At 47.9% G+C, this 69,673-nt stretch overlaps 3 protein-coding genes and 1 non-coding gene across 6 annotated transcripts in view; 2 read left to right on the top strand and 2 right to left on the bottom strand.

Moving 5' to 3' along the window:
• Positions 1-17,534, bottom strand: part of Psmd5 (proteasome 26S subunit, non-ATPase 5) — a 19,013-nt gene extending 1,479 nt beyond the window's left edge. Inside the window, exons 1-9 of the mRNA XM_052724502.1 lie at positions 17,297-17,534; positions 13,927-14,071; positions 12,964-13,077; positions 12,493-12,621; positions 10,176-10,285; positions 9,556-9,698; positions 6,287-6,478; positions 3,491-3,600; positions 1,318-1,458 (exon numbers count right to left, since the gene is read on the bottom strand). Of these exons, the coding sequence (XP_052580462.1) occupies positions 1,318-1,458; positions 3,491-3,600; positions 6,287-6,478; positions 9,556-9,698; positions 10,176-10,285; positions 12,493-12,621; positions 12,964-13,077; positions 13,927-14,071; positions 17,297-17,469 (1,257 nt within the window). The 5' untranslated portion in view covers positions 17,470-17,534. The remainder of the gene's footprint in view (positions 1-1,317; positions 1,459-3,490; positions 3,601-6,286; positions 6,479-9,555; positions 9,699-10,175; positions 10,286-12,492; positions 12,622-12,963; positions 13,078-13,926; positions 14,072-17,296) is intronic.
• Positions 17,535-22,248: 4,714 nt separating this feature from the next.
• LOC128101774 (protein CutA homolog) lies at positions 22,249-36,381 on the top strand. Its single transcript, XM_052725148.1, has 6 exons — positions 22,249-22,317; positions 28,092-28,237; positions 29,098-29,157; positions 30,321-30,366; positions 30,684-30,733; positions 34,742-36,381. The coding sequence occupies exons 1-6, from the start codon at positions 22,249-22,251 to the stop codon at positions 34,842-34,844; spliced, it is 474 nt and encodes a 157-aa protein (XP_052581108.1). The 3' UTR covers positions 34,845-36,381.
• Positions 36,382-38,208: 1,827 nt separating this feature from the next.
• Phf19 (PHD finger protein 19) lies at positions 38,209-59,185 on the bottom strand. 3 transcript variants are annotated; one of them, XM_052725561.1, is made up of 15 exons: positions 59,079-59,185; positions 56,679-56,870; positions 56,185-56,266; positions 50,872-50,967; positions 50,382-50,482; positions 49,742-49,890; positions 47,726-47,821; positions 46,972-47,040; positions 46,728-46,848; positions 45,112-45,179; positions 44,464-44,625; positions 43,838-43,925; positions 43,018-43,103; positions 41,652-41,747; positions 38,209-40,578 (listed from the first exon to the last, which is right to left on the bottom strand). In XM_052725561.1, the coding sequence occupies exons 2-15, from the start codon at positions 56,862-56,864 to the stop codon at positions 40,236-40,238; spliced, it is 1,743 nt and encodes a 580-aa protein (XP_052581521.1). In that variant the 5' UTR covers positions 56,865-56,870; positions 59,079-59,185; the 3' UTR covers positions 38,209-40,235. The 3 variants fall into 3 exon arrangements, with proteins under 3 accessions (XP_052581521.1, XP_052581522.1, XP_052581523.1); XM_052725562.1 differs by lacking the exons at positions 49,742-49,890; positions 50,382-50,482; positions 50,872-50,967; ... (1 more) ...; positions 56,679-56,870; positions 59,079-59,185 and adding an exon at positions 48,597-49,458; XM_052725563.1 differs by lacking the exons at positions 38,209-40,578; positions 41,652-41,747; positions 43,018-43,103; positions 43,838-43,925; positions 46,728-46,848 and having other exon boundaries at positions 44,515-44,625.
• A 2,154-nt stretch (positions 59,186-61,339) lies between these two features.
• Positions 61,340-61,445, top strand: LOC128102822 (U6 spliceosomal RNA). The gene has a single exon (XR_008215567.1). It is a non-coding gene; the product is annotated as a U6 spliceosomal RNA (small nuclear RNA).
• The last annotated feature ends 8,228 nt before the right edge of the window (positions 61,446-69,673 follow it).

The raw sequence follows: 69,673 nt of genomic DNA, 5'->3' as shown, positions 1-69,673 counted from the left end.
CTAAATCTTTACTTGCAGGAGAATGACACATTGTGACTAGCCAATGGAATGCTGACTTTCTAAGGGCCTCTTTTAAACCAGACACACTTTAACACTAAAGTCTAAATAAGGTATGTCTGCACTGCATGTGATAGAACCATCAGCACTGGCCTGTAAACTCTGCATCGATGACAGTTACACTCAGGAAAGAGGACCCTGAATGGATCGGGCAGACATAAACACCAAGCACCCTGGAAACAGTGCGCTCCAATTGAGTCAATGCTAAAACTAAGGCAAAACTTGGTGATTTGAAATTTCCTATTTTTCAGTCTTTCTCAAATTTTGAAATAGTGAGTCAGCAACCTATGTATTTTTTAAAAGCTCATCACTACACTTAGTATGTTTACAGCCTCATTTCTTCCTCAGGCCGGCAGCACCAGCCACCCACCCTGACCAAATCAGGGTCAGAAGAGCAAGAACTAAGGTCATGAGACATCAATGCAGATGGCTGTTTCCAAGGTGAAGCATCCTGAAGTACTTTTAAGTCTTACTGTTTTAGATCTAAACTGGCAGCCTTGTAGAAGACAGGAACACCTATGTTCCTTAAGACATGCCTTAGGAAGTCTTCCCTTCTCAGTCCTCAGCATGGCCTAGTGTGTGTGCTGGATCCTGTGATAAGACCACTGATGTGATGGCACTTAGTCAGGACAACTGGTACACTGCTAAGTGCTAGGGCTAAGAAGGTAAACATTAATAAACATTTCAACATAAAAATAAAGCATGCACAGGTGTGTCCACACCTTAGTTCTAATTTTATAACCAACTTTATCCGTATTTATGGTCTGGCTCCCTCTACAGACTGGAAGTTTCAGAAAAGGCTCAAGATCTAGCAGGGTAAGGGAAACTCAATGTTTGTTGAATGAGTATATCAATATGAGAACCAGTATCATTTAATTCTGCTGTATACTCAGGCAAAGTGTGCCGAAGCTACTTCTTGAATAAATAAGCAAAATTAGAGAGTGTTGAGGTTAGAAAGCACAGCAAAGGTCAGAGGTAAGAAACCGGCCAACTAAGGGCCAGAAAGGACAGTGGGAATTAAGACTCAGGAAAGAGACAAAGGCGAGGAGCTGGAGTTCATCTGTGACCCAGCAGGAGCCTGTTCAAGCTCAAACAGCATCAGATACTTTTTACTGGCCATCTGTAGACATGTGTCTCCCTCACTGGCCCCTGCAGTGTCTGTCAGGGGCAGGAACTGCGGTGCGCACAGCGGCTAGCTCCTTCTGAGTGCTCTGTGCTGCGCTGCAGTCACATAAGGGCCCGTGAGAAGAGAGTACCTACTGTGAACACTTTCAAGGCAGCACAGTGTAGTTCAGGGAAGGGCTGGTTACTGATGCCACGGAAGAGCTCCAGGGAGTCTCGAGATAAGGAGGAAAACCAGGATTCCGCCATCCTTAGGAAGTCATCAGTCTGCTGCTCAGGCTGTGAGACAGAAAGGGAAATGCTCTTGACAAGGTCAGCACACCTGGAGGAAGGCTAGCAGCTACAGCAGAGAGCCTTGTGTAAATGGCACCAGTGAGCTACCCTTGGAGAACTCATCCCCAAATCCAGCCCAGAAAGTTCCCATTTTTGTTGGAGGGGATGAAATAATCTCTAGGCCCTCTTTAGTTCTACTATTCCACTTTACATTTAAAATGCTAGTAATCAGCTGTGGAGACGGCTCAGCAGGTAAAAGGCTGTGTAAGCTTGATGGCCTGAGTTCGGTCCCTGGATTTTATGTAAAAGCAGGAACAAAGAATCGACTTTGCAAGTTGTCCTCTGACCTCTCCTCCACGTGCTCCCTGGGCATGTGTGCCCACACATACACACCTCTCCCCATCCCTTCTTCTCTCATACACAGTAGTAAATAAACTTTAAGAGGTGAGGCAAGAGTTATGGGTAAGCTAACCAAAACTAAAGCAGCAGCTAGCGCTCCGCCCCCAAGGGAATTTGAATGGTGGTATCCTGCCTGAGTAGACAATGCTGTTCCCAGAAGAAATGGGTTTTTAAATGAAATCCTCAGTGACTCTTTACAAGTTAACTGGGAGGTCCCAGAAAGGCTCCCCCCCCCCATTAAAACAGCTATGCCCATTGCTCTTGGTTGCCCACCATAACTAAATGCTAACTCTATTCCTGAAGACACCCAGACTTTGCTTCAAGACAGAGAGAAATCAATGACCAGAAACTTGGTCTCAGCTGGCTAGCTTCCATAGTACCAAAAAGCGCTATGCAGGTTTCCAGGGAGAAGAGACGTCAGTGTTCTCCCCAGTTCTGGCCCTGAATGCTACCATCTGATCTTCGAGGAAAGCTGTGTCCACAGTGCAGAGTGCAATGGCGGTCAGGAGGATAACTACCCCTGCCTGGATTTGAGACTGCTCCACAAGAAAGAATTCCTGCTTACTACTGCAAATCTTGTCAAAAGGCCATAGCCGGGGCTGGAGAGATGACTTAGAGGTTAAGAGAACCAGATGCTCTTTCTGAGGACCCGGTTTGATTCCCAGCACCTACATGCAGGCTCATAATTGCTTGTAACTCCAATTCCAGGGGATCTGATGCCCTCTCCCGGCCTGAGGGCATTGCACACAGGCGGTGCACAGACATACAAGAAAACACTCTTACACATAATATAAAGTAAAGTAATGAAATAAAAAAACTCATGGCTGAGGAAGTCATAGGTCTTAGAGGGGAACCTACTATTGCTATTTTGCTAACTGGTCACGTTTAAACTCAGATCAGTGCTGCCTCCAACCTTGGTCAGAGACAGTTTCTTTTTGCAGTGCGCAGTGGCTACCAGGAAAAAGTGACTTAATAGCTCAGCCTAACGTAAGACGTCTGCGTCAACCCCGACTCCCCGATACCCAGGGAGCACTGTGGAGGAGCGCTGTCAAGTGCTGGCTTCTGGACAGAGCACGGCGGCGGCACCCAAACCCAGGAGCTGCGGTTACCTGCACGAGTTTAAGCCAGCCAAGACTCCAAAAGAGATGAGGAAGAGCTACAGGCAGCTGGCAGCAGCCAGGGGAGGGACAGTTTGCAAGTATGGCTATGAAAGATGACGGACATGAGGTTGGGAGGAGGGTACTGGAGGACACGGAAGGGACGTGTTCAATACAATCACAATATATGATTGAAACTCTCCAACAATAAATTAAAAATATCCCTAAACATTTTCATGTAACCAGTCACAGAGTGAAGGTTTTCATCTTTTGGTTGTTTTTGAGACAGGGTTTCTCTATGTAGCCCTGGCTGTCCTGGAACTCACTATGTAAACCAGGCTATCCCGGAGCTCAAAGATTCTCCTGCCTCTGCCTCCCTCCTGAGTTGCTGGGATTAAAGGTGTGCTCCACCAGGTTACCATCTTAACTAAAGTGATAAGCACGACACCCATGTGAACATTAAACTGACCAGTGTCAAGCTGACTGACTCATCCTCCCCAAACATACCCTGGCGCCCTTCAATAATCTCTCCATCTACTTACTGACAAGTACAGAAGAGAAGAAACTGCATCCAAACATCTAGTTTTTAGCTCTGTGGAAGCATTCTTTGCTTGATATCCTATTCTCACGAGGAGGCGTTCAAAGCGGGTTCCTGTGAAGGATAATGGTGACACAAACATAAAATCTACCATTTCAACCATCTTAGACACAGCTAACGCCACTAATCACACTAAGATGCTGTGCAACTGCTGTGGGATGTCTTTCTGTACGCTGTGAATATGTGTGGCTCCCATTGGATAATAAATAAAACTGCACTGGCCTATGGCAGGGCAGGATAAGGTTAGGTGGTACATTCAAACTGAAGATGAGACAAAGAAGGCTGGAGTTGGGCTGGAGAGATGGCTCAGTGGTTAAGAGCACAGATTGCTCTTCCAGAGGTCCTGAATTCAAATCCCAGCAACCCACATGGTGGCTCACAACCACCCGTAATAAGATCTGGTGCCCTCCTCTGGCCTGCAAGGACACATGCAGACAGAACACTGTATGTGTAAATAAATCTTTTTTTTAAAAAAAAGGAGGCTGGAGTCAGAGGAGACTCAAGCCCACTACTAAAGGAGCAACAAGATGTCAGCAGACCAGTAACATCATGGCCACGTGGCAACACACAGATTAATAGAAATGGGTTGAGTTAAGTTATAAGAGCTAGCTAGAAAGAAGCTTGAGCCATAGGCCATATAGTTTATAATTAATATTATAATCATATTAATTATATAATTATTTTATAAACAGCTGCAGAACCACGGGTGGGAGAGATTCATCTGGACCTCAGAGCAAAGCAGGACCAGAGAAACATCTGCTTACATTTGGTGTCCAACATGGGGTAAGAATTTCCACCTAAAATCTGAGAAAGCTTTAAAAAAAGGGTTCTAAGACAGAGCCAAGAACAGCTTCCTAGTTGTGTCTCTCATGAGGGCTGTGGCACAGAGACTCTGCAGCATTTGAGCTTAAGTAACATGAAAGATTCCCACTGGCATACACAGAGGTGCACACTGCACTGAGTGATGGATTTAACTTTTGCTAAGACAGACCAAAAAAAAAAAAAAAAAAAAGGTTTCTGGGCTACACGCTGCTAGTTGGAAGCATAGACTCATTGGCTTCCCAGAGTTATCGGTGAGCATGGCTTGGCTCCCAGAGCTGGTGGTAAATGTACCTCTGCCATGTTGGGAAGCTGAGGCGGGGTAGAGTTAGCATCCAGGGCTGCAGCTTTCATCCTAGCCACACACCTTAACAATTTAAAATCTCTCCTGGTCAGAGAAGGATTATAGATTCACAATAAGACAGAGTCAGATGGAATAAACCTCTAAACGGTTTACAATGTATATAGAAGATACATAGGTTTAAGAGAGAAAGGAGAAAAAGGATATAGCCATAAAAATAAAATCTTAAAAAATAAAATACATAAAAAATATAATAAACTATATAAAGATGGGAATTACACAGAGAATCTAGATTATGATGTCTTTGGGATTTTTTTTAATGCAGAAAAGACTTTTGACTGTAAAGGCTACTGAGTTAAACCAATATATATATTTTAAAGGTATCTTGACTTAAAATTTGGGTCTAAGGATATACTGCTTTGGAAGTGAAGTGAAAAAGGCAATTCATACTTCCACACACTGTGTTTATCAATCTGAAACACAAAAAGAGGGATGTGTTCAGAGATCATGTGACAGACCCAGAACACACCATACTATCTGCTCGGAAGGGTGAGCATCATGAATAGGGCTGGATCAGAGGCCCCAGCCTGCACAAGCTCAGGAATCTCTTAACTCCTGCATTTGTGCTACTGTATCTGAGAAGGACAGTTCTGTGAGGACTGAGAAGCAGATACCACAGTGGAGGCACTGAAAAACCACATGCAACACTGCAGGGCTGTGGTGCGCGGTGCATCAATTTTCAACATGCACTTCACAAGTGTGTTAAAATAGTGCTATGTTTCCTGTATTAGAATTTGATATACAGGGCTGGAGAGATGGCTCAGAGGTTAAGAGCACTGGCTGCTCTTCCTGAGGACCTGAGTTCAATCCCCAACAACCGCATGGTGGCTCACAAACCATCTATAATGAGATCTGGTGCCCTCTTCTGGCGAGTGTTTAAATAAATAAATAGGCTGGGCGGTGGTGGCGCACGCCTTTAATCCCAGCACTCGGGAGGCAGAGCCAGGCGGATCTCTGTGAGTTCGAGGCCAGCCTGGACTACCAAGTGAGCTCCAGGAAAGGCGCAAAGCTACACAGAGAAACCCTGTCTCGAAAAACCAAAAAAAAAAAAAAAAAAAAATATTAAAAAAAAAAAGAATTTAATATACAAGTAAATATTCAAGGACATACCACACATGTATCTTAGCATAAACTCTTGACACAAAATTATCTTTCCTGTCTTTTTGTGCTTGTGAAATATTTAAAACCCGAAGAAGCTGCTATTGTGCTGTTTTGATAAATGAGGACAGTGAGGCCTAGAGAAGTGACATGAATGAAATTCAGCCTCCATCAGTGATGGAACTGGGACACAACATGAGCTATGCCATAAAAAGCAGTCAAGGAAGACACTAACAGCAAACACTGTTTGGTCCCCATTACATGAAATACAGCAAAGAGTAAAAGCCACAGCTTTCCAGTTGTAATCATTAAACTGAGAGATGAGTCCAGACTAGGGTTAAAGACTGCTACCCATAAAAGTAGTCCCTACAACAGTTATCCCTACAGCAGATGGATCCACACCCTGCATTCTGGCCAAAAATGAAAACACATCTTACAAAAGCCAAGATAAGTCATACCAACCTGTCTTCTGTAAAACCTGCTTCCCTTCAACACTGGATCCCAGGATTCCAACTGTGTCCACAGCTACACCAATCATGGTGGGATCCTGACTGTCTGCCATTTCAAACACTTTCTCCAGAAAGACAGGGTAGCGCTCACAGATCTGTTGAGGACTATCCATGACAGCCAGGTTTCCAAAAAACTTCACAAATCCTAAATATATTTATAAAGAAGTATACTTTAATATGGGACAAGACAGCACAAATTGGGGGCCCATGTTTCCACAGGAATATTAATAAACTGCAGGCCAGAAAGAGGAGACAGACAAGCACTGTGTTGCCTACAGAGCAGAGCCAATAGGAGATTGAAAAGACCCATGAGATGTGTGATTCTGAGAGAAACCCCAAGATGTCAATGGAGCTTGGGAGGCAGAGGTAGAAGAGTATGTGTGAATTTAAGGCCAGCCTGGTCTATACAGTGAGTTATAGTCAGGGAGGGAGAGAGAGAGAAGGAAATGGAAGGAGAGGGAGAGGCACAGAGAAAGGGGGGGGGGAGGGAAGAGGGGAGAGGGAGGGAGAGACAGAGAGACATACAGAGAGAAGGTATGATAGGGGAGGGAGAGGGAGAGAGCATGTGCACACCAATGGATACCAACGACAGGAAGGCAAGTTTGAAGACATTATTGGAAGAAACTGTTAAACAGGTGCATTCCCTAATAAAATACAGCACACCACCTCAAGGGACATAAACCTCCAGCTACTACAGTGCTCAGTAAAGACTGGAATGAAATGGGTGGAGCGAATCCTCTATCATCTCACCTCAGACTGCATGGATCTGATACACACAGTAAATGTCATTATTGGTATTTTGATTTACGCCTCACTGAACTTTTAAAGAAAACCATCTAATGCTCTAGAGAGCACCCATGTTCCCATAACATCAGTCAACAGTGCAATCACCCTTCGGTCAACAGATTCCACTTCATTAAGGGGCTCTGATCAACTTTTTAAACTAACAAAAAACTGTATATCACATCTGGAAATATATGTGCACTGTATAGTAGGCCAATTAACAATATGTATTATCTTAAATTGTTTTGTGTGTGTGGTGAAAACACTTGAAATCTAATTCTAGCAAAATTCAAGGACAGAATGAATACATTTTTAACAGTCTTCACCTTGTACTTGTCTGAAGTTCTGATGCTCTGACTAACAGCTACGCAAACATGCCCTAGTTCCCCCTGTAATCATTAACCGATTTCTGAGTTCAACTTTTCCTAGATTATACATGTTTCATTCCCCACTGTCCTTCAGTCTCAATGAGACAACTGATTTTTGAGGCTCCACAGCATTCCATTGTGTATATTGTCCACATTATCTGCACATCTCTGAGAGGCGTTAAGGGCACCGTTCCCATTGAAAATGCTGCAGTGAGCATGGGAGCACAGACGGCTTCAGGACACTGGTTTCCTTCCTCTGTCTACATACCCAAAAGGAACCCAGAACCAATTCTATCGTAAAGACCTTCCAGTTCCCATGACTGCACTAATTTATATTCCCACCATGTCCAAGCTTCCCTCTGATCCACGTCCTCACCTCCCGCCTTTTGGCTTTTTTGATGCAAGTCATTCTAACAGGCATGAAGTGATTCTCTTCAGTGGTTTAAACTGGCTTGTCCCTGAGAAGCAGCACTGCTGACCATCTTTCCATATACCTATTGGGCAGATCAGACTCTTCTGAGGAATATTGATCCAGGTCCTTCACTGATTTGTGTTTGTTTAGTTTTTGTTTTTTGAGTCAGGGTTTCTCTGTGTAGCTCTGGCTGTCCTGGAACTTGTTCTGTAGACCAGGCTGGCCTCAAGATCCACCTGCCTTTGTCTTCCAAGTGCTGGGATTAAAGGCATGAGCCCCCATCGCCCGGTTCCTTTGCTGATTTTTAACTGGGTTGTTTTCTTGCTACCAACTTGTTTGTGTCCCTCATATTCTGGACACCGACTCTTTCCTAGTTTGCAGATATTCCTCTAATCCCAGAGTGCATGTTCCCTCTAGGGAGTGTCTGTCTGAGCAGATGCCTTTCGGTTTGATAGAGTTACATTTGTTAATTTTTCTTCTATTGCCTGTGCTTTGAGAAGCATATCCCAAACCATCTTGGCCCAGATCAAAGTCCAAGGCTCTCCTCACTACCTTCTTTCTCTTCTGCAGCTGGTTTCACGTATTAGGTTTCAGTCCTTACTTACACTGTGTTGAGTTTTATGGCATGAGATGAGGTCTGACTTCATTCTTCACTTAAATATCCAGTTTTGTCTTTTTTTGTTTGTTTGTTTTTTGAGACAGGGTTTCTCTGTGTAGCTTTGCGCCTTTCCTGGAACTCACTTTGTAGCCCAGGCTGGCCTAGAACTCACAGAGATCCGCCTGGCTCTGCCTCCCGAGTGCTGGGATTAAAGGCGTGCGTCACCACTGCCCGGCTCCAGTTTTGTCTTTTAACATCACTTATTGAAAACGTCCTTTCCACTGTATGTTTTGGGCTTGATTGTAAATATACACATTTATCCCAAGCCCTTTGTTCTGTCCTATGTGTGTCTTTCCAGGAGTAAGATGGTGTTTTAATCACCAAGTATTTTCAGATGCTATCACAATGGGAGCATCTCCATGAGTACTTTTTGGACAGTTCATTGTTAGTGTAGAAGGCTACTAATTTTGTATGCTGTGTTGATCCTACAACTTCACTGAATTCAATTCTTAGGTGTGGCAGTCCCTTGGTGGAATCTATGATGCATTCTGCATGTAAAATCATGTCGCCCCCACACCTATAAACAGGAATAATTTCCTATCTTCCTCTTGGATTTAGATGCCTTTTATTTTTTCCCTTCCCAACATGTCGAGGATTTCCCACACTACCCTGAACAGAAGTTCCCACACTATCGCTGCTGCTGCTGCTCTTAAGGGAAAGGCTTTCAACTTCTCACACTTGAGCACACCACCAGCTACAGATTCATCACTCATGGTCTGAGCTGTGTTAAAACGTATTTCTTCTTTCACAATAACTGAGTTGTCATGCTAAAAGGATGAATTTTTATCAAACTCATTTTTAGTATCTGCTGGTACATTTTTGTCCTTCACTTTAGTAATCTGGTGCATTCTACTGATCAGCCTGGATTCGCTGAATCACTCAATGGTGACCCGTGATCCCTTCACTGTACCCCTGACAGCTGCAGATGTCTTGTGCAGGAAGCAGCACTAAGAAGGGTAATCCCTGCCCTTCAGAAGCCCATATAACTCAGCTGCTCTCACCTGGCAAATAGAAGCCAGAGAAAGGGTCTGAATCGGCCCCAACAATTATGTTAGATATCTGGTCGATGACTCCTTCCTGAGCGAGGTGCTGTCGTCCATGATGGGTGTGCGCTAGTGACGTCACCATTTCTATACAGGTGGCTCTAAAACCAGAAGGACACAATGAAGAGCATTTTAAAACTGCTTTCACACTGGTTAAGTTGTATTGAATTTTCCTCATCACATCTGAAAGGCCCATGTCCTGGCTTCCTTTTCAGAAGAGGACACAAGAACTATTTTCCTAACTTTGCACCACCTGTTACTGTGGCGTTCAGAACTGAGGTCTGACCTCCTGACTGGAGACCCACTACTTTCTGTGACGGTGCTGTAACATAAGCAAGGAGCACGCTTGCCCAGGGACAGAGGGTACGGGCATATGAAAACGGCTACAACATCTTGCAGGGCTTTGTCACACTTAATATATTATCATGACATAACGAGCGGCTTCCTAAAGATAAACACAGTGTTGAGGCTGCAAACTGTGTACAGTCTCCAACAGCACAGACCACACTAAGTCCCACAGCTGCTTCCTGGCCCTCCAAAAAAGGGCATTTCTTTCTAAGAACTCTGAGTCTACACACCTGACCAGCACGTCCTCACCCGTCAGCTCTCTCAGGAGCTGGGTCACCAATCCACTTGTGGCACAGTAGTTTAAACATTCTGATGACACAGAAGAAATTTCTACAATTAGCTGAAAGAACAGAGAGAAAAAAGGTCAAAACAGTCCCAAATCTGTTAGATCTCATTTTAAGTTAAATGCAGAATTATGTACTATAGATGTAATTGAGTTCTTTTTTTTTTTAATAAATTTCTTTCTTTTTTTTTTTTTTAAGATTTATTTATTTATTATGTATACAGTGTTCTGCCTGCATGTGTCCCTGCAGGTCGGAAGAGGGCACCAGATCTCATTACAAGTGGTTGTGAGCCACCATGTGGTTGCTGGGAATTGAACTCAGGACCTCTGGAAGAGCAGTCGGTGCTCTTAACCACTGAGCTATCTCTCCAGCCCGTAATTGAGTTCTTAACAATTCACGCTGTTTCTAGGAAAACTTCATTGAACATAAAACAAATTACTCTGGTAGAGGATAGTCCACTGCATCTAGGTATATGTGTAATTCCACCAAGAAACCATTAATCAGGGCATAAAAGCTTGCACCATCAACAAAAATAAAAATGAGTCTTTCAAAACAGCATGTGTGCGCGCGTGCATGTGCACACACACACAAACTCACTCATACAATACACACACTCACTCATACACACACACACACACACACACACACTCAGTAGGACAGCACTTGCCTAATGTGTACAAGGCCTGTATCTAAGCACCACAGAACAAAACAAACACAAATGTATCCACAGATCTGTCTTGTCACATCTTCACTTGACCAGCACGTTCTGAAAGCTTAATGAAGGCAGAGGACACTGAGAGGGTTTAAACAGGGAACTGGTAGAACCAGGAATTAGTTTTATTTTGTGGAGGGGACTATGTGCATGAGGGAGGTGGGGACCAGAAGACAACTTGTGAGAGCTGGTCCGTCCTTCTGCCAGGAGGGTTCTGAGGACCAAATTCAGGTCATCAGGCTTGGCAGCAAGTACATTACTCATCAGGCCATTTCACTGGCCCAAAGATCATTCTTACATATGCTACAAATATCATGCTGTACACCACAAATACACACAATTTATCAATTAAAATACAAATTTGGGGAAAACAATACTGACTGCACTTAAGAGAAACTAGGGATGAGGAAAATGAAGGGAAGTCATTTGGCTGCGAATACAGTCATACAGAAATGACACTGGTAGGTTGGTCTAGGATGGTGGCAGCTATCCTAGCAAGGAGGAAAACACAGCTTCAGTGAAACTGATGTGATGGGACTTGTGACATGGAGGACTACCTCTGTGAAGGGTGAGCTCAAGGTCCAGGACCCAACAAAGAACAGATGGACGGACAGACAGACGGATAGCACAGACCAGGAATTCAGGCAGGCGAGAATGTGAGGGGTCAACAGTGAACAAGCAGCTGCATGAAGGTTGCAGTCTTAACTCAGAAGAGAGGTGTGGGTTACAAGTTCATGTACCAAGTCTTATCACACAGGTGGAGACTGAAATCACGAGAATAATCTGCCTGAGAACAGCGTGAACGTGAAGCGGGGGTGGAACTTTGCAGTCCTCAACAATGAAAAGTTCAGTAAGGAGTAAGGAGCCGGAAGCAGAAGAAACAGACAAGGGAAAACTAAAGCTCACAGCCAGTGTCTTCAGGAAGGAAATAAACTCTATGTGGAGAGGGAATTAGATTATACATGGCTTCATTTTAGATAGGCTGCTTACTTATGTGTGCAGACTCAGGTCAACTGCTTCCTCAATATTAACAACATACAACATTTACTATATTAACCAATGACACAGGGCCAAGACAGTTTGCTCACTAAAGTACTAGGTACAGCATGAGGACCCACGTTAAAAACACATGCAGTGGCATGCAATTGTAATTCCAATGCTGGGCAGGGAAAGAAGTCCCTGGAGCTCACCAGCTAGGTAGCTTAGCCTAATCAGTGGACTCCAGGCCCATGAGACCCCATCTCAAAGAACAAGGTAGACCTGAGGAGTGATGCAGAGTGACCTCTGGCCTCCACATAGATGTGTTCATCTATGTACCAGTGTAAACACACAAAAGGAACTAATGACAGTGTGTGTGAGGTCTTCAGCAGGGTTCAACAGAAACGTGGTGGAAAGAGACCCATCTCCTCCCACTACCAGTACTGCACTTTTTCTTGTTTGACTGTCTCACAGATCAGGCTGCCACCTCAGTGACAAGTGAGCCATCTTGCCCTCCTTTGTTGATTTACTACATTGTTTTGAAAGCATTATACAGTGTGCCTTTAGTCTTACCTCATACACCCTGTATCGAACGACATCATTTGTTTTCATTACATTTTTCAAATCATCCAGCAAATTACTTTCAAATAAAGCTTCCAGTCCAGCCTGGGTTAGTGATATTCTTGACAGGGATTTGATAGCCTTATATGCAAAGAAAATATCTCTTGTCAGAAAAGTACAGAATATTTATACCTACTTCCTAAACCTGATATGAAAATTAGTACATAAAATATCCTACTCCCACAGGCATTCACATTTTACCTACTGTAATTTATAACTGGAAACCACCGAGCAGCCAACATAAGTCTGACAGACTCTGCAGACGTGTCTTAGGGGCTCACTGCTAAGTATCAGACACCATTTACCTAAGGCTGCAGATTCAATTCTACCTTCATCCTACAGATCACCACTAACCCTCCTCTACTGACTCGAGGACCACAACGTCTCTGACAGCTGGCTGAGAGAGAGGTCTAGTGAACTCACCGCTTTGGCAACAGATAAATTCTCTCCACCAATGCAATAAACAATCTGTTTTAACAGTTCAGCGTTATTCAGAATCTCAGAAACAGCTTCAGAATTTTCAACAATTCTTCCAATCTGAAAGAAAAACAACAACAACAACAAAACAAAAAAGCAGAGACACTCTTCCCAAGGAGAACGTGAACGCGTGATATTCAAATTTTTCTAGTGTATAATTATTTTACAAGTTGTTATTACAGCTATTATACAAATCACTACAAATTCACAATGACCCAAATTCAGAAAAGCCAAATGCACACATATAGTCACACTTTCCAATGGAAAGGAACAATGAACAGTGGGTGTAGAGAGGAGACAGGAAGAGTCGAAACATTATGACTCCTATTAAGTTAAATTTTAGTTGTACAAGCCTTGGATAAATTACTTTCTTTGAGCTTAATTTTTAAATGAAGTAATATAAACTGGAAGTACAGTTTTTAATTCTAGGGCAGTAAGACGACTAACTGAAGAGGAGACAGGCATCTGCTACAGTCTCTGGCACACACATGGGCAATGAATAAATACACCCCCACGGAGTACACACTGTAGAGAAGAAAAGGGAAGGCTGTGGACTGTCCACTGGGAACCAGCTGTGCTGCCCAACATTCCGGCATGGCCCCTGCAGCACTTCACACAAATGCTATGATGGTTTGCCTACCAGGATCAGAGTTACTATCTCAATGTGTTGGCTTAATGAACTTTACACTGAGTTCATGCTTCTTCAAAACAATATAATGTAGCAAAGCAACCTTTAAACACCTAAAAATCATTTTCTTTAGACTAGGTACTCCTTAAAGAAAAAACAGCGGGTTTGTCGTGTGAACTCAGACAGCAATGGCATGACACTCAGCAGGTCGGAAGACTTCAATGAACAGTTGACAGCCAACGACTCGGCTGCTTCTTCCATTCACTGCTAAAATTCCATACCTGGGACAGAGTCAGGGTTTTGACAGAATCATCCGGGTGAGTCAGTCCCCTCTGTAGGTCAACCCTGAGGTTCCTGGCCAACTGAACTGGTTCCACAGCTTGGAGCAACCTCTCCAGAATGGACACACACAAAGCAGTCTGTTCCCTAAAGGAGACACCACAGAGCTTATTCACATCATGTCAGACTGCAAACAGCCACCGAACACCTAAAACTTGGCTCCACGACAATTTCTTCCTGAAGAGTTTCTTCAAAACAGCAGTTTCTAATTATGCATTAGACATTCAGTATGGATCTATTATCTGCAATGCCTGTGTTGGGGCTACAGAGACAGACAGGATCTATTGTCTAGTCTTGGAAAGCTCATTCTAATAGAAGATACACATACACACAAAGATAGACAAATTACAGATAAATGCTATAAGCTAGGGATAGAAGCTGTGGGAGACTGAAAATAAGGTTGCAAAGTATGGATAAGGCTTCCAGGGAAGTAATGCTGAATTAAGTTTTATGAAAAAAATGGGAATGAATGATTTAGCCAGGGGTTTCAAGCACAGGAAGTAGCTTTTTCTGAGAAGCAATGCCAAGTGATCGAGTGGCTTTATGCGGAGAATTAGCACAATGACATTGAGCTTACAGAAGTCTCCTGGGGAATGGGGATGTAACCCTGTGGTAGAACACATGCTCAGCATGTATAAACCTAGGTCCAACCCTGAACGCCAAGGAGGCAGAAAGAACAAATACATGAAGGAGGAGGAAGAAAGAGAGCCACTCTGTAGCAGGTTAGAGATTGTGGGAGGTGAAGGCATGAACCTGCTGGCAGGAGCCAAGACGGAGAAAAGGTAAAGCTACTAGGAAGGTAGACCCATCTGAACTTGTTGACTAGCCACTGTAGGTTCAGATCTTGTTCCAAGAACAGTTCACTTGTCTTTTAATAGGCAACATGAATGAGCTAACATACGTCTGATGCCAGTATAGACTTCAACTGACCTAACTTTTCTAGCTACCACAAGAATACAAATCAAAAGCCTTAAAAACACACTTGGGCTGGGGAGTGACTCTGGGTCACTTGCCATGTGAGAATGAGGACCTGAGCTGGGAGTCCCAGAACCCACATAACCTGGATGGCTCAGTGAAAAGACTTGCTATGTAAAGCCTGATGACTTTGCAGAATCCACAGAAAAAACTGGATATAGTAAGTACTATGCACCTGACAGAGAAATCAGCAAGATGCTCATGGACCAGCGAGCCTGGAGCAGAGGTTCTCAACCTGTGGGTTGTGACCCCTTGGCAAGACATACCACTGGAAAACAGAGGTATTTACATTACGATTCACAACAGCAGCAAAATTACAGTTATGAAGTAGCAACAAAAATAACTTTATGGTTGGGGCTCACCACAACATGAGGAACTGTATTAAAGGATTGCAGCATTAGGAAGGTTGAGAACCACTGGTTTGGAGTAGGATGGGCAGTGGCAGAAATAAACAAGGGAGGTCCTGCCTCAACAGTTGGAAGGTGAGAATGGACTCCCTGGAGGTGTGCACGCACGCACGCACGCACGCATGCAATCTTTCTCTCATGAAAAGAATTTTAAAAAGCAGTGATGGGTTAAGCTGTATTGTGTATAAACTGCAGGTCCTATGTGACCCTCAGCTGCCAAACAAGATAAAGGTGGTATGAGGATCATTCTTGTTTGACTTCTATGGTACGTATTAGTAATCTTAGGTGTTATTTCTCTCACAAAAAGGGTCAAGATCATAGATTTCCATCAACAAAATCCGAATCTGAATCAACATAGTCTTTGACGTGATCTAGCCAAGATAAGAGTAGTGTAATTTGTCGGAAATTACTCAGAGAAGAACCACTCCCACAAATGGCAACTGAGAAGAGAGTACATATCCAGCTCTAAACTTCCATGAAAACTGCTTCCCAGACTACCATCACAGCATGTAGCAAACTGTCTTTTCCACTTACTTTACTCTCAAACTCCCCAATTTCAGTGTCTGTTGCCAACCCGCAGGACGTCTTTTCAAAGGCTTTTCACTTTCAACGTGAATACCCACTAAGATGTCTGAGGAAGTCACTTGCAGCTAGAGGGATGGCATTTCAGCTGGGCCTTCACAGGACATGGACAAGAAGAGGGCGTTCAGTTGGAAGTATAGGCATGAATAACGTTAAGAAGGTGCAAGGCATGCTGGAGGAACGTTAGTAGTGTTACATGGTATGTGGAACAGACTAGTCCAGCAGAGTAAATGATAAAGACTGGACTGGAAAACCTGACTGGAAATATACCAGGAAGAGCCCAAATGCCAAACCATATAGTCATGATTTCACGCTGTAGGCAAGGGTGACCATGGCCAAGCCAAGCCAACTGACCTGAGACATTAACTCTGGGTGCAGGGTATGACTGGTCAGAAAAGGAAAATAACCATTAGAAAAAAGATTGTTAAAATCAACTCAACAGGCCTAGCAAGAGGAGGAGCATGAGAGCTTATACTGAAGAGAGAGAGGATAAGAGAGGTAAGAAAGCCCTCTGAAAGTATTCAGCGTTGATCAAAGAGCTCACTATCTTTTCAAATTAAAGAGTCACTTAAATTCTGGCTAACATAAAAAAAAATCCATTAGATGACTACCAAATACAAGATGGTTTTAATTTAATACTATAGATGTATTTTAAATCAAAAGTTGCTACCCTAACATTTTAACTGCAGTTTCCATATTAATAGTTTTGACAGGTAATCCTGTGTTATGCAGTTTATTCTTGCCTAGAGGGGTATATAATGAATTAAATTACACATATCGGGGTCATAAGCTTTGCAATTTCATTTTTTATTTAACATTTTCATATTCACATACACAATTTTTTTTGTTTTGTTTTTTTTTTTTCGAGACACGGTTTCTCTGTGTAGTTTTGGTGCCTGTCCTGGATCTCGCTCTGTAGACCAAGCTGACCTCGAACTCACAGAGCTCTGCCTCCCGAGTGCTAGGATCAAAGGCATGCGCCACCACCGCCCGGCTTACAATTCAAATTTTTAAATAGCTGCGTAACCCCAGCTATAATTTACACGCTTAATTTGGCTGTTTCTAGTTTTTTGCTGTCTCACCACTGCTATGACTACCCCTCTGTACACAGCACACTGTAATACAAGCATACGAGCCTTCATACATCGGATGCTGAAATAAAGGCATGCGATAGATCCCGCCACACTTCCAGCACCAGATCCCTTTTAAAGAGGTGAGCCGTCAAGACCTGGTCAACGCAGAGTTGTGGAGTTTTTGCAATTGGACAACCTCCACTTTTCTCCGAAAAACCACTGCAGCCATGCCTACCCTACCCAGCCCTGTCTCCCCAGCCCCGGGGTTCTCTCACCGATTGTTCCCGTTAAGCAAGGAGAAGAGCGGGCCGAGGCGTAACTCCGCCGCCTGCTCGCGAAGCTCGTGGAGCGGCACAGCATGCACCACGGACTGCAGCGCACGCAGCTCCTCCAGCGGCGCCTCCAGCCGGGCCACCTCCCTCAGGAGCGCCACAGCCTGCAACGCCATCTTGCCGGCTCCGGTCTGCCCGCCCACCTATCAGGATCCCGGAGCCCTTCTCCGAGTCTCGCGAGATCTGAGGGGGCGTGGCCTCCCACGAATCCGTCAAGTGTCGCGAAGCGAGGTCCTGGGGGATTTGCTCAGAGCGGTACACGCCCCTTTGCAGCTGGGGCTGCGGAGCTGGGACCGCGGGGCGACACTGGCTGCGTCCCGACGGCTGCGTCCCGACGGCTGCGTCCCGACGGCTGCGTCCCGACGGCTGCGTCCCGACGGCTGCGAGGACGCGCGGGGAATCAAGAGCGACGTGCATGGTCTCCTCAAAAGCCTCGGTTCCTGAGAACTGGACGTGATGCGGCACCGTTTTGACTTCTGTCAGCCAGCGGGAAGCTTGATTAAGAGACGTTTGGGGCTAGTGCACAGAAGGTTTCCGGCATCTTCAAGATTCAGTGCGTGATGGAATCATCCAAAGGATGGACACTGCATTAGTGTTTGGAGTGGAGGAGCAGGCAATAGAGGGGCAGGCCTCAGGCCCTGAAGGCCGTTCGTTCGCATCCAAGCCAAATGCGCATATAGGTAGCTGGTGGAAACCAGTGGACAAGGGCAATCCATGTAAATTTCATGAAAGCAAGAGAAAATGTTCCAAAATCGCTGCTGTCCGTGAAATACGACATTGATGGAGGAGGAAGGACCATTAAAAGCTAGTCGACAGCTGTGCGGGCTCATCTTATGTCAACTTGACACACAACATAGAGTTCTCTGAAAGGAGGGAACCTCAACTGAGAAAGTGGCTCCCTAAGATCCGGACATTTTCTTAGTTAGTGATTGATGAGGGAGGACCCAGCCCATTGTGGTCCTGGGTTCTATAAGAAAGCAGAATGAGCAAGCCATGGGGAGCAAGCCAGTAAGCGGCCCTGCTCCATGGCTTCTGCATCAGCTCCTGGCTCCAGGTTCCTGCCTGGTTTGAGTTCTTGTCCTGACTTCCTTCAATAATAAACAGCAATATGAAAGTATAAACCAGATAAACCCTTTTCTCCCCAACTTGCCCTTTGGTCATGGCATTTTGTTGAAGCAATAGAAACCCTCACTGAGGTAACAGCCAACTATTTCAAGCAATGGGAAAGTCTGGTCAGAGTTGTGGACTTCGTTGGGTCCTCAACACCAAGGAGATGAGTCTGCTTTGGAAAGTACAGCTTCCTGTACTTTTAAGGAAAGAGACAAAAAATCTAGCAAGCTTAGGAAAGGTTAAGGATGGGATATCCCTCTGTGTGTGTGCATGCCAGGGACTCGGGTAACAAAAATAAAATCCCATGGCTTTACAAAGACCCTAATCCTACTTATCCTTTGGAGAAAGAGAAACCACCATTTTCCTGTTTTATGCCATGCTCACCTGGAAGTATCAATAACCCTTGCCTTCTTTTTGGATTACTTCGTGATTATTGTAGTCTTGAAGCCTAGAAGCTAATTGGCTGAGAAAAACCTTGAATTAAAGGTGCTGGTAATTGTGGACAGAAGTCCCAGTCATTCAAACCCTGTTCTTTGCTTACTCAATGTTGATATTATGGCTCTTCTCCCCACTTCCTCCCAGAGGCTTGTTTTCTGCAGCCCTTGAATCAATATTTTTGAAGCACCCAGGAATTATTATACCAAGAAGACATTAGACCACTTTGCTCACTGCATTGACAGAAAAAAACAAAAAAACCCACCACCACCTCACTTAAGGCACACAGCGGCTGCTGGATAGTGGTGGTGGTGCACACCTTTAATCCAGCACTCAAGAGGCAGAGACAGGTGGATCCCTGTGAGTTCAAGGCCAGCCTGGTCTACAGAGCGAGTTCCAGGACAGCCAGGATTACAAAGAGAAACCCTATCTTGAAAACCAAAAAAAAAAAAAAAAAAAAAAAAAGCAACAACAAAAAAAACCAAACCAAACAAATAAACACAACAACAAAAAAACAAACACTGACCTTACATTACTTTTAGTGGTTGTAAAAGAAGTAAAAAAATGACAGACAGACAGCCATTCTTAAAGCTTGGTAGAAACTTTATGGTGAAACCAATGTTTTCACATTTCACTGGAGCTGATGAGCTTAAAAAAAATCTGTAAAGTTGATGGGTTAAAACTAATATTAAGAAAAATGAAAATATAGAATCAAGAGCCTTTGTCTGTAGACAAGAAGACCAGTCCCTACAAGCAGAGATTAAAGATAACACTAAGGAAATTGAATGCAGTGTATGCCAGGCCTCAATCCTCACTGGCTGCAATTGACATGGATCCCGTGCCTATAAGATGGCTCAGCGGTAAAGGCACTTGCTGTCAAACTGATCTGTGTTGTAGATTTTGTTTTAAGAGGTGTTACAATTGTTTATGCTGTGGAACATTAGTTTAATGATGCAAAGATGTGTTGCATTCTTTTATGTTGCATTTGTTTAACTCTGTGAAGCTGTGTTACTTTGCCTGCCTGAAACGTCTGATTGGTCTAATAAAGAGCTGAATGGCCAATAGCAAAGCAGGAGAAAGGACAGGCGGGGCTGGCAGGCAGAGAGGATAAATAGACGGAGAAAAAGGAGAAAGAAGATCAAGGAGGAGTATAAGGAGGAGGACTGCAGGGGTCAGCCGCCCAGGCACACAGCTAGTCACAGACGAAGAGTGAAGAAAGTAAGATTACAGATGTCAGAAAAGGAAAAAGTCCAGAGGCAAAAGATAAATGGAATAATTTAAGTTAAGAAAAGCTGGCTAGCAACAAGCCAAGCTAAGGCCAGGCATTTATAAGAAAGAGTAAGTCTCCGTGTATATTTAATTGGGAGCTGGTGGGCCCCCCAAAAGAGCAAAAAAATAAAGAATAAAAAAAAAACCAACTAACTACAGATCTGAGTTCCATTCCTCATGATGGAAGGAGAGTGCTGACTCCCACAGGTTGTCATATGGATGCCACACCAGGTTGTGGAAGACACACCCTACATACACCAAAAATAAATAAATAAATAAATAAAATAAAAAGATTGCAGTGGTTTTCCAAATAACCTATAAAGAGGTAGAAGAGAACTTACAAAACAAAGAGACTGGAAACAAATGAAGTAGGTAATGGAGAGGGATGCAGGATTCGAGTCTGAGGGGAAGTCTGACCCTGGCCCAGAGTGGAGACTGTCAGAATTTCATAAAGAGGAAAAGGTGGGAGAGCTGATGGGAATAAAAGACTTCTGGAAGCGGTGCTTGTAATCCCAGGCGGTGGCATGCAGACTGAGAATTTCTGTCTCAAGATACTGCCAGAGCTGTACATGTACAATTGGACTTTGGGGATCTCACCTGAGAACTGACTATGAAGAGAGCAGAGGCACCCAGAGGTTGCTGTTTCCAAATGGTGGTTTCTCTGCTGCCATCCAGATGTCTTCCGGCATCACCAGCACCCCTGCCATCCTTCTCAGAGTTCCCAGCCACACACCCATAACATCTAGTCATCGAACAGGTGCTGAGCAATAACGTCTCAGGGAAATGAACTGAGGTAAATGGTCATTACCGATGCCCGTTTTCATTAATGTGATAGGTATGAAGGACTATAGCATAGCTCTGATTTATTTTAGTACGCTTATAAAGGTTTTTTTTAGGGACCTTCAGACTTATTTTTTTCTAACTATATATTTTGTACAGATAACTAAGTTTTTCAGCTACAAGGAGAAACAGGTAGTTGAAAAGAATAACTGCTTTTGCAATTGTAGCATGGTTACTTGTTTTGTAAATTATTCAATATTAATCGTTTGGTCTTCATATCTATGAAGGAGTATGAGCCTTTCCTTACCCCCCCCCCCCATCTCAGGGTAAGTAATTTGGTGAATGCGCAGCTAACAATTGAACTCATTTTAGTTATTTCTTTTGCCAGGAAACCAGGGCTTTAACAGTAGATAAACAGGTCGTACAACCACTGGAGGCTGTGAACTGGTCTCATGGACCAGGTTTGGTTAATGTTGTGTTTCTCTGCTCAGTTTGAAACAATTTCTGGTTTGTTTTCCGTATTCCCGCATTTTTGTTTGAGAGTTTGTTACACTGTATGAAATACAATAAAATTTACCAGTGTATTTTTTAAATTATTATTTGACTATTGTGTGTGACTGTGGGTGTGAGTGTGTCACACGAATGTGTGGAGAGCAGAGGGCAACTTACTCTCTTTCCATCACGTGGGTTCTGGGATTGAACTCAGTTCACCAGGTTTGGTGGCAAGCACCGTTACCTAATGAACCATCTCTCTGGCTCAGAACTCACCAGTTCACTGGAGAGAGAAGAGGGAGCAGAAGTACAGGTGAGGAGGGAGGGAGGAGGAGAGGGAGGGACACGTGACAGAGAAGCTGTTAGTCCCATGTGTGCTTCTTTTGTTTGTTTTTGTGGGTGGCTTTGGCCTGTTGACAGAGGGTTTTATCTATCTGTTGCAGCTTTTGTGTGCTGTGGTTTCTGAAGTTTTGTTTCTTAAGGAAAGTTTGTCTTTTTATCTGTATATCTATGATTTTATTGTTTACTTGAAGAGAAAAAAGAGTAGCATTTTTGCCAGAGTAGTAGTAGCTCTGGAAAGCAAGCTCAAAGAAGAGGTGAGACCAGTGGGCAAAAAACCAAACGCTTTCCTTCCTTCCCGGGCTGCCTCCTGGCCAGCCTAGCTGGGAGGGGCGGAGCTGGACGGTGTCCTGGAAAAGGTGTGTGGGGGTGGAGGAGGCTGCAGTTAAGGCCCTCTGGTCCACCTATCAGCCAACACTACCTAGGGCTGTAGTGCAGTTCCTGCCTGGTGCAAAATCCCCAGCAACACCATGGACAGGCCGGAACCACGGTGCCCTCCACCAGGCTCCCTCAGGCTATTTGTCCTTACATGCCTCCTGGTGAGTGTCCCAGTTTTTAACACTGTCCTCCTGCCTGAAGCCTCTACCTGGGGCTGAGGGAGAAGAAATGAAGGAAGGTGTTTCTCGTAGCTGCTCTTGAGGTTTTGAGCTGTGGGCAGGCTTGTAGGAGAAGAGTTGAGATCCTTTGAAGTCCTTAACGTCCTGGAAGCTGTCCAGCATTTCAGGGTTACCAGCACCCTTTCATGTCTGCCTTGTGGGGGTAAGTGGGGTTGTGTTACTGTGAGGGAAGGAGTGTTTTCTGGCACATTCTCTCCTAAGCCCTTTGATAGGGTCTTTGGTTATTGCCCTTACTGTCATGCTTTCCTGCTGTTTTCTCGGTTCCGAAACGCCTTAGAAAGTTAATGCAAGATGTGACAGCAGAGTAGTTGCCAAGGTAGGGCAGCAGGGCTGTAGGAGAGTCCCGAGTCCCGGGTTCCACACCACCCTGTGTACTCATTTGGACTGATTACTCCCCTTCTCTGGACATCATTTCCTCATTTTCGAAAACTGCTGTAAATCTCTTTGAGGGTTTTTGTTTTAAGTTCCAGATTTGTAGCCAGGAAAACAAAAAGCTGAATGTTGTTTTGATGTCAAGGTATTTACAGATTCCTTAGAAGTTTAATCCACTGGGTTAGGTGAGGCTTCCTCTGCCTCATCACAGGCTTGTGAAGCCCACTAACCTCTTCAAGGCCACATAGGTACTCCAGGACACCAAGAAAGAAGACTGACATGGTGGTGCACTTCTGTAATCCTAACACTCAGGAGGCTGAGGCAGGGGGATCCCTGCAAGTTTGAGGCTTACCTGGACTACATAATGAGTTTAGGCCATCCAAGGATACATAGCAAGACTCTGTCTCAAAAAAAGAAAAAAAAGAAAAAGAAAAGGAAAAAAAGAAAAGGAAAGAAAAGAATAAAAAGGGAGAATGGCTGGATCAAATAAGAAATAACTGAATGAATACATAAAATATTTCATATAAGTGTAAAATTAGAAAAGATGTAAAGATACAAAAGATATAAAGTATTAAAACTTTATAATGTGAAGATATTTCTTTAAAACTTAAGTTTGGGGAGATGCCTTAGTCAGTAAGGAGCTTGCTGTGAAGCTCATTCCGATCTCCAGCAGCTATGTAAAGAAGAACCAGGCACAGCAGCACACATCTGTGCCTCAGCACTAGGGGTGGTGGGGACAGGTAGACCCTGGAGCTCATTGACTAGCCAGCCTGGCTGAATCAATGAGCTCTAGGTTCAGTGAGAGACCCTGTCTCAAAAACAAAATGGATCCCAGACAAAGAACTGCAGGCAGCGAAGGAATTCTGAGAGCAGGAGAAGCCGTCTTCCCCAGAGAAGAGCCCCGATTATCCATTACCAAGTGGTCAGCCCTGAAATTATCTATCTATCTATCTATCTATCTATCTATCTATCTATCTATCTATCTATCATCTATCCATCCATCCATCCATCTATATGTAACACTAGATAGATTGAACAGATTGTGTGTGTGTATATATATATATGTGTGTGTGTGTGTGTGTGTGTGTGTGTGTGTGTGTGTTCATATATGTGTGCAATAATAACAAAGAAAAGGAGGAGAAATGGGAGGGATTGGAGGGAGGAAAGGGAAAAGGGAATGACATAATTGTATTTTAATTTCAAAAGAATAATTTTTTAAAAGGTGGAAAGAACTGAGGGAGACACCCTCTGGCCTTCACAAGCACAGTGTTCTGCACATGTATGCACATGTACACACACAGCATACACTAGTCAGAGTTTTCCCATGAAAGTGAGTGAGTGGTATGGCATTGACAGTGGTGACTGCAGATGCCTTCAATATAGTGAATGTTTCTGTCAGGGGATATGAGTCTTTCCATCCATCAATTTTACGTTCATATAAGTCATTTTCTAACCTGCCATCCATTATTGGGTCCACACTGATCTTTTTGTGCTTATGATACTTAATGTCCACAAATAATTTTCACTGCCTAGTGTGCTAAGGTGCTAAAAACAGAGAAATAAATAGGAATGAAGAGTTCCTGTCCAATGGCCGAGGCAACAGCAGCTACAGTGTATTTCAGTGTGAGGCAGTTCCGATCCCCCCGTTAGATGGCAATGGCATCCCCTTCCCTGTCGTGAGTCAAAGCTGTCCCCAGACATTGCTAAGTCCCCTGGAGGACAGAAACCACCCCGGCTTGAGTTTGTACCCTCTGCCTCTGGTTACTTTGAGCTGGGGGCTGCCTTAGGTAACACTGCGTGGTCTCTTGCCTCTTAGTATTTTGACTGTGAGCTCATCTCATGCTTCCAGGGCATTCAGTGTGAGTTTGTATTTCAGCCTGGTGTCCTCACCACACCTGCTGGCTGAAATATCCCAGAGCTTCCTTAGCTGTTCCAGCATGCGCCTCCTTCCTTTTCGGTACCGTCAGCCGTCAGCGTCTTGATTCCTTTCCTGTGGGTCCACCTCCCCTGATAAGTGTTCCTTTTGTTTACAGTTGTGCTCAAGTCGCAGGGCAGGGAACTCGGGAGTCACAACCTGTGCCCCAGCTGCCATTGACATGTCAATTCAAACAGTCAAATAGTGAAAAGCAGAAAAAATATATTGATCCACATTGGGAAGAGGGTGAAGAGACCCAGTGATCCTACCACGTCCATCCTCATTGTGAAGTGAGATTTAAAGAGCTAGGGATCTCACCACCCATCATCATCTGGGTGATGGTCTCCAACAGGTGGTCCAGCAGACTGTCAGCAGTATGTGAAATCTACTTCTGGGAGGCAAATTCCCTCTCTGGTTGGTGTCAAGTACAGCCTTTTTCTTCTCCTAGCATGAGCATCCTGAGGAGAGGAGAATTCTAGTTTCTTGGGTCCGTTGTTTCAACAGTCAGATGGAGGAGGACAGAGGTTCGCTAGAAGAAAGCATGAGTCTGGGCTGGGAGACGGGATGGGCAGCCATTGCTCACACTGGCTGGCTCACAGCCTGACTCCTAGGCTGCCACTGTCCTTTTAATGATTCTATACTGACGCTGGAACGGAAGGTCCTTTCTTCTCAAATGTCTTGTCATTAAGATAATAAGAAAACAGTAACTCCGATGTTTTCTCCCATGGTTGCTGACACATGCCTCTGGAACTGGTTTGTGGGAGGAATCTGAAATGATTTGGAGTTGTGGGTTAGAGACCCCCCCAGACTGATGTATATAGAGCCCGTGGATCACTGTGGTGGCAGCTTAGGGGGCCAGAGTGACCCTGCTTCTGAGTTCCCAGAGTGGAACAAGGACTCTCCTGGGATAACCAAAGAAGCTCATTGAACCTGAAGCTCGGGGTCAGCCGGCATGGAGAAAGCAGTTGCACTTGTTAAACAGATGGGCCCTTAGCAGAAACCAGGACTTAACTGCTGGGGCATTAGGAAAGGTGTCTTAAGGGCAAAACCCTGTGGGTGGAAAGCTCCATTTCAAATTCATTTGAAAAGAGAGTGCTTGAACAGAGAGTGCCTGGCTGGAACAGGCTGTTCAGGGTAGTGGTTTTCCAGGCTTAACCTCAAAGGCACACAGAGAACACTGCATCTGTGGTCTAAGTGGGACAGGCTACATCTGAGCTGGCAGCGGAACCTGACTTTACTCACAGGCACGTAAAGTGCAAGAGTTACAGGGCCATAGAGGCATGCATTGAGGCTGCACAAAGCTGTGAAACCAGCAAACACATTGTCAGGGGCAGAGTCCATTGATAGGGCTCTTGAGCGGGCCTGTGGGAAGGTGAAGCCTCCGCTGCAGTGGTGACCACAGGCTATTGGGGATGGCAGAAATATGGGACATTTACTGAGGAAAGTTGTAGACACTAGTGGAGCTGATCAGACCACACACACCACTTGCGACAGAGCTGGAGGGGCGGGGCTAACCAGGCCCACTGCAGTACCGAACTCTTCCCTGCAGGATCTGTGTCTGCCCTGCTGGGTTTTGGTCATGCTTTGGCTCAGTTTTCCATGCTGAGCCCCTATTCTTCCCTCTGGGAAGAGAATGTTCACACTAGGGTACTGTATGCATTTTTTAAATTATAGGGGCTCACAGACAGGAGACAGCCTTGAGTCTGTCTCCCAACTTTGAACTTCTGCGGAACTGTAAGACTATGAGGACTTTTCAAGATAGATTGAATATATTTGTATTGGTTTAAATATTAAGGCCACTCCACGTAGTTAAAAGGGAGGTTTATTTTGTGGGGTAACTTACAAGTGAAGGGATAGGTAACAGGGTCTGGGAAAGGTGTAGTGCAGTCCAGCGGTGTTCTCTGGAGAACTCTGCTCAATCTACCTCCAGCGTCCAGGATCCAGGAACCAAGAGAGCCGGCCCATCTGGATCTCGGGTCTTCAGGGGTCCTCTCTTGGCTCCACCTTGTAGGCGTGACAGTTACCGAAGCCTCAATGGGGGTGGCACTTCCAGGTCAAAGCTGGGCCAGCTACCCACTACACACTTGCATTGTGAGATGGCCATGAACCTGGGGGGCAGATATAGACTATGCTGGGTTGGATAGGAAATGTCCTCGGTAGGCTCATGTGTTTGAACACATTTCCAAGCTGATGGTGTGGCTTTGGAGACTGTGAAACTTTCAGGTAAAGGCTGTTAACTAGAGGAAGTTGGCTGCTGGGAATGGGCCTTGTGGTTTAGTGCCTGGCCAGCCTCTGCCTGGTCTCTGCCTCTTGGCAAGATAACTACCCCAGGCCACAGCACTGCCTCTTGCCCTGCTTCCCCAGTCACACACACCACGTGGAAGCCAAGTAACCAATACAGAGAGCATCTTCTCAGCAAAGCCTGCTTGTGCTCTGCCCCAAGGAGAATCCCAGTGTGTTGCATAATTTTAAAACTGGTGTGTTTACATTAAGCTATGCACAACACCTGGTACAGATAAATGAATGCAAGTGAAATTATTCACTGAAACATTAGGGGAGGTAAATGCTTACCATCCAAAATAATCTTCACAGGATGTTAGCTCTTTGGGAGGGACAGCTACAATTACCTGCAGTAACAGTTTCGTGTAATAAAAATGGATTTGAAATCATCCAGACTTGAGTCCAAATTCTGGCTTCAACATTTAAAGCTATGGTTTTGAGAAAGTTCTTTGCCCTATTGATTTGTGATCCTCCATTTTTTCCCCTTAGCTACAAAATGCAGAGGAAAACATCTAGGCATGAGCACTTTATGTATGTGTGGGTAAACGTGTGTGTATGGGTGCCAGAGGTCAACCTTGGCATATCGTTCTCTGGGATCCAGTCATCTTGTTATTTATTTAATGTGCATGTGTGTTTTGCTCGCACCACGTATGTGCAAGAAGCCAGAAGAGGAAGTCAGATCCCCTGGAACTTGGGTTGTGAGCCACCGTGTGGGTGTTGGGAATTGAACCCAAGTCCTCTGAAAGAGCATTCAGTGCTCTCAACCTTGTTTTTTTTTGGGGGGGAGGAGGGGGTGCGATAGGGTCTGCCACTGGCCTAGAACTTGCTGAGTTTGCAGGCTGTCCTGTGAGCTCCAGGGATCTGCCAGTCTCTGCATCTTCAGTTCTCAGATTCTGGACCACCAAATGCAGGTTTGTTCTGTGGCTTGTGGGAATCTGACTTAGGTCCTCCAGCCCACTTGGCAAGCAGTTTACCGACTGAGCTAGCTTCCCAGACCCTGGGCATGAACAATCTAAGCAGTAAAGCAAAATACAGAGCTCAGGAATTGCTTTGTGGGTGGGGATGACAAAATGATTCCAGTCTGGTGGAGCCAGGAGTCATTGACCTGCTTTTCTTTTCTACTGTATAGATCCTGACAGCTGTTCTGACGTATCCTGTGCTCAGGACCGTTAGCCTCTGGTTCCACTCCTCCCTCACTAGGAGCTATGTCTCTGGCACTTACTCCATCGTTTTTGTCAACTATCCCAATGAGCAAATTGCCAGAGATGTTGCCAGGTACGTGCAGGGGCTAAGTGATGCCCGAAATGCGTGGGAAGCTGGCAGGTACTCCCTAAGGGCCACGCTGTAGCCATTCTCTTGCTTTTGGCAACCCTTTCTGTCCACTGATTAACTCCATACTTTCTGCTTGGGGTGGGATGAGGAACCCATTGGATGATCCTGCTCAGAGTGATCCAGGACTGATCTTTCTCGGAATGATCCCAGGGCTGGTCTTTCACTATGCTAGAGAAGTTAAGTAATTGATGGGGCAGAAAAGGAACATGAGACCCACAGAGATCGGTGGCTTTTTTGAGGCTTTAAAAGAACTGTGAAAGTCTACACGGGGACAATTTAAACCCTCCACGGCCCTGCTGGGTTCAATTTAAGCACGCTGTGCTGCCAGTGCTACGGTTTTGGGTCTTGGTAACAGTGAATAGTCCCTGTGCCTAAGTGAGGACTGTGCCAGCTCCAATTCCCACATTTTTACTTCATTAATTACTTGCCAAGATCCTCACCTACAACTTCATTAACATAAAACTTTCAGGGTTAGGTTTCCAACATAAGAATTCTCAGCTGGGCAGCGGTGGCCCATGCCTTTAATCCCAGCACCCGGGAGGCAGAGGCAGGCGGATCTCTGTGAGTTCGAGGCCAGCCTGGTCTACAGAGTGAGTTCCAGGACAGGCACCAAAACTACACAGAGAAACCCTGTCTCGAAAAACCAAAAAAAAAAAAAAAAAAAAGAATTCTCAGGCATACATAAAGCAGAACAGGGGAAGGACATCCTAAATGATTGGTTACTTAGATATTCTCAGAAATTCCCATCCCTTCTCTTAAAACCTTGGATATGCTCCAGTGGTCACCCACTCTCTTTGCTCTAGGGCCATACTGGATAAGAAGTTGGCAGCTTCTGTGAACATCTTGCCTAAGACATCTTCACTGTGAGTTTTGCCAAGGCTAGTGGAAGGGAGTTGGGAGTGTTAAGGTTAGGTCCTGGATGAGAGAGAGAACATGCAACAAATGGTGAGCTGTCAGACAATGTTTCAATGGCATTTAATCAACACTTCACAGGTAACTTGCATTCAGAGATTATGTTTATTATCAATTTATGTCACCTAAGGAAAGCAAAAAAAAAAATTGTAGTATATAGAGAAAGGAGGGAAAAGTCATGCTGTTTGCTCAACTGCTCACATCGTCTTGAGCATGGCTCCCTAACTTGGCTTTACTTTTGATCTCTGAGCATGTTGAATTAGTCTCTCTGAGGCTGAGGCCTAAGTTTCTGAATCTTTAGAATGTTCTCCAGAGGCTTATGAATGTAGCTCAGTGATAGAGTGCTTGCCTAACATGCATAAGGCCTTGGGTTTGCTCTCCAGCATAACAAAAAGGGAAGAGACGAGAAGGGATGGCGGGAGGGCTAGTGGAGGGAAGAAGAAAGGGAAGGAAAAAGGAAGGAAGGAAGGAAGCAAGGAGACCTCGTGTGAAATCTTAAGTCAGGAAGCCATCTTCAAGCACTAACCTTCAGGAATGCACTGGTAGGTGCTAAATGTATTTGTTAGAGTGGCTGGACAAATTGACCTGTGGGGCCTTGACCACTCTAGACTTCTTTTATGGGTGTCTTAGTTAGGGTTTCTATTGCTTCAGTGAAACACCATGTCCAAAAAGCAAATTGGGAAGAAAAGGTTTATCTGTCTTACAAAGGAAGTCAGGACAGGAACTCAAACAGGGCAGGAACCTGGAGGCAGGAGCTGATGCAGAGGCCATGGAGGGGGCTGCTTATTGGCTTGCTTCCCATGGCTTGCTCAGCCTGCTTTCTTATAGAACCCAGGGCCACCAGCCCAGGGATGGCCCCACCCACAATGGACGGGCCCTCCCACAACAGTCACTAATTAAGAAAATGCCCTAGGGCTTGCCTTCAGCCCAGTCTTACGAGGCATTTTCTCTGGTGAGGCTCCCTCCTCTCTGATGACTCTAGCTTGTGCCAGCACAATGGGTTTGGGGAAGATTGTAAAGCCTCCTCTTCAGTAATTTACCTCCTTGGGCAGGTTTGACAATTTGCCAGACTCCTCCTGTGGCTGTGACAACTTGATTTTGTTCTCTTCTCTAGGTACTTTTGGAAGGGAGAAATAGAAGAATCCACTGAGATCTTGTTGGTAAGTGAGGATAGGGGCAGAGGAAGTTTTAATAGGACAATAGTGACATCAGGGCCATTTTCCAGATTCTAATTAGAAATTAGCAATGAGGCTGGGGTATAGCTCAGTCATGACTTCTTAAGTTCAATCCCCACAGAGGAAAAAATTAGCACCGATCAACTGATTGAGGCCCTTGCCCCACCTAAGATGTCTGAGGTTCCTTAGCAAGCGAGTGACCTGGTCTGGTGGCCTGGGAGGAAATGCTAAATTCCAAATGAATGGAGGGTTGAGCTGGGGTTCGGGTCCCAAATTGCTGATTAATTTTACTCCTGTCACAGCTAATAAAGACAAAGACTTCCAAGGTCTCCAGGCTGTCCACCTACATGAGGTAAGGCTTCTCACTCATTCCTCAGGACCAGACCAGGATGTTCTGGGCACTGAGAGAATGAACCTGGGAAGTGGGAGAACTGGGGGTTAGCCACTGCCTCCCATGAGACTCCTTGTTCTTCTTTCTCTCACGTTCTCCACCTGGACGACAGAGAGTAGAGTGAGATGGTTTACACTGGTGGATTCAAACATCAGTCTCAGGGTCTTTCCATAATTTAAAAATATTATTCAGACTCACAAAAGCATCATGGGTTAATTTCTAGCTTGTTCCCAGTAATGCAGTCCCAAAGCTCACACTTGAGTCTCAGCGGTTCACAAAGAGAGGTCTCTTTTACCTCTGAGGTCTCTAAGACTTTGATGAAGTCCATGAAAGTTAACCGTTTCAGTCATAATTGCTAAGGATTTTGAAAACCGTTTTTAGCTTACTTAACAATAAAGCTATTATATATTAATAACACAAATACCATATTTTTACAAAAAGTAGTCATATTTTTCCAAAACCAAGAAGTTAAGGAGAAAATGGCATTATTCGCATTTTGCAAATTGTGACTTCATAAGATAACTGCTAGGGAAGGTTTTGAGTCTACACTGATAAGTTCAAGGATTCAAAATTTAGAATTTTTGCTTGCAAATAATCCTCTCAGTGTAATAAGGGAGTTGCCCCTTCTACCTCCAGTATTGGAGATGGGATCTTATGTCATTTCAGACCTACTGAATGGAACTGCATTCCAATAATCATACCTAGTGATTCTTGTCTACATTACCACTTGAAACTGGTCTAACCAGTGGCCTCAGTGCTGGCCATGTGTTAGAACACTTGGAGATATTTTTCAAATGTCCAATATAAGTACTACCTCATGGATTCCAACTTGGTTTGACTGTGTGGGGATCAAATGCATCATCATCATTATTATTTTATTCTTCTGTCATACTTTACATCCCAACCACATTTCCTCTCCTTCCACTTCTCCCAGTCCGCAACCCCCCCCCCCCCCAACTTGCCCTCTCCCTCAGATCCACTTCTCCTCCATTTCCCTTCAAAAAAAGAGCAGGCCTCCCAGGGATATCAACCAAACATGGCATAACAAAGTTACAAGAAGACTAGACACAAACCCTCATATCAAGGCTGGATGAGGCAATCCAGCAGGAGGAAAAAGGGTCCCAAGTGCAGGCAAGAGTCAGAGACACCTACTCTCCCAATGTTAGGAGTCCCACAAGAATACCAAGCTATACAACCATAATGTATATGCAGAGGACCTATCTCAGACCCATACAGGGTCCTAGTTTGCTGCTTCCATCTCTGTGAGCCCCTGTGAGCCCTGCTTAGTTGATTCTGTGGGTTTTCTTGTGGTGTCCTCGACCCCTCTGGCTCCTACAATCCTTCCTCCCCCTCTTTTGTGGGGTTCCCAGAACTCCACCTAATGTTTGGTTGTGGGTCTCTGCATCTGCTCCCATCAGCTGCTGCAGGAAGCCTCTCTGATGATGACTGGGCTAGGCACCCATCTATGACTATAGCAGAATATCATTAGAAATCATTTCATTGACTTTTTTTTGCCAGTCTTGTTTAGTTCTATCCTGGGTCTCTGGGCCGTCCTGCCTCTGGGTCCTGGTGTGGACTCGCTCTCGTGGCATGGGCCTCAAGTTGGACCAGTCATGAGTTGGCCACTACCACAAGTTCTGCACCACCATTACTGCAGCACATCTTGCAGGCAGGGCAGATTGTAGGTGAAGTATGTTGTTCTTAAGTAGCATCCCAGGCTGACTGTAATGTGCAGCCTGGGCTACAAGCCCTTGCTCTGCATGATAAAAGTCATTTCCTTCACATCTCAAGGAAACTAGGATTTTGTGGCCATATAGCTGTAGCTGAGTCTCAATTCTAACTACAGAGATGGCCCCTTTGTTACCACATCAGCAGAGGTGAGGGAATGAGGCACCTTAGTTGAACCAAAACTGTAACCTGTGAGGGACAGCTTCTGGGTTAGGAGAGAACTCCAGAGTGCTGCTTCTTCTTATGTTGAAATGTTGTAGAATATTAGTTTAAGCTGTGTTACTTTTGTTTATGTTGCATTTGTTTAACTGTGTGAAGCTGTGTTACTGTGCCTGTCTAAAACAACTGACCGTCTAATGAAGAGCTGAACGGCCAATAGTGAGGCAGGAGAGAGAAATAGGTGGGGCTGACAGGCAGAGGGGATAAATAGGAAAAATCTGGGAGAAAAGAAGTGGCCAGAGAAGGAGGAGAACTCCAGGGGTCAGCCACCCAGCTACACAGCAAGCCACAGAGTAAGAGTAAGATTTACAGAAGTAAGAGAACGGAAAAAGCCCAGAGGCAAAAGGTAAACGGAATAAGTTAAGGAAAGCTGGCAAGAAACAAGATAAGCTAAGGCCAAGCATTCATAAGTAAGAATAAGCCTCCGTGTGTGATTTATTTGGGAATTGGGTGGCAGGCTCCCCCCAAAAGAGTAAAGAACAAACAAACAAACAACAATGTTGAAGTCTGGCTTCCTCTTGATAGTTGTACCATAGTGCTTGTATTAGCATATTTTTGCCTCATCTATCTATAAAATGGGTATCAAACTACCAGGTTGTTATACATATTAGAATATATGAAGTATACCTATGAAGCGTTTCAATGTTCATCTTACTGCTAAAATGCCAGATTCTTTGAATTCTATGTCTGTTTATAAAAAGAAGATTCTGGTCTCAGTGTCCATGAGATAAGATTATTATTATTATTATTATTATTATTATTACTTTTTAATGGTGGCACTCACACCTTTTTTTTTTTTTAGATTTATTTATTTATTATGTACACAGTGTTCTGTCTGCGTGTATGCCTGCAGGCCAGAAGAGGGTGCCAGATCTCATTACAGATGGTTACGAGCTATCATGTGGTTGCTGGGAATTGAACTCAGGACCTCTGGAAGAACAGTCAGTGCTCTTAACCTCTAAGCTATCTCTCCAGCCCCGAGATAAGATTATTATCAAACCGATAGTCTTCAGGTTCTGAATAAACCAGTCCTACTTGCTGTAAATGCTACAGTACTTATATAATACTATGGTTAGTTAAGCATGTTATCTCATGAGAACTTCCCAGTGGCTCTCCATTGACCAGAAAGTAAGCAAAGAATCATCATGTTCATCTGACACATGAGAGACTGACGAGGAGAGAACCGGCATTGTGCACTGAGTGTCAGGTGAATTAAGCAGAGGAAGGTGACTGAGCCAGGCTTGCCCTCAGGGCCCCGTGGGGGAAGGTCAGGGATTGTTTGGCCATAAGGCTCAAGAAAAGGGATTTTGGTTGTTCAGCAGGAGCAGTGAGGACTTTGTAGGTAGGAAGGAATTTATAGGCTCTGGAGAAGGGGCAGGAAGACACAGCGATGTGTATGGATTGGAGGTGAGAAGTGAACATGAGTGTGTACACTGCTGGTCACTAGCTAAGTGCTTTGGACACCCTGTCCCAGCTAGTCCTCAGCAATCCAGCCAAAAAGGTGTTCATATTCCCCTTCAGAGAAATTAAATGACTTATCTACAGTCACAGAACTAATAAGGGCAGACATAGAATTTGAACCCATATGTCTAAGATTCTAAAGCAGCAGTTCTCAACCTGTGGCTTGAGATTCATAACAGGAGCAAAAATAGAGTTATGAAGTAGCAACAAAATAACGTTATGGTTGGGGTCACCACACCATGAGCACTGGGAAGGCTGAGGACCACTGTATTAAATCGCTGCAGCACTGGGAAGGCTGAGAACCACTGTATTAAACCGCTGCAGCACTGGGAAGGTGGAGAACCACTGTATTAAACCGCTGCAGCATTGGGAAGGCTGAGGACCACTGACCTAAGGGCACTGAGCCAACCCAGCACCCGTTGAATGGGAAACAGGCTCAGGCAGGCTGGACCACGGCATTAAGCAGTGAGCTGGAGCAGCTTGTAGGGGCCTCCAGAGAGCCCGTGGGTTGGGTTTTATCATGTCATAGTCACTCATTAGAGCTCTGCTTTCTTTCCAAAGGTTGGCTCATCCTTTTGAAATCCCAGAGGTCTTCAGTATTCCCATGGACCAAGGAGATGCTCGCTATTTAAAGTGGCTTGAGGAGGGCATGAAGGAGAACTAAGCAGAGAGACCGCACAGGCTGCTGGCTGGCTGGCAGGCCTTTCTTGACTGTGCTCTGGGGAAGGCAGGCCTTCTTCCACCTCCCTAGGGGGTTCCTGACGGCGCAGAGGTGACCTGTGCATGCTGACTGAAGGACTGAGAATTTCAAGACTGGGGGTGAAGGCCAGCCAGGCCTGTGAGAACCAAGTGGAGCCTGTGTCCGCCAGAGGGTGTGACGGTGATAATGCAGGGACCGAGGGGAGGTGACCGTGAGGGCACTGGGCCTACCATAAGTGCCCCGGGTGTAATTGATCCTCTGCTTCTCGTAGGGACAGAGGGCCTTCCTCACCTAGGTGTGTGTGGGATAAATGTCTTCTAAAAACACTGACATGTGCTCTGTTCAAAATGATGAATCATAGTGGTAGAGTTTCAGGGGTCAACAGAATTTTCTTGTTAGAGAGGCTTTTGTTGCTCCTGAACTTGCAGAGGTGAGGCTGGGAAGGGGCTTCTTGAGCCTATACAGGCTAGGGGAATATTAGAGTTTCAACACAGCCTTGTGGGCTGAGAATGTCTTGACTTAATATAATAGACATGCAAAGAAAGACCCTGGAGACCTAGGTTCTCAGCCCTTGGCACCTGCTAGGCCAGGGTTTTTCAGATCTGCTGTACAGAGCTTCTAGGGCTGGCAGAGAAACCCCTGAACTTCTGGAGGAATGTAGCCCCCATCCACATCCCAAGTGGAGGTGGCAGAAGTGTGTCAATTCCCCCATTGATATACAGTATCAAGAAAAACTTCACTTCATGGAATTCCGTACAGGGAGGCATGCTGAACTACAGTCTAGCCTCGGTTTCTCATCCCATGCTGAGGGCTCTCTACACCTGTCCCAAGGATCTCTGGTGAAGGGAACAATGGACATGGGGATGCTGAGCCCAAGGCCATGAAAAGGGAGAGTTGAACCAGGCCCTCTCCATGAATCTCACAAGGTAACTCCATGATGGGGGCACCCATAGGGAGCTGGAGTCAGGATCCAGACAGCTATGGTGTCCTGGTTTCTTCTGTGGGGCGGGGTGTTGTTAAATACACCAGGTAGAACCAGGTCCTAGTTCTGATAGCTGCTGTGTGTCTCCCACCTTGTGCCCCAAATAGCAGATGTTGAAGGGTCTCCAAGGGCCATCAGTGAGAACCTGATCAGGACTGAGGCCCTTCCAAAGGGCCAGAGAATTCCACTGGTAGTTTTAAGGGCTGAGGAACGGAGATGTCCTTGGTCTTAAAGCCCAGTTCTGAGGTATCTACAAGTCTTGAAAACCCTACTTAAGATGTACTCAGGACCCTGATGTACCATCAGGGTTGCTTCCCTAGAAGCAAAGCCCAGTTTCTAGATCTTCCTTCCTTCCTGTTCCGATCACGTCTCAGTGCACCTCACTGTGCACTGTCCCTGTGTTCATATGTCCTTTCCACCTGGTGTCACTCCTCTGAAAAGCCTCACTTCAGGCTGGATCATGAGGTGCTGGAGGTCAGAAGCATGTCTGAATCTTGTTGTTTCTTGCACAAGGTTTGGGAATTATTTCCTAAGTTGACATTTCAGTTTCAAGGGTTTAAATAAACAAAGCTTTCTCTATAACATGGAATTTACTTTTAAGTTTTGAAATAGGCAAAATATCTATTTTTCTCTTGAATTTTCTTAAACTTTAAGAGATTTTTACACCTGTGGCCTTCATTAGTTCACTTTCAGGGCTCTGTATGCCATCACAGAAACTTTCCTGGTGACCTATCTGCTGCTGAGTACAGGAAATGGGAGAGAGGGGTACTTACTGAACTGTTTAGGAAGCTTCCCATCTTGCCTTGTAAGTTAGGCTTATTTGTTATCATTTTGCTGATGAAATCTGAGGTCAGAGGGCATAAGCCACTGAAGAGGAAAGTGAGGATGTAGACTGGAGTCTGATTCTAAACCTAACACTCCTAATGCTTTTTGTTCAGAGGTGAGTCAGTCTCCCAAAAGGCCACAGATTCAGAAAATCTACTGTAGCCATCTGCGAAGAAGTTACTGGTCTTTAAGGCTTCTGTCTGTCAGCCTGACAGTTGTCCACCCATTGCGCTGTTTCTTCCTTGCCATAGATCTGGAGGGTGTGACTCACACCATGGGTAAACACAGAGCAATTTAATGACCCACCACCATCCTACACTGTCATCCCCAAATGAGGCTGTTGAAGGCAGGCTGGCCCTAGACTAGTGTCTCCATGTGGGAAGTCCCTTCCAGCAGCTCTCAGGATTCCCAGAGTCTCTAAAAATGCAACTGTGGAAATGAGGAAAAACATATCTACCTTCTAACAGCTAAATCTTATGAGGACACAGACACCTCTGTCAAAAGAATCCCTTCATCTGGATGTGATGGCAGAGCCAATAATCCCAGCCCTTGGGAGGTTGAGGCAGAACAACCCTGAGTTCAAGGCCAGCTACTAGGGAGACCCTTTCTCAAAAACAAAACAAACAAACAAAAACAAAACAGAAAACGAAACCAAACCACTTTCATCAAGTAGAGAACAAAAGCAGGTAACATCCAAGTGCTGAGCGGAAGCGGGAGCCTAACCAGGACGGTAAGGAGAGGCCACCGACATCCAAGCTACGGGCCTTGTTTGGGGTCGTTGCCATGGCAGCCAGTCTGCTGCTATCGGTGGGTTTTCTTTACAAATAATTTTATATACACAGTGTGTGCTTTATACAAACTCTGAGAATATTGTTCCAAGAAATAAACTTTGGAAGCAAAAGGACCACTGAGGGTGGAATTCAGACACACGGTTATCTTCTGTGCTGTTCAGTTCATACACCCAAATGCTGTGACATTAGAATGCTATCCAAATGATGTGCCCTGGTACCCTCCAGGCAACAGTTCTTTATTAGGAGTACTAACAAAAAGGCTTAATATGCCTCATTACTCAACAATTTTCAGGTAAATATAATGAGGAAAGGAATATGAAGGACAAAATATTTTAAGACCAACATGATTTGGGGAATTTCTGAGAATTCTAATTTATTCCTAAATCCTTTCTTTCTTTTTTCTTTTCTCTGTCTGTCTCTCTTTTGGTTTTTCAAGACAGGGTATTTCAGTGTAACAGCCCTGGCTGTCCTGGAACTCGTTTTGTAGACCTTGTCTCTGCCTCCCAAGCGCGTGCACCACTGTGCCTGGTTTATTCCTAAATCCTAAGGATAAATGTTTGCTGTTACTTCAATTCCTATTCTTGCAGGCAATAAGGGTGGGAACCCTGCTGGGAGTGTGTGTACAGAGAATGCAGGGGTGGCTGGGTGGCCAGAGGGCTGGCCTCACCATCCCCAGTCTGGCCTCCAGGAAGCCAAGAACAGAACATGCAGGCTTTTCCAAGGACATGTCTACACTATAAACCAGACACAATTATAACTTTAATATAACAAATATTATTAAAAGCAGCAATTCAAAACCAAAATCTTTTCAAAGGTGCACAGGGTTATACTGTCAGTTGGCAGTAATGCAGCCATTATCTTGTGGGAGGGAAATGCTGGTGTGAGGAGTCGGGTGACCTGGTCGGCCTTGTGCTCGCTTTCCCAATGGGACAAGCACCCCACTCCCCCTGCGTGCTCCTCAGGCCCAGCAGGGAAGGGCAGATATACAATGGCCAATCTTGCTCTCTGGCTTTCCCAGCAGCCTAGAAAGCAGATGTTGGAGGTTGGCATGCTCACTGAAGCCAACCGGAAGCCACAAGTCTGAGCCCAGTTCCCACACTCCTGCTGGCTTGGGAGTTGGCTTCACAACTCTTCTACCTGGCCCCACTTGGGGACCTCAGTGACAGCAGCTGTGAGACTGAGAACTGGGACCAGTGCCCATCTGCTCATCCTTGCCTCAGACAAGACAGGGAAGCAGAGGGAAATGGGTGGCTGTGTCCACAGTGAGAGGCGATGTCCCTTTGCAAGGCACTACACTTGCGGACTTAAGGCAAGGGCCATCTAACCTTACTTCTGGGACGCCCTGAATGCTCACAGGCAGGTGTGGCGGGGTCAGGCCTAGTCGTGGAAATATCAGCCCCTCTGATAGAGGTCTGATGTCCCCATACTGTTCATCTTCACCTTCCAGCTGGCAGTCTGCAGAACCCTGCCCAGCTGGAAGCCACAGCAGCAGTTAGTGAGGCTGGTCCCAATCTGGTGCCCCCCGCCTCCCAGCCCAAAGGCACTTCTTTCCACTTTCCAACCAAGTGAGTCAGTTTCTAATATTTCTGCAGGCAAAATAAGGGCTCCTTGCCCACCTCCTAATTTTGGTTTCCCTCCAGATGGGGATGTTTGTCCCTTCTAAGAATTCTGCTTATACCATCAATGACAAAGGCTTCCTTTCTGAAGGGAACGAATGATTCAGGCCCTTGAAAAAACCCAGCCTGTCCCCAAAGTGATTGTCAGTTCCAGGGCGAGGCAGGTGCTATGTAGGAGAGGGGAATCTTTTGTGCTTCTTTGTGGGGTCAAGGCTGGTTTACAGGTCAGAGGGGGCAGGAGTTTGGTTTTCACATTTAATTGCAGCATGTATCCCTAGAAGAGGCCAAGGACAGGAGCCAGAGTGTCTGGAGGTAATGGGGATGTGTGACTGTGTGTGTCTATGCGCACAGTGGTGTGGTGTTGGACTGTGTGATGAGTCTGGGATTTAATCCAACCTGGCTTGGCTCCCATCATTTCCTCTGAGATCTAAGAACACCTCTATGCAGCAAGGCCAGGCTCCACTCCATAACAGTGAAGGAGTATTACTGGGACCCTAAGAGCTGACTCCTATAGTCTCCCCTCTGAGCCTCAATAAAGGACCCTGCTGCTGGTCCCTTCAGCAGAGACCCAGCTCATCACTCCCCAGGCTCTGGGTCCCAGGCACTCTAAACGCTCTCAGATACCCTCCCAACCTTCCTGGCGTTAGGGGTACTGGTGAGAAAGTGGAAGACCTCAGGACTTCCCTTCTCTCAGTGTGGTCCCAGTGACAACCCAGTGAAGGCTATCCAGTGAGGGGCAGATGCACACGTGCACATGGAAGATGTCTGACCACACCAAACACCCAAAAGGGGTGAGGTAAAGGGTGGCGAGTTGGGGATCGTGAAAAACAGGTCAGGCCTCAGGACCATGAAGGGTCACAGCCAGGGTTCCTTGGAACCAGAGGAACCAATAAACAGTTTGAGGGGTATGGAGTGTACAGACAATGAGAAGAGTCAGCGGGCTCTTAGAGACACAGGCAACCGGGACAGCAGCACCCAGGCCTTGGCCTGGCGGGCAGCATGCGGGGGCTACAGCTAGGCCCTTATGGCTCTGTTTCTGTCCTGCTGCCCTCCACCACCCAGCCTGGAGAAAACAGGGAGCTGGTGGCTTCTTCTGTCCCTCCTTTGGTTTCTAGGGATCTAGGCAGCCCCTGAGGGGTAATCAGTAAGGGGTAGTCCCTTCCCATTCCAACAGGTACTGAACCTTGCCCTCTGGTGTGACCCTCCGAGCCAGCACTTGATACTTCTCCCCACAGGCCAGCCTCCCAGCTGCGCCGAAGTAGTTGGTGATAGATGACTTGAGGTGGGACAAGGAGGAGTCGTCTTCACTGATGCTTTCCAACGTGTGGCTGTCAATGCCTTTGTCTGGCTGCTCTGGGCCCAGAGCTCCCTCCGCACTACTGTCTGAGGGGCAGCGTCCATCCAGGTCAGCTGCCTGACGCTTTGCCCTCAGGGGCATGTACGTCTTGACTGCCAACTTCCTCTTGCGGCTGCCTACTGTCCATCTGTATCAGGAGGGGAAGAGGGATGGGTTGAAACCATCATTGGGTTCCTCAACCTGAGAGTCTACTCTTAGGCACAGTGCCGGACCCTGGGCGGGGATTGTCTTGCTGGAACTTTACAGTAGTCCTGTAATAGGGAAACTGAGGCTCCAGAGAAGAAATCAGCTGGGGGAGGACCAAGGCCAGGATTCAAACCTGGTTATGTTCAACTTTGAAACATGTTCTTTGTATCTGGAAGGGTGGGTCACTCTTGTATGTTTTGAAGTCCCACAGTCCCTTGTTTAGGCTGTCTGGGACAGGAACTGAAGGACCTTGTACCACATAGGAAGGGTGTTAGGAAAACAGGCATGAGACAAGCTGCACATGAATGGATGGGGAGATGTATCTGCCATGTGAAGAACTAGTGTCTGCACTAATGAGAAACCAAAGAAACAGGAAGACTCGGGGTGTATAGCTCAGTGACAGAGTGCTTCTCCAGTGTGCATGAAGCTCAGGTTTAACCCTTAGAACCCAAACTAAAGCTACAGAGGCATCAGCAGAGAAAGACACACAGCCAGAGACATGTGAAAGCAGGGAAGGGTTTCCACAAAGTCCCACACACCCTGCAAGATGGAGGAGCCCGAGTGCAGAGGGGGCCATGCCCAGCAGTAAAGCAGGCTATACCCTTGGCCAGACCCCCAGGGTCTTTTGCTTCCCCTTATAGTCTGCCCCTCTACTATGCTTAAAATAAATTTTCCTCTTAGAGACCCTGAAATACAAATCAGACATCCAGGAGCTGAGAACAGGAGCCCCGTGGTCTGAGACCCAGACACAGTTATAGCGCACAGAGGCCAAGATGCCCAGAATGAAAAGGACTCTGTTCAAACAGCCCCAGAATTGGATTGCAGGCAAAGAATGTCCCAAGCTACCTTCCACCCTGGTGACTTGGAAAAGAGGGTCCAGAGCAGATTCAATCACAGAAGACCAGCACCCCTCCCCGACTTCTCAGAATAAGTCTTCATCCAGCAGTGGGAAGTAGATGGACTGGGGACTGCTGTCCCTGGCAAAGCTCCACAGTAGGCCTTCAGGAAGCTCACCTGGAGTCATAGGAGAGGCTGGTGGAGGCCGAGCCGGAGGTGCTGGCAGCGTCGGTGGAGTCCACATCTGAGAAGAGGATCTGGCCTGAGCCGGCACTGAGAGGGAGAGAAGACAAGCCTGCTGCTGGCCCGGCTCAGCAACACCTACCTCCCTGGCCCCCAGGGTCCCTTGGAGCCCCTCCCCTCCTGTGTCTGACAGGAATCCTCTGTCCAGCAGGGGCCACCTTCTTCCTGCTGCCAGGCTCCTGACCCAGACCTTCCTGGCTTATTCCCACCCATTCAGTCTTCAAAGGTGGGAGTCAAAAAAACTTTCCCTGACCAACTGCCGCTAGTGATGGACACACTGGTGACATGGTCTATCACCCTCCCCTGGGGATGGACACACTGGTGACATGGTCTATCACCCTCCCCTGGGGATGGACACACTGGTGACATGGTCTATCACCCTCCCCTGGGGATGGACACACACACTGGTGACACGGTCTATCACCCTCCCCTGGGGATGGACACACTGGTGACATGGTCCATCACCCTCTCCTGGTGATGGACACACACACTGGTGACATGGTCCATCACCCTCCCCTGGGGATGGACACACTGGTGACATGGTCCATCACCCTCCCCTGGGGATGGACACACACACTGGTGACACGGTCCATCACCCTCCCCTGGGGATGGACACACACACTGGTGACATGGTACATGAGCCATCTGGCACTTGTGCAAAGTTTCACAGATCCAAAGTACTTGAGGAAAATGAGGTTGGGGTTAAGGAATTTGGCTAACACTGCATAGTCAGAACTGGTAAACATGGACCAGAGTGCTTATCTGTCCCTCAATCCCCTCTTCCTGCTCCACGACCAAAGAACAGTGCAACATGGTCTTCAGTGATTTTGGAAGTTAAGTGGTAAAAGATGAAATTCTTGCCCTTAAATTATCCAAATATGGGTGCTATGAGCTCTAAGCAGGCTTCCGACACAGCCTGGGAGGGCCAGTGAGGGCTTCCTGGAGGAAGCAACATCCTGAGTTTTTGGATGGGCGGGGCACAGTATTTGCAGGTAGAGGCCTCAGTATAATCACAGGTGAAGCAGTAAGAGGGCAGCCAGCGCATCTCCAGTCTAAGCTGGGAGGCAGGAAAGGGGTAGAGAGGAAGGATAGCAGGCAAGGCCTGGACCACTGCTTTGGAAGGCAGAGGGCACTGTGCTGAAAGTTGTGTACAACAGATTCCTGGGCAGCCCTGTGCATACTGGACCTTTGAACTGGAGTTTCAGAAGGCCCGTGAAGAGTGTCTACACCCTCAGGAAGTGTGCCTCTTTCATGCTGAGGAGTACAGCCTTGCCCTCGTTGGCTCTAGAGTAGCAGGTACCTCTTTAAACTCTGCATTTCATCCAGGGTGAGGTCAAATATACTGGCCAGGTGGTGGTTGGTGCTCCAGGCTGAGGTGAAGTCACTCTGTAGACATAAAGGAGACAGGATCAGTCATGGGACGACAGACCCAGTGCTCCCTAAGCAGCCTTTTCCCCAGCTGAGGGTTATATGGGGTGCCTGCTATTCAGCTAGGGCTGCTCACCCTTTGGGTAAAACCTGCCACTTCCTCTTGACTATAATCTGTGACCAGAGAGCCAAGTCACCCTGGTTTCTAGTCCTGACTGCTTCTCCGACCACCTGGATGACTTCCATCCGCCTCTCTGGGTTACCTCCACTGCAAACTTCAGAGCCCGCCTTCCCCAGAAGTCCCGGGAAGCATGGTTAGGACTCAGTGCTGTTGGGAAAGTGTACTGCAAACTGTAAAGTGCTGGAGTGCTGAGGCAGTTAACACTGTCACCCACAAGGAGAGTTTCAGTGAGGCTAATCAAAGCAAGGCAATGTGCTGAGATGGTTCCAGGCCCGGCTCAGCACTGCCTTGAAGTGCGTCATCTACAAAGCTGCTGCCTCCACACAACCTGTTGTCCCAGACTGGGACCAGGATGTTATCTACCCCTGCCCCACCCCTGTGGTCTCAGGAGAACCTGGGGCAGAGAACAGTGGTCTTAGGGTGCGCAGCCCTTCCTTGTTTCTGTTAATTGAAAGTACTATACTGGGGCATCCCTCGGGTCTGGGGACAGGACATTATCTTCTGTACAGGACCCCCTAATGTATGCTGTCCCTGCACGTGGAACTGGAGAAGAAGAAAACCGGAGACTAACACTGGGAATAGCATCTTCCAGCAAAAACTTTGCTCTCTTTCTTCTATAAACTCGCCTTTTCTGCTGCTGGGATTCATGGGGCGACAAGCTGTGGAGACAGAAGAGGGAGAGGACGGCCTAGTCAGAGTTGGGGGGCCAGGGAGAGGCCCCGAGGGAGAGGCCCCGAGTGCGAGGCCTCAGGAGTGCGGGGGCAGTGGCCAGTGTGGGGTCAGAAGGGTTCCGGCAGGGCAGAGGGAGCCTGGGAGGAGGGCATCCTCCGGGGCAGTGAATCTGTGGAGCGGCTTTAGAAAGCGGCAAAAGGAAAGCTTCCTCCTGCCCCAGTCCCCAGAGAGGAGGCTGTGCCCAGTCAGGAGAACCAGGGCATACCACACTCTTCTGAGTCCCTTCTCTGCCGTCCTAATGCAGCAGGGCTGGGTCCCAGGAAGAGGCTTCCCTGGAGCTAGGAAGTGAGGGGCCTACGAGATTCTCACTAGCTCTCCCAGGGCACCTATAGCTGGGCCCTGCTGAGTCTAGGGACCCCAGGCTTATAGTGGTGCCGCCACACTGCCTGGGCCCATTGCACAGCCTTCTCCCACCTGCAGGAGAACCCCAGCTGGCTGTAGCCACAGTCCTCCACCAGCACTGACCCGGGCTTGCTCTTTCCTCTCTTACGAAGCAGCTCAGAGGACCCTCTCTCACTTGGCATCAGCCCCCTATCGGGGAGCAGCTTTCCTGGAGGGGTGGGTGGGACGCGGACGCGCAGCCGGAAGATGCACTTCTTCTTCTTAATCTCCTTGCCACACAGGAACCTGGGGTGGGCAGGAAAGAGCCCCGGGCTATCAGCTGACCCTCCAGAGATAGGAGCTGGTAACCACCAAGGCCATTTAGCCTCTCAACCCCCAGAATGCATCCAGTCCCCAGCTGGGAATGTGGCCAGTGCCTCCTCCTCCTGCATGTATTCCCGCTGATGAAAAAAATGAATGAAGTTGGGAAACAAGAGGCAGAGAGAAGGACAGGAACCAAGAGCTGGGTACACCGGATGTGGTGGTGCGGGCTTGTAAATTCAGCACTTAGGGGGCTGAGGCAGGGAGATCAAGAGTTTGAGCCTGGGCCAGAGTGGGACCCTGTCACAAAAACCAACAAACCAACCAACCAGTGGGTAGGAGGGAGAGTGGGAAGAGGAAGAGGAGCGAGGAAGGGAGCACAGCTGGAGCAGAGGATACACGGTGGGAGGAGCCTTTAGACTGAGACCCCACCTGTCAGGATCGCAGCTCTCCCTCCCTCCCTGCACTCACCGGCTTTTGTAACTGTTGAGAGCATTGAGGAGAAGCGGTCCTCGATCTGTCACAGGGGTGCTGCTGAGCTGAGGGAAGCAGACCAGCAGGACAGTCAGCTCTCCGCATGGGGCATCTGAGGAGGTACTAGCCTGGCCCCGCCCCCAACCCCGCCCACCGCTGTCATCTGAGGCTCCAGCGTCCTCCAGGTGAGAACCTCTGACTTACAATCTTTACCTCTCTGAGCTCATTTTTCCCAGCTGTAATATAGAGGAAAACTCTGGCCCCCATGCTTCAGGAGCTTTACAGGGCTGTGGCCCAGTGGAGACTGTTTGCCTATCATGCACAAGGCCCTGGGTTCATCCCCAGCGCTGCTTTAAAAACCATCAGGAATGTCACCCTATGGGATCTATGATACAGACAGAATATGGGACACGAAGGAAATTTCACACACAAAAAACATGCCCAACCAGGGAGGCCATCAGTGCAGCCATTTAAAAGGTTATGAAAACACCAATAATCTGGAACAGCATAACACTATCTGAAAAGAGATGATCTAAAATAGCATATACTGTTTCATGTAAACCATAAAAAAGTGGGAGGGCAGGACATATCCACACTTTATTTCTAGTTATTTCTGAGTAGTGAAAATATGGATCTTCTAAAAGTATACTTCTGTTTTGATGATTTAAACTTTTCTTTCTATTAGAAACATGTATTATTTTTTTAAAAACCTATTTATTTTTATTTTATGAGTGTTTACTTGCATGTGTGTATGTGCACTGTGTGTGTAGTGGCCATGGAGGTCAGAAGAGGGTGCTGGACCCCTGGACCTGGAGTTACAGACAGTTGTGAGCTGCCATGCACGGGTGGGAATGGAACCTGGGTCCTTGCAAAGGCAGTGCACATGCTCTTAACCGCTGACTCATCTCTCTAGTCCCATGCATGACTTTTTATAAGCCAGAAAAGTTATTAAAAGAATACTCTAGGGGCTAGAGAGGTGGTTAGGAGCAACTGTTTTTGCAGAGGACCTGGGGTTGGATTTCCACCACTATCATAGGGGAAACTCCAGTTGCAGTGGACCCAACACCATCTTATGGCATCTGCAGTCACCAGGCACACATGTGGTGCATGGACATGCACATGAGCAAACACTCATTCACATTAAATAAATCTAAAAAATACCGACTTTATCTTTCTGCAGTAGTAAAGAGGACTCTGAGGGTGTCGATAGGGCATGTCTACATAGCCCCACGGAAATGGTTAGTTTGCTCTCCAGCTCTGACAGTGTCAAAGTCTCTTAGTTATGGGCACCAAGGCCCTTGGAAACGCAGTGCACAACAAGATCAGCAGAAGACAAAATACTGCCATTTTCCAGCCTCACCAGGAAACCTGGTGCAGGCCAAATACCTTAGCAGAGAGTCCCACTCCGGCCACACTTGGCACAATGCCTCGGCTCCCTGAAGCTGAGTTAGTGAGGCCTCAACAGACCACTGCCCAAACTGGAGGCCAAAGCCCCTTCCCCAGCACGCACAGGCTCAGACTGATGAAGTGCAGCTCAAGGATGAGAGCTCAGACATCGATATGCTAGCTCTGCACTCAGGGGTCCTGTACAGGGACCTCTGGGCCTTACACACCTTGCCAAGCTGCAGGAGCTCCCAGTGCTGATTGACAAAGGACAGAATCTCCTCAAAGTCAAAGTACTTCTTCTTGCTCTGTACTCCCAGGTTATAGAGGGCCAGGTGAACTATGTCCACCCTGGGTGAGAAGGCAAGGGCCAGGTGAGGGGCAGGGTAGAGGGCAGGGGGCAGGGGGTAGGGGGCAGGGAGCAGGGGGCAGGGGGCAAGGGAGGAGTGGTAGGCACAGGTCCCACCCTCTCACCAGCGCAGGGGCAGCCTCTCGATATACTCTGGGCCTTGGTTACACACGGAGCAGAAGAACAGGTAGAACCTGTGGGTAAGCCAGAAGGGGCTGTGACGGGAGGGCACCTAACCCTCAGTCTAGGCCATCCCTCTCACTCCCACCTGATTTCCCATGGTCAACATCCGCTCCTGGGCTATCAGCCTCTGAGCAGTGGAGGGGATAGGGACCAAGGAATATGTCTTTGTCCCTGACCCCTCTCCAAATATCACTGCCCTCGTGGAGAGATTGGGCTGGAGTGGTCACCACTGTCTCTTCTCTCTCTCTCTCTCTCTCTCTCTCTCTCTCTCTCTCTCTCTCTCACTTACTTGTTAGCCTCCAGCCAAGATTTTAAAAAGCATAATATCTGACCTGATTTGGCATATAGAATGCCTTCTATCAGCTTAGCCCTACTAATAGAAGCCATCTCTCTCCCTCAGGGCTGCTATGGTAACTTCTGGCAAGGCTAAGGTAGAGACTATCATCTCTCCTTCCTGAGACATCTGTACAGACCAGAGCTTAGTGAAGGCAGGGATTTGCTTAAGGTCCCCCACAAATCAGTGGCAGCTAGGCATGTAGCATGTTCCTCTATCATCTCCTGGCCTGGCATAGCCTTTTATCTTGAGCTGTCTTGGACAAGCATAGACTATGACAGACTTCCTTTGCATGGAATCTGGCAGCTAATTGGAGAAGGCTGCTGTTGTCACCCCTTGCCCCCAACACCCCCGACACCTACCGGTCTCCAAACACCATAGGCTCACTGAGGCACTGTGTGCAAGCCTCATGGAACCACTGCCTACACCGGTAACACTGCAGCATCCGCAGGTACCACCTGGAGACACAGAAGGGCCAGGTCAGCCACATCACAGTCACGCTCAGCCACTTCCCCAACACAGACTCACCTGCCACTACAAGGAGGGGGAGAGGACTGCGGCCACAGTTACCAAGCACCTGGAAGCCAGCGCTATGCTGCCTCATTGGCCCTTGCATCTAAGTAGAAGGAAAAGGCACCCCTGGTCCCAGCCTCAACAAACAGGGTTGATGAGGATTCCTTGGTCAGCTTCAGATCTGAGTTTTTCAAAGGAGCCTTTTGGGAGTGCATTTATTTTTTAAAACAACTGCCCCACTAAACATTGAGAAGCACAGATTACTAGTGCCACCTAGGGTTCTGTGTACTGTTTTCCTGCTGTCATTCATTAGGCCTCCCAGCACACTGGGAAGCTCACGGGTGATTAAGGTAACGAAGCCCATTTGAGAGATGAAGCTGTTCAAATGCAGGAGTCAGAGCCCAGCTAGGCTTTAAGGTAACCTCCAGACAATCAGAACTGGCTCTCAGACTCAGGGCAGGAAGAAGACAGCGTGCTTCTACAGAGGGTAGAGACCCTGCCTCTATTGTAGACGGCCCAAAGGAGCAGGTTCAATTGTCCATGGAGGCTCAGGGGGGCAAGCAAGACCAGACTCTGGCCCCATAGAAGGCAAGATTGTCCTCCATGACTCTAGCACAGACCCCTGCCCTGTGGGAGGTCTCCAGGAAGTCAGGGTACACTACCACTACCACCAGCAGCAGATTAGCAATCCCCAGCTCGTGTGAGCCTTGATGTAGTTACCTGTGCTCACAATCACACAAGGAAACACCAGCAAATTGAGAATCGAGGAAGGCACAGCTGGCATGGTGCTGTGACAGGTTATGTGTGGGAGCCCGTTTTCAGGTTCCTTATGGCTTTACCCAGCAGGTCCGCATAGAGGATGATTAGGACCACGGGCCTGAGTGCAGGTGTCTGAGATGGTCTGCACTTGGCTGTGCTGGGGGAGAAGGTCTTTTGCTCCACCCCTTGGTGTCTCTATAAATACCCTGGGGCAGAGACAGTCAGGGCCCATTGGAATAGGTTCCAGGTCCTCTGGAGGCTATCCTTTATTTTCTATCTGTTCATCTCCACAATCTAAATCCTTCTAATATTTCCTGCTGCTCGCACTCAAGAAAACTGCGGAACTGTGGGGTTGGTGGGTAAACACCCCGCAGTTATGGACATCTCTGTCAGGCCTAGACTCTTAGCTACTTTTTTTTTAAGCCATTTTTCCCCCCTTTAAGGTCCTTGTTCCTTTCTCAGGTGGCTCCAAGAAAAGCACTTTGCCTTCTACTCTCCACTACCGTCTGGACAGGTTCTCACTCAGGTTACTTCCAGGGCCCACCCCTTAAGGCCCCTAGGTGACTCTCTTGGCTCCCCTTGGTCCGGACTTGGCTTATCGCTGCCATCCGACCCGCTGGACCGCCCCTCGAAGCCTGTTCCCTACCGACCACTCTCTCCCGAAGCCCCATCCCTACAGAGTGACACAGCCAACATTAGAATCTGCTCTCCCTAAAATGACATCGTGGATCCGTCCCTCCAGATCCCGCCTCCACGGCCTGACACCTAGGCCCCGCCCCCGCGACTGTCACTCCAGGCCCGTCTCCCTAAGACCTGGCCACTGAGCTGACTCTCTGGGTCCGCCCCTTCAAGATCCACCTCCGCGGCCGGACACTCAGGCCCCGCCCCCTAGCTGTCACGTCACTGTAGGTCTCGTCTCCACAGCCTGACACCAAGGCCCCGCCCCGAGGCTGTCACCCCAGCTCCGCCCCTCCAGACACTCAGGCCCCGCCCCTCGGGCTGTCACTCAGGCCCCGCCCCGAGGTCGGGCAGTCACTCGGGCGGCGCGCGGGTCCCCCGACCCTGCAGCCCGGGACTCCCGCACGTGCCCCGCCCTGCGGCCTTACTCTCCGGGTCCGCCGCAGTAGCAGTAGCATTGCTGCTGGTTGGTGCGATGGGGCGAGTCCCACTCGAGCTCCTCGGGCTGGTAGGACAGCACCATCTTCACTGCCTGCAGCGTCCTGGCGATGGCGCCTTTCTTCAGCGCGCCGCCTTTCTAGGGGGAAATAGGGCCCAGGTCACCAACCACACCTGTTAGCACACAGCTACCACGAGAAATGCTGCCAAGGTAGGGGAGACCCAGGCATTTTATGAGCGTCAGAAAAGCAAGGCGTTTTTCTCACCAATCCTAAACCCATCCTCTGTCTCCCTCAAAGATATTATTAGCATCAGTCGTAGTAAGTACAACACAGACAATAATTAACCGCGTGGAAAGGACATGTACATGAAGTTGTCTTTTAATAGCAAATCACCCTTTATTGGGTGCCCATTTTATGGTTGGGGAAACGGGTTTAGAGAGGCTCTGAAATCTGGTCTAGGACAGAGAGCTAGTAGGTGGCAGAGCATCCTGTGTCTCCAAAGCCCACGTGGAGTCCTTCTGCCTTGAGTACAGGATCAGTGATGGGGCTCGGGCCTGAGTCTAGGGAGGTTCTTGTCTGCCCAGTTGGGAGACAGGAAGGCAGGGACTGGGGAAAGGGGCGCACTCACCCTCACAGCCAGTGCGAAGATGCAGCGTCGGCAGAACCAAGGAGTGAGGAGGGGCCGGGTGGCACTGCCGGCAATGGGGATGTGGCATTGTTGGTGGTAACCTAGAGCAGAGGAGGGGATGGTGAGTTGCTCACAAGGGGGCAGTGGCCAAGGCTAGCTGGCCAAGGGCATCCAGGCTAGCAGAGCTATGGCAAGCTCTAGGGAGCACTGCCGGCAGCTTCCGGGATACTGGCTGGTGCTACCCAGCGAGAGACTAAAAGACAGTATTGGCCACTTCAAGAGGAACCAAGGACAGGCTTCAGCGCCTGCCTCTCTTCTCCACTCGTTTCTTCTGCCTAGGAGGGCCCCAGCTGGATATCCCATTGTTCTTTGTCAACTTTCCCCAAGGCAGGAGGCACTCTCAGTGACAGAAGGAGAAACTGGAAGCCAGGTGGGACCTCAGCAAGAGAGTGGGGAAGGGACCCACAGCCTTCCCTGTTCACCCACTCACCCAGGCCACACTTCCCACAGATGAGGATCTCATTCATGGGCCCCGACGTCTTCCCCAGGCAGATGTCACACTTGGGCTCCTCTCCTGGAACACCAGCTGAAAAAGAAGTTCTCTCAACTCGGGTCCAGCTCACATGATCAAGAAGAAGTCACAATCACAGACTAGGAGGGGATCTGTACGCAGAACTGGCAGGGAGCTCATAGGCCCCCCTACTTGGAAACTTAATTCTGTTGTTTAGCCAAATTGACACAGCATTGAACTGCCTTCTAAATATCCATTATACTCATTGACAACTACTACTCAGCCTTAACCAGAGAGGTGTCTGCTTCCTGTGAACGGCAGAGAAACAGCTGTACAAAATGCTGAGAATAAGTGACCATTGAGGACTCAGCTCTAAGGGAGACATCTATACCATACCCTCCACAGCTCATGGAACATTTTGGAAGAGGGGCCAGAAAAAAACGTAAGAGCTGGAAGGCAGAAATAAGGGCTGTGAACTGCTATTAAAGCATGGCATGGCCACTGCAATTGTGAACTCTTCTCTTTTTCTTTTTTCTTTTTTCCTGAGACCAGGTTTCTTTGTGTAGCCCTAGCTGTCCTGGAACTCACTATATAGACCAGGTTGGCCTCAACCTCACAGAGATCTGCTTGCCTCCCAAGTGCTGAGATCAAAGGTGTGCACCACCACCATCTGGTGCAATCATGATCCTAATATCTGCAGATGATTACATTGGGTCTGCCCATGAATGGGCCCATCAACACCAGATACTGATGGAGGGGGGCACAGGAGCCCTATCCCTCAATCTGAACCATTTCCTATTGATACATTTTGGGGGGACAGGGAGTTATTGCCTTCAGTTATTGTACCCACTGAGGACCCCCTGGGTTCCAGTGGGTAGTCCCAATACAGTAGTCACAGAGATGACCCTGATAAAAGCAAATGGGTCGCACAACCAATCTGCATCTGGGAAAGGGGCAGGTAGAGAGGAGGGAAGAGGCGATGGGGTAGGAGGGAGAGCAGGGAGGGTTGAGGAGAGCTACAGGAGTGCATACTGCACATGTGCAAAACTGACTAGGCCTTTGCTTAGTTATTAGAGCAGTAATAATAAAAGCCACAGAGCAGGAACCGAGCTTCGGCTGTGCACTGGGCTCCCCAACAGGCCCCCAAAGTTGCCTCTCTGAACCTTCACAGCCTTTCAGAGGTGTCTGCTGACACATGTTCCAAAGATGAGGAAACTGAGGCTCAAGCAGTTATGGTCCTTGCTTAGATATCAAGCAGGAGAGTGGGGTTCAAACCCACAGCAGTCTCACAGCTATCCTTTTCTCTTTGATCACATCTGGCTCCCTCTCCTACCTACTCTAACTTGTTAAACATCTTTTATGTCAAATGACATTTAAAACACTTATTATGGGATAATAATGTAATGCTCCCATCAATTGTGAACTCACAGAAAATCCTGTTTAAACTATATTCTCACCCACATCTCCACCTGTTATTTCAAATCAAGACCCAGACACCCATCTGTTTTTCTGTAACTATTTCAGATCAGAGCTCTCTCTCTCTCTCTCTCTCTCTCTCTCTCTCTCTCTCTCTCTCTCTCTCTCTCTCTCTCTCTCTCTCTCTCTCTCGCTCTCTCTGGTTTTTTGAGACAGGGTTTCTCTGTGTAGCTTTGCGCCTTTCCTGGATCTTGCTCTGTAGACCAGGCTGGCCTCGAACTCACAAAGATCCACCTGCCTCTGCCTCCCGAGTGCTGGGACTAAAGGCGTGCGCCACCACCGCCTGGCCAGAGCTCTCTTTATACCTACTGCATAGCCTTTATTTTACCTAAAGTTACTTTTATTTCCAAATGTCTAACAAATTAAAAGGTCATTACAATTTTGTGTTTTGAATCAAGACCCAAAGTCCGGACATAGTGAGCAAGTTAGTTTGTTTACTCTTAGTTTATTTTGGAGCTGGGGTTCTGGCCCAGGGACTGTGTGTGCTGGGCACACTCTACCACTTAAGTAAATCCCAACCCCTAATAGTTATAGAACGGATTTCCATTGCTGGGTCCTCCTCAGTCTTTTTTGTCATGTTTGTCTTCTCTTGTTAAAGAATAAATATATTTTTATATCTGAAGTATTTGCGTGGTTCTGTTAAATGTATTTTTTTTTTTCCTTTTGAGGGGTCCAATGGTGCTAGGTAGAAAACTAAGACTTTGCACATTCTAGGCAAAACCAGAGCTACTTCCATCCCCTGCCCACAAATACAACTTTTCAGTATATATACAAGTGTGCAGGTTCATGTGGGCAGATGCACAGTGCTCAGGGCCACCATCTTGTCTTTTTTAAGACACGGTTTCTCTGTGTAGCCCTGGATGTCCTGAACTAGCTTTGTAGACAAGGCTGGCCTCGAACTCACAGAGATCTGCCTCCCTCTGCCTCCCGAGTGCCGGGATTAAAGGCGTGCACTACCACCACTGCTGTCTCTTTTTGTCTTTTTGAGATGAGGTGTCTCACTGAGATCTAGGGTTTGCTGACTAGGCTGACTGACCAGTGAGCTCCAGGATCTGCCTGTCTTCACCCCCAGCGTTGGGATTACATGTGTGAACCACTGTGCCAGCATTCTTTGAAAGATAAGATTGGTTTTGATGAGTATGGGTTTTGTCTGCATGGATGCACTCGTGGGCCTGGTGCCTGTGAAGGTCAGAAGAGGCTGGTGGATCACACAGAACTGCACTTACAGATGTCTGGGAGCCGCCCATGTGGGTCCTCTGGAAGAACAGCCAGGGCTCTTAACCTCTGAGCTTTCACTCCAGCCCCCATGCCCACTTTCTTACGTGGGTTCTGGAGATCAAATCTGGGTGCTTGTGCTAGCAAGCTAAGTACTTCCCTGACTGACCACCTTCCCACACTCTCCTTAAATACATTTGAACATGATTTATTTTATTTTATTTATTTATTTTTTTTGGTTTTTCGAGACAGGGTTTCTCTGTGTAGCTTTGCGCCTTTCCTGGAACTCACTTGGTAGTCCAGGGTGGCCTCGAACTCACAGAGATCCGCCTGGCTCTGCCTCCCGAGTGCTGGGATTAAAGGCGTGCGCCACCACCGCCCGGCTATTTTATTTTTTTTTAGTGCAAGAGGTTTATTGGTGGAGGAGGGGAGGGAGTGAAAGAGTGAAAGACTGCACTGGAGTGGGGACATGAGAGAGGCAGGTGGACAGACGGACAGACAGAACAGAGGCAAGGAACAAGAAAGACAAGAGAAGCAAGAGAGGAAAGAGGAGGCCAGAGAGGAGCAAGAGGCAAGAAGTGAAATGATTTTTAAATTTCTAGTTATGGGTACATGTGTGTCTGTGGGTCTGCACAGGCGGTCAGAGGACATCAGATTCCCTGAGATGGACTTACAGATGGTTGTGAGCCACCAGATGTGGGTGCTGGGAACCAAACTCAAGTCCACTGCAAGAGCCGTACATACTCTTAACCGCTAAGCCATCTCTCCAGACCCTTCAATACATTTTGATGTGTTGCTGTTTTGTTACTCCAGAAGGCTGCAAGGAATTTTTCTTGTTTTGTTTTTAATGGTTGAGACGAAGTCTTGCTATGTGGCTTAGGCTGGCCTTGAACTGGTTGATTCTCCTCAGGATGAAGTTTTGTAAAGGTAGAAATGGTATTATTATTCCTCTGTGCTCTCAGGCCCCTATATGATATATGGCAGGTTATGTTCAAGATGTATTTGTTGACTAAATGGCCAGGCAAGGACCTTGCTTTGTTCTACATCCAAGGATGGTAGTACCCACATTGAGTCTCAGCCTCGCGTTGCCTAATAAAGTGATACATCATAACTGTATCATGCCCAGCCTTGAGCACTCATCTTAGGGAATGCCAAGAGGTCATTGGCCTGTTGGCTGGATATGGGACAAACTGTTCCTGACTACACACCTGTCGTGCCCTGTTCCTATGCCTGGTACACAGTGGGATGCTTCCCGAGCCCAGTGAGGTTGACATAGCTTTCTCTCTCTCTCTTTCTTTCTTTTTAAAAATAATTTATTTAACTTTATTTTATGTGCATTGGTGTGAGGTGTCAGATCTCCTGGAACTGGAGTTGCAGACAGTTGTGAGCTGACATGTTGGTGCTGGAAATTGAACCCGGGTCCTCTGGAAGAGCAGCCAGTGCTCTTAGCCTCTGAGCCATTTCTCCAGCCAAAAATATCTTTCTTCTGGATTTTTATGCTTTTCCTAAAGTATAACCATAGAAAGCAGATTTAGGGTGCAAGGGACTAGAGGAAAGAACCAGTCTCCCCTGGCCACAGATTTTTGGAGAAAAAAATTTTTTTTAAAGACCTACAAACTGGCTTAGTCCTGTGGCCCATTTGACCACCTTCTTGGAATCACCCTTCACAGTAGCAGATTCTTAGAAACTGTCTCCCTACAATGCAGTAGCACTGGGCTGAGCATCCTCATGTACCATCTCATCTAATCTTCCAACTGTCCTGTGAAGCCTGGACTTCACTGTCTCTTCCTTTCAGTTGAAGAAATGGGGCCTCAGGAAAGTGACATCACTGCCCAAGGCTGTGTAGCCTGTAATAGATAAATCTGGAACATGGTCCAGAGGCTGTCTGACCCTAGAATCTGCCACATCTGTTCTGCTAAGGATAAATGACATTTAATAGGTTTCTTCTCTCATGCCAGTTGTCAGAGTTGGTGTTTGGAGTTCCATGATAAAAATACATGGCATTGTGACTAGTGATTACACCAATCTGTCCTGTGTAGCCTGAATGATCCTGACTAGCTGTATCTGTAACAGTGTCAGCTGTCTGAAGGCAGGGGTGGTGCCCAGCCCCGCTCCCTTCCATCCAGAGAGCTGACCCAGCTCCATCTAGGCATGACCATTTCATGCTCTCCTGGATGTGCCTCACCCTCACCTCCTTGCCTCAGGGGTAGAGATTCTGCAACAATTTCTTCACATGCAGATAAGGAACAGAGTTCATGTCAACAGCTGACCCCTTCCCCTCTGGCCTCTTCCTCCTCCTTAGGAGACTGAGAGCAGCAGACAACTTTCAGGAAGGACACAAAGCGCGGGCCTGAGACCCAGTCCTAGCCCTCTTAGTTCTAACACACGCCTGAGCCTCTCCTCCATCTGCCCTGCCTGCCTCCTGAAGTATGAGCGTTCGGGAAGGGGGCTGATGTCACACAAGCAGAAATCTGAACGTCATCTCTGGTGGGCCCATGATGAGTACCCAAGGCCTGGCCTCCATGGACTACCAGGAATAAAGGTGACAGAGAAGAAAAAACAGAAGGCAGGAAGAGTGGACCTGGGGAGAGGCACACTCACCATGCTGTATGTCCTTCCACAGGACCCAGAATTTGGAATTGTCTTCGAACGTCACGAGGCAGCTTTGCTTAGGACTGCTGACCTGAGACAGGAGAGGGGCAGCATGAAGAAGCAGCAGGAAGGGCCTGGGTCTCCATCTTCCTCAATTCCTGTGCCTTGTGCTTCAGAAGACAGGCAGGCCAGGGGAGGGGGACACTGTACTCCCCACCTTGGAGTAGGGCCATCAGGAAGGGACAGCGGGACAACTCCATGGGAATGTTTTTAAGGGCAGAAGAACAGGCTAGAGCGTCACCCAAGTCCTGTCCATTCTGGTGATTTGCTTAAGTTCTCTAGAGAACATGCTGGGCCATGCTGTCCCTGAGGATGGAGCCTGCGAAGCCAGGCTCTGGTTCCTTCCAGTTTCAAATTCTAGGCATGAGGGAACAAGAAGGGATAGCAGAAAGACCCTGTGTTTCTGAGTCCAAGGGCCCAAGGACCAGGGAAGACTCACTCACCCTCTTGATCTTGCCGAGGTAGTACAGCCCATCTGTCCACCGGCAGAGCACATACTGTCCCTCTGTCAGCTTGGACATCAAGTCTTTGAAGTTCTTTTTGGTCTTCGACAGGCTCCCCTTGCTAGGGAGGTGGCTGGTGGCACTATAAGCTTCCCGAGTCCCCGGTTCCAAAGCTTGAGTCTCCATCAGCTTCTGAGGACACCAGGAGACAAAGAACAAGACTTTATCTTGTCCCCTGCCCCTGAAATCCTGTAAGGTTCTCAAATATATTTATTGACAGAACAGCTCTGGGAGGGAGATATTATTATCCCATTCTAAAGATAGGTAAACTGAGGAGAGGCAAGGAAAGTGGCTGGTGACCCAGAGGCAAGCCATGACTCATAATGTCAAGCTGGCTCTATACCACACCACGCTCCTCTTCTCAGAGAGTGCATCTCCTCACCATACCTGGAGCAAAGGCTCCACCCACGGATCGGAACCCACTACCTGTCCCGGGAGGTTGAGGCCTTGTTCTGTATGCAAACACTCTGGGCTCAGCTCTGAGGAAGCAAACACTTCAAGTCTTCCCTGAATGTGTTCAGAGGAAAGCCCACCTACTTGTGAAAAACCTTGGGGTGGCTTGGGAATGGTGTGACATGGCCATGAGCCGTTTGTAACCCCCTTCTGTTCTCAACTATTTGATGAGTTCACGGAAACCAGTTCAGGGCGTTTAAACCTGCCCAGGCTTTTGTCCACACGTACACTGGCTCAAGGGAGCTAAGGCATCCCCATACCAGCCTCTTCCATCCCATCGAAGTGCCGCCTTTGCTTCTGTTTTCCTGATAATGGCGTCACCACGGCCATCGGAAGACTTCTCCAGCCAGTGGGCTGCCACAGAGGCCCCTGGTACAGTGGCCTGAGCACCCCTGCCGAGCATCCTGCCCTCTCCCCCAGCATGCCCTGCTTCCAGCTCGGCCCTCATTTTTCCATCAATGAATTCATTCACCTTTTCCATGCCTGTTTCCTGAGCCTGATGCTTCCTACTGCCTGGCACCTGGAACGCGGAGTCCTCAGGTCACCCCAGCTTCCCTGCTCCCCCACCTGAATCTCCCAGAGAACGTGTGGCTCCCCAAACCTTCACCAGTGTTCCGTTATTGCCTTCTCTCCTCTGTGGGCTCACCTGGCACCACACCCCTCCATACACACACTCCTAGGGTCAAACACAGCTTCCTTACGTTGCAGTGTGTGAGGACCATAGGGGAGGACCATAGGGCGGTCCTGCTCTGGTTTCCTCCCTCTGCCTAGGTGCCGGGCACCTGGTGTCCGGCCTGCTGACAGGAAGACAGCTCTGGGTGTGTTTGCGTGTGAGTGCCTCTTCAGGGACTGCAAGGACACAGTCTATGGCAATGTGCCAGTCCGTATGTGAAACTAAATACACGTGGGTATGTGAGGGCCCTGGGGCAATGGAACACAGTCAGGGTCTTGGCTTTCCAGACCAAGTCGGATGTCTACCTCCTTGCCTTCTCCTTCCTGTCTTTTACTCCAGGGCAGAGGCACAGGCACCAGGTAGGGGCTGTAGCCAGGACTCCTGCCCTCTTCTCTGGCACGGGGCTCTTGGGGAGCTGCGAGGTCCCTGCTTGCTCCGGGCCTGGAGCGGGACCGGCCTAGGCAGGTTCACAAACTGACATTTCCTCCCCCGCTGAGCTTTTGGGGGCAGGCCGGGTCGCTGCGCCCCCGAGGCCCGGCTGGGCCCCCGGGTAGCGGCCCCCCCCACCCCGCCTCCATCCTCCTGGAGCGGGCCCCCGCGGGCTGTGATTGGCTGATTCAAACCCGTCGCCACAGAAATGCTTGTTTGCGGGTTCCCGTCGGCGTCCAGTTCAAATCCGCGGCACTGGGCGCGCGGGGCCGGGCGGGGGCAGGAAGCGCGGATGATTCATGCGCCGAGGCCTCTCCAGGGCGGCCGTTGGCTTTTTAAAAGGGTGTTCGGGGGGGAGAACAGCTTGCAGCAGGGTCCCCTTCGGCTCAGGCACTCCTTTCCTCAGTTGCTCCAATTGCCAACTTTCCCCGCTCCCAACCCGTCGCAGCCTGACTTTGGACGTGAGCAAAATCCCAAATGCCCTCTTATCCTCCCCTCCATAGCTTCAAATGGGAAAGAAAAGACGCGCGGCCACAAACGGAGACCTGTCACCCACACCCTGCCCTGGGCTGGGGATGTGGCTGGGACTCCCGCTGCCCTGAGGGTACCGCTCGGGCTCCATCTCGCTCCCTAACCCACAAGCGCGCAGCTCCGCAGGACTCCACCTCCCGCCCGGGGATCGTAGGACTCAACCTAGCGCCAGAGGTTTCTAGAAGGGGGGTCGTGTGCAGGGATTGAAGCGTGAAACGCGGAGTCTCCCGGGGCGCCGGTAGCGCGGGACTTACCGCGAGGCAGCGCGTCCGCCGGTCCCACTTGGAGTCTGGCCACCAGGCACATCGGCGGCAGCGGTGCACTCGGCCCGCGGCTGCCCGGCCGAGTGTCCGCCCGTGGGGCCGGGGTAGGGGTCTCGGCGGGGGCGGGGCGGGGCGGGGGCGCCGCGGGGAGGAGGGGACGCGGGGAGGGAGGGGCCGGTGCGCTCAGGAAGGGGCCCCCCGGGCGCGGGGCGCCATCTTTTTCGCGTTTTCCCGCGAATTATTGACGTCCCCGCTTATGTAATTAGCAGGGGCCGCACCGGCTTCGCCATTGGAGCCCGTGGCCGGCGGGGCCCCGCAGCGCCTCCCGGGGCCGCCCCCGCGCAGCGAGCCGAGCGGGCACACGCGGAAACGCAGCTGCACAGACCCACGGCAGGGCAGGCGTGCGCACACCACACGCACATAGCTACACCCAGACCCTGGATGACCCGGGTGGGTCGCCCAGCACCTTGATCTTAGAGCACCCACATCCCACTCCACCTCCGCGAGACCAGGGCACGCCTCAGAGAACCAGACACGGGACACATCTACAAGTCACAACACTCAAAATGACACTGTTCCCTCAGCATGGGCTCCCGCGGAACCCACGTGTAAGGCACACAAGTCAGCAATCATAGAGTCCCGACACAGTAACCACAAGACCGGCGCGAGCGTGCCACCCACGCACTGCAGAGATACAATGCAAAAGAGACAGTCACATACACCACGTGGACAAACAGCACTGAAGTAAACGGCGAACTTAGGACAGATCTTGTAGATATGGCTCCAATCAGATAAAGTCTCCCTCCGGGAGAAGACAGTGCCCATCCAGACTCACTCTTGGCGCCAGGGCTGGAGAGAGTGCTAGCTAACACCCTTTACCACCTTCCTGCCTCCAGTCTGGAGTGCCTGCCTATTGCACCTGCTGTAGCGTGGCGCCTGCAGACACCCCTGCGGAGTGAGTCATTCCTGGAGCCTTCCCTGCTCCTTGGGACGTTGCTCCTACAGCTCCTGTCTGCCTTCTACCTCCGTCCCGCAGCTTGAGATACAGGAGTCCTCTTCCACCCTTCCTCATTCCCCCCCACCCTCCGGGCTTACCGCCCTCACTCTGGGTCTTTGACCCACAGCAGAACCTAGTTTTCTTGAGCATCCGTCTCCTTTTTGCTAAGCCTGGAAAGGAAGTTGGAAGCAGCCCCATCAGACAGGATCTTCCAGTCTACGAAGGCCAATTGAAAGGCACCCACAGATAAGACCTGCCTGTCCAGGATGCTCTCAAGAGCCTCTAGGCTGGCCTGTAGCACCTTTAGAATTCCAGGGGCGGGGAGAGCAGAGGAAGCATGTCTCTCCAGCTCACAGGCTGGCGCCACCTATCCCTGGATGTGAGACCCTGAGCGTGTCACCTCAATTGTTGAGGAAGGTTAGGGGGCACTGTATGCAAAGACCCTGTCACCCCATGGGCATGGTGTGCAGAAGGTGAATAGTGTGCTTTGTTAAGATCTGTAATCACCGCTGTTCCTTTGCATAGGGCTACGACTCGGGGCTTAGAGCACACAGGTGATTAAGAGAAATAGGGCCTGCAGTCTGGTGAGGGAGTCAGTATTGGGACAACATATTTATGTTAAAAAAAAAAAAAGATCTGGGCGTGGAATTGGAGAATTCTTGCTCCCAGGCCAGCCCAGCCTCTGAGCAGAGGGATTGTGGGTGAGCTCGTCCCAAGTTTTATATACCACATCCTTATCTATTCAAAGGTGGTGGCAATACTACCCTGCCTCACAGGGCCATTGCCTAGATAAAGGGCAATACAGGAAGGAGCAGGTGCTTTGGTAACTACAACATCCTGTGAAATGTGAAATGAGAAATGAGAAGGTGCTGAAATACTACAAGGCAGGACACTGTAATGCCACAGGAAAGGTGCATGTGATTCATTGTGGTTTAGACGCTGAGTTCCATGGAGAGACTGGCATTCGGGTAGGGATGTGGAAATAGGGCGGCACATATTTCAGGAGAGCAGAATCGAATGGACTGGCACAAAAGAAAAAGTAAAAATCCAGGTTAAAAAATGAGCGGTGAGCTGGGCACAGTGGTGCATACCTTTAATTCCCACACTCAGGAGGCAGAGGAAGATGGAGCTCTGTGAGTTTGAGCCCAGCCTGGTCTACAGAGAGAGTTCCATGACAGCCAGGGCTACATAGAGAGACCCTGTCTCAAAAACAAAAACAAAAAAATCAGTCAAGCAAGCAATCAATAAATGATCAGTGCTTGCTTAGGTAACATATATACTGAAATTGGAATTATACGGAGAAGCTTAGTGTGGCCCTTGTGCAAGGATGACATACAGATTCATAATCACTCCATGTTTTCCCCTAAGAATGCTATTTTGCAATTCTGTTTTTTGTTTGTTTGCTTTTTAAAGAGTTGTTGATGTTGAAACGCCTTCAATAAAACTGATTTAAAATTTAAAACCAGGCAAAAGCTATTAACAGATCATTCCCCAAAGAGGAAACCCAAATGGCCAAGACAGCCAAAAATACAAAGAGATGTTCCCCTTCATCGGCCATGTGGGAGATGCAAATGAGAAGGACCATGCCACATCATCACACATCCCCAGTGCAGCAAAGAGTTAACGTCTGTCTGTTTCAGCAAGTGGGGGCAGTTGGGGTGCAGCGTAGGGGCCTCTCAGGTTCTGCTGATGGGGATGTCAATTGCTGAGACTTGGGAGAGCTGATGGGGTAGTAGCAAGTGGAATTGAAGATGCTGGTTCCTTCACTTTAATGGCACTCAGCTTGTAATAGCAAACTAACAAACAAACAAAAAATAGAATTATATCCTGAGAGAAACTAAACTAAGACAATGGACCCTAACATACATACATACTAGGGATAAATGGGCATGGGGGTAGCTATGCTGCATGTGATAGAAAATGTCCATTTGTTCATTTAAACGTTAGAGGCTGTGTGTGCATGGTTTTAGCGATAGTCAGGTAGTGTAGTAGAAGTATTAACCATGCATGGGCAATGAAAGATACCTGACTTGGGGCAGGGGGAGACTGGCCTGGGTTAGAAAGAAGCACAGAGAGAGGTTTAATCAGATCTGTAAGATTTCTTTCTTAGAAAAGACCACATATGTGAAAGTCTGAGGATTTGATGGAGCTGTGTAGCTGGGCCATAGTCCTCTCTATTTTTCTCCTTCTTAGCCTGCAGCTCTCTTCCTGTTCCTGTGCTGTTTCCTCTTGGGGGGAGAGGAACCTACAGGGCCCAGGAAGATTCACACCTGCCCTGCGAGTAGTAAATGAGGGGCCTGGGAGACAGTGGGTTAAGTGTTTGCCTAACAGGCATGGGGACAAGGCTTCCAATGCCCAGAACTCACATAAAAGCTGGGCACGGCAGTGTGCTTCCAGAACCCTGGTACTCAGAGTGGGTAGAGGCAGATACTGAGGACTTGCTGAAGGAGTTTAGCAGAATCACTGTATGGGGTAGATATTAGAATGAACAGCTGCTCTTTAGAAGTACCTTGACCTTGAAGAATCCTTGTGGAAAACAGTGATTGTTTCCCGAGATCTGCAGAATTGTTTTGCTGAGGGGGCATTGTAGCCATCCCATGACTTTGGTCATAAGATGCCTCAGGCACACCTGAGGCTCTTGTATTATTATGTATTGCACACAACACATAATAAAGGACTAGAGTCACAGAGGTGACCTCAGTAAGACATGTAAATTAAAATTAGGGACCTTGGTACGAGGAAATACTTTTTGTTTGTTTGTTTTGTTATTATTTTTTGTTTTGATTTTGTTTTTTTTCCAAGACAGAGTTTCTCTGTGCAGTTTTGGTGCCTGTCCTGGATCTTGCTCTGTAGACCAGGCTGGCCTGGAACTCACAGAGATCCGCCTGGCTCTGCCTCCCAAGTGCTGGGACTAAAGGCATGCGCCACCACTGCCCGGCTGAGGAAATACTTTGTATAACAATCAATAAATATGCCTTTGTTCAGCTGTTCAGGGGTCCAGTCCAGTCTGTCAAAGAGGCTGGACCTTCCTGCTGCCACACAGGCCTTAACATTTCATCTTGAGAGTGCCTTCTTTCTTCAACCAACCCATGCTACATGGTACACCCTGACAAGGGGCTCCCTGGCCACCCAGTCTAGCTGAAACAGCGAGCTCCATGTTTGGTGAGAGAACCTGTCTCAAAGAATAAATATTCCTGTCTCTCAGGGAAGAGTTATAAGGAATCTGGTCACTGTAAAGATAGGAGGCACACAAGACCCCAAAAGGATAGAGGAAGGACATCTGACTTTGACCTCGGGCATGTGTACACATGAGCAAACACACCTGCACACATGTATGTACCCACACTAATGCAGTAAACACTTTCTGGAGAGAGAAGACTTCAGGAAGCAGCCTGCAAGGTGGGGGACCCAAGGGTGTGGACTTAGTGAACTGTCACTCATAATGGGGCAGGCTTTTTGGTGGTGCAGCTGCCCGGAGTCAGCCACACTGCTACAGTTAGCTGCAGTGAACTCATTGGTTCACAGCCTAGGCTAGAAGGGAGTCGATTCCTTGGTCTGTCCATTTGGGGCGAATAGGTGTTCAAGTCTCCTAGGGAAGAGTTACACTCCACGTTTGGGACCTCTGGTCATTATACAGATGGGCACAGGAGGCCTGAGAAGGTTACAGATGTGGAGGTTTGGGGTGTGGTGCCACTTGTTAAGTGTGCAGGGGGATTACAGCCCACAGTTCCTCCATGCTTGGCATTAGTGACTTGTCACAACTTGGTGAGCCAAGCTTAGCAGATACCAGGGAGAGGATGAAGGGTTAGAGCCGCTGAGCAATTTCTACACCACACACACACACACACACACACACACATACACACACACACACACACTCACACTCACATCATATACCAGGACACGCTCAATTCCTCAGCGGTGCCTCCTCTTTTCTCAGCACCCCCCTTTTTTTTTAGGTTAAGGAAAATGTAGAAATGTGCAAGGAAGAACATAAAAGCCACCGGTGATGGTTTTCATCTTATACTTAAATTACCTTTCCTGGAATGCAGCTCACAAATCATAACTCGCTTGTTTCATGTGCACAGTCACCAACTTATTTGAGAGAACATCATTTTGTTTCAGGACCATTTGCTTAAGTCCTAAGCAACTTAGCATCCATGAAGGTGCTATATGAAGTGAACATGCTTTTCACAAGTATTTGAATATTATGGTCATTTAGTCTTTGGAAGTAATTATCATGCAGGTGACTAGTTAGATGGGTCTGTGTTCTGCGTTTAAGTTTAGGGGTCAGTTTGGAATGTTCTAGTCATGGAGGTGTTTTCAAATTATAGTAGAAAACACAGCCGTTAACACTATTTGAAAAGTGAATGGGTTGACAGGTCAGATTGTGACCTGTTGAAGTGCCTGTGGCCTTGGTTAGCTGCCAAGCCATAAACACTTTTACCTGTGGCTTTTGTGGGTAAATAAAAGAAGTCAAGTTGTCTACTCCTGTAGAAGGAGAACCTTTGCCAGCGCACAGAATTGCTGCTATCACATCCCCATGTCGCTGTGGAATACAGTCTCTCCATCTGTTAAAAATTAAGTGGTCCTAGCTGATTGGTGGTGGTGCAAGCCTTTAATCCCAGCCCTCAGGAGGCAGAGGCAGGCGGATCTCTAAGTTTGAGGCCAGGCTGGTCTACAGAGTGAGTTCCAGGACAGTCAGGACTACACAGAGAAATTTTATCTCAAAAAACCAAAACCAAACCAAAACAAAAAAATTAAGTGGTCTTTCATATCTACTTTCAACATTCAACAGTCAGTTAGGGAGCCGTGCTGTGGACACACATGCTCTGCTGGGATCCTGGGTGTGCTATGAAGATGGAGAAAGTCCAGCTGATGGCCTCAAGATGTTCTGGGGCCAGAGCTGGTGCAGGGCAGAAGCAGGGCAGACACATCAACAAGTAATTGGTAGGAGATGGGGTCAGATAAGCAACCTGGTTTGAGCACACAAATGACTTCCAGTATCCCCTCCCCGCAGTGATTGAATCATTTCATCCTGTCTCCTTGTGTCTCCTTCATAGGGGAACCTGGGACACATAACTACCTAACCAGGGAATCAGGGTTGCTCCGTGGTTAAAGTTTAGAACAAATGGGTGGTTTTCTGTCATTCATCATAATCATCTCATATAAATACTTGACCTGTTCTAACTCCAAGTTTCTATATTTGAGAATTATTTTATCTCCTTGTTTTTTTATGGTGTATTGCCCATTTTGGTCTCAAGGAGATGTTAAATGAGGCAAAGCCAAGCCATTAAGCCCCGTGCCTGGCCCCCAGGCCTTGGCTGGTGGCCTTCTGCCTCAGTGAATGTTCCTTTGATATCACGTGATATCCCACCTCCAGCCCTGCCTCACCCCACGCCCATGGAAGCTGTGAGGTGAGCAAGGCGCCAGGAAGGCAGAACTTCCTCCCCTGCGGTAGGTGGGATCTCAGCGTAAGGAGGTTATGTGGACTATTCAAGGTCACACAGACGGAAGTTAGACGCAGCCGCTGGGGCCAGGCAGCCAGCTGAGAGGACCTCCCGTGTCAGCACCCAAGCCCTCATTTTCAGGCAGGGCCTGTCTATGAGAGGCTTGTCCCTGGGAGACCCTGACTTTTCCTTTTTCTTTCTTTAAATTTAAATTTTATTTTATTTTATGTGTACAGGTGTTTTGCTTGCATGTATGTCTGTGAACCATTTTTGTGCCTGGTGCCCATGGAGGCAAGAAGGCATCAGATCCTCTGAAACTGGAGTTACAGGTGGTTGTGTGCTGCACTAAGAGTGCTGGGCCTTGAACCTGGGACCTCTGGAAGAGCAGTCATGCTTTTAACTGCTGAGCCACGTCTCTAGCCCCATCTAGAGTCTTTCTATCACCAACATTTGTTTGAAAAATTCTGTGATTAGATATTCTGTGACATGAAACACATTTTGGAGGGAAGGTATGGGTGGCCCTTCAGGACCCCTTTCTACTTGGGGAGTCAAGAACCTGTTGTCAGGACCCCAAGGCTCTTTAGAGACAAACAGCCTTTACACTCTTACATCAAACTCAGGGGCCTTGTCCCCATCTTTTGTCCGTTCTGTTCCCAATATTTGGGCAGTAATTTTAAGAGGCTTTGCTGGGGCCTTAGCTGGCTTCTTTTAAGATCACAGTTTGGGTCCCTGGTGCCCCCACCTCAGAGGAAAAGAAAGATCTGGGCTAGAGCTTCACGTGGGGAAGAGTAGTGCTCAGTGTGTGGGAGCTGCCTTGAGGTAGGGACCTGTTAACTGAATGCATTTCCATGCAGTGTGTTTCAGATCACTGGGCACCCCAATGTGAAGCTTTGACAAGCCCCAGGGCAGGCTGTGGCATGTGAAGTTCAGGCTGGTCAGGGACAGGCCAGCAGGGAACGTAAAGGGCCTAGCCCCCAGAGGGGAAGTTATGAGCGGTGGAGAGCTGGGAATAGTGGGCACAGTGTGAATGGAAGTCAAAGCAAAGAGATGCCAAGGCAGGGAGATAAGACACAGGAGACAGAACCACAGAGAGACACACCTCTCCGGAGACAGCCTTAGTCTGTGCAGAGCACAGGCAAGGGTCTGAAGCCACAGGTAACACCCAACCTGCCAGGCCAATCCGAGCACTGGGTAATGCACTTCTGAGTGACCACGGCTTCTACATGACTGGACATCAGCCCTAGCATTTCCTATTTCCATGAATGGTTCGTTCAGCTTGCAGTCTCCTCCTCCGCCCATCATCACAGGAGACATCATGTGGGCCACCTTCTCTGTGTTGGTTATTGACAGCTTTGGTGTCAACTTGCCTAGGCTGTGGGGCCCCACTATGTAATCAAACACCAATCTGGGCGTGGTTGTGAAGGTATCCCCTAAGTCTGTGCACACCAGTTAGGTTCAAGGAAATGACCCTCCCTAGTGTGTGAGTGGGACCCAGTCAATCAGTTGAAGGTATTCAAAGTAAAAATGAGGCTTCCAGAGAAAAATTTTCTCTCAAGATAGCAGCATTCATACCTGCCTGAGGCACAAGCCTGCCACTATGCCCTGCAGATTCCAAGCTTGCTGGCCTGACCTAGCCTTACCAGCTAATCCCACGACTCCGTCCCTTGTAAGTATTACCTGTGGATGTGTGTCTGTCTCATATTGGCTCTGTTTTCCTCAAACCAACTGAAACACACTTTTTTGGAGTTTGTGAGGGCAGAGATTGTTCAGGATCCTCGGAGCTCATCTCCTGCACCCAACTACAGGTGTGGGTCCTTTCCTCCTTGCTGGTTTCACTTTCTGTTCAAAGATCCCACACTTTTCTTCTTCAGCCTACCACAGCCAGGACTTTTCCTGTAGCCACCTTCTCCACACTCATGACCTTTCAAAGGCTATAAGGGCCCAGATGGAACGGAAGCACCAGAGGAAGCTTCGGGAGATCCGGAAGCCAGCCCTGGGCCACAGGTGAGAGACTCTGTCTGCCTTCTTAAGACATAGGCAGCTTACACCTATTGGGCCTGTGTTACAGTATTCCTCAGATCATGGTAAGAGAGGCTGTGCCAACATTTTCACAGCACCCAGAGGTGTCCAGAGAACCACAGGAAATGGTTATTTCCACCAGCTCCATAGCAGGACGAAGAACTAGAATGCTATCGATCCATGCAGATTCTTGCTTACAAGCCACCAGGCCGAATGCTTCCCATCTTAGGCAAAGTGGGGTCTTGCTGGAGGATATACGGCCTGTAGTGCCAGCTAGAGGTTCTAGGCAATGGCCCAGGGAGCTGCAGGAACTCCACCTAAGGAAGGCTCAGTCTGATCCAGGGTCTTCTCCAAGGGTCGGCCTGAGAGAGTGATCTCAAGTCATTCTGAGCTGCATTCCACACATGCTTGTCTACTCTCCAGGCAGGGAGATGTGGTAGTTCTACTATGCATTTATTGTGATGCTGGCTGGGAAAGGTAAGTGTTAGTTTTCTGTTCCTCAAAATGGGGAATTCTCTCTAAAGGAGGTTTAAGGTGGAGCTAGATACTGGGAAGATTCCAAGTGGCAATTAAACCTCTTGGAGCAATAGCCCAACTTAACTAATGACGCAGAGCCTAGAATTAGATCCATCTTGACTCGAGACCAAGTTTTACCCTCTACTAGATCAAAACTTTGGTCAAGAAAGCGGTCTTGAAGGACCTTGATTCCCTCCTCTGAGAAATGAGAGTACTGAACCTACAAACCCTGTAATGAAGAAAGTATTTTGAGCCTTGAGGATAGGAGGGATGGGCAGTGATGGCCAAGGCAGCTTCTTTTTTTTTTTTTTTTTTTTTTTTTGGTTTTTCGAGACAGGGTTTCTCTGTGTAGCTTTGTGCCTTTCCTGGAACTCACTTGGTAGCCCAGGCTGGCCTCGAACTCACAGAGATCCGCCGGCCTCTGCCTCCCGAGTGCTGGGATTAAAGGCGTGCGCCACCACCGCCCGGCCAAGGCAGCTTCTTATCTTGGAGTTCTGCTCAAGGGATGCAGTCAGCGTTTGCTGAGTAACTTGATAAACCATCATGGTCCTTGGCTGACTACTGCTTTTGCAAAACAAGCAAACAAGTAATAACAACAATAAACTCAAGGAAGAGGCTGGGAATGTAGCTCAGTTGGTAAAGTGTTTGCCTAGCATGTACGAAGTCCCGGGTTTGAGCCTTAGCACCACGGAAATTGGGTGCTATTTTAGCTTCCTGTAATTTTAGCTTCCAGGAAGTGAAGATGTGAGGATCAGAAGTTCAAGGTCATCTTCCTCTACAAAGCAAGTTTGGGGCCAGTCTGGATTCCATGAGACCCCTGTCTTAAAAAATCAAAACAAACAAAAGCCAAGCAAGTGAATAAACAAACCACCATCCATTACCAACCTATCACAATGGGAGATGCCACCACATCCACTGTACCCACTGAACCCACCATACTCACAATACTCACTGTGCCCACCATACCCACCTACCCACCCTATCTACTGTACCCACTGTGCCCCCTGTGATGCCAGGGTACCCACTGTGTCCACTATACCCAGCTTTTGTGAGCTACAGCCTCATAAACGAGCCCACAATGTTTTCCTTTTAGCAGCCCCTTTGACATTTTCATTTTAGTATGTGAAATCTGGCTACTTGTCGTCGGGAGAGTTTATGGAAAAAGAGCTTCCAGCTGGCTTTGGGGCAGCCCATAAAAATGTCCTGAAAACTTTGCCCAGTTAGAAATGAGAAACTGCTGGCGGCCGAGCCAGTGACGCCACAGACCAGGCTGAGGCCCACTGGACTGCTCTCGTCAGCAGGGATCCTCCTTCATTCCTTCCCGGTGCCTGGTCCAAAGGATGGGGCCCAGGAGCTGCTAAAGAGAAACCGCAGCTTCAAATGGCAGATAAACACATCCTTTCCGCAGACGGTCTATGGTTCAGACTGTTTGAAAGGGTGTGGACGAGGAGGGAAGAGTTTCCGCAGCGTTAGCCGAAGAGGCTGACGAGGACCCTTCCTTTCTGCCCCTTTCTCTTCCTTGTCTCGGGTTTGTTCCTTTCTGGAAGTCCTCTCTGGTAACTCTGCCTCATCAAAGATTTGTTCAGCCATGTGACTCCTTGGCT

This window comes from Peromyscus californicus, unplaced genomic scaffold (assembly GCF_007827085.1).
Source record: "Peromyscus californicus insignis strain IS unplaced genomic scaffold, ASM782708v3 Scaffold_7__1_contigs__length_154581171, whole genome shotgun sequence".
NCBI classification, from domain to species: domain Eukaryota; kingdom Metazoa; phylum Chordata; class Mammalia; order Rodentia; family Cricetidae; genus Peromyscus; species Peromyscus californicus.
Note: the sequence above shows the minus strand (reverse complement) of the source record. Positions and strands in the feature narration are given on the sequence as shown.

What these genes read in the sequence shown, in the direction of transcription:
- Phf19 (XM_052725561.1), bottom strand. Translation starts at nt 56,864, where the DNA reads ATGGAGACTCAAGCTTTGGAACCGGGGACTCGGGAAGCTTATAGTGCC. An exon ending in GTGGAAGGACATACAGCATG is followed by an intron (nt 50,968 to 56,184) that starts GTGAGTGTGCCT and finishes CTTCTTTTTCAG; the next exon opens with CTGGTGTTCCAGGAGAGGAG. An exon ending in GAAATGCAGAGTTTAAAGAG is followed by an intron (nt 41,748 to 43,017) that starts GTACCTGCTACT and finishes TCTCCCTCTCAG; the next exon opens with TGCCGGCTCAGGCCAGATCC.
- LOC128101774 (XM_052725148.1), top strand. Translation starts at nt 22,249, where the DNA reads ATGGACAGGCCGGAACCACGGTGCCCTCCACCAGGCTCCCTCAGGCTA. An exon ending in AATCCACTGAGATCTTGTTG is followed by an intron (nt 30,367 to 30,683) that starts GTAAGTGAGGAT and finishes CTCCTGTCACAG; the next exon opens with CTAATAAAGACAAAGACTTC. An exon ending in AGGCTGTCCACCTACATGAG is followed by an intron (nt 30,734 to 34,741) that starts GTAAGGCTTCTC and finishes TTCTTTCCAAAG; the next exon opens with GTTGGCTCATCCTTTTGAAA.